The sequence below is a fragment of the Argopecten irradians genome, chromosome 13 (genome assembly GCF_041381155.1).
Source record: "Argopecten irradians isolate NY chromosome 13, Ai_NY, whole genome shotgun sequence".
NCBI lineage: Eukaryota > Metazoa > Mollusca > Bivalvia > Pectinida > Pectinidae > Argopecten > Argopecten irradians.
The window spans coordinates 2,449,194-2,521,282 of NC_091146.1; the positions used below are offsets into that span (position 1 = coordinate 2,449,194).

The window sequence follows — 72,089 nt, forward strand, 5'->3', positions numbered from 1 at the left end:
AAATTTACGGTTCGCTCATATCATTGCTTATTAGTGTAACTTAAATTAATGTAAAAATCACCAATTTTTTCCTAACAAATTGTTGAAAAGGTTGTGAATAGAAGTTTCTACAATATTTGGTGGGCTTGATTATATGGCGTTCGACTGGTGCAAAAACTATGCTATGCGAACAGGTGCGAAAAAACACTTTTGATAGAGAACGTCATATTTTCGAGAACTCTAATTTTTTGTAAGATAATGAAGTTTGTAAGTCACAAGTTAAATATTTGTGTAGTTACAAGATACTAGTTTGTACGTACAATGATACAACGATGTACGTACAGACGTACAAGATAAGTGTCTTGTGCATACGTACGTACAAATGTACACGATACCGTAAACAATAGATACTAAAAAAGATACTAAGTTAAACGTAAAAGATAATAATCTGTATGGACATGATAATAAAACTCCTAACACGCTGCCGTAAATAAAAGCATTATTATATGTTGCTCTTATATTACTGTGGTTATGACTTTAATTACATTATGCTCCAATGTTTCCATTTTGAATGTGTGCAATTGTGTTACAACGAAAGTTGTTTTGTATCAATACTTAGTCAACTATTTTAAAAAGTTAAAACAATGAATTTACATGACTTTCTCTACAATTTTAATGCAAAATCATTGAAGGCAAATACTGAAATAGAATACAAATCCAAATAATACATGCAATAAACTTTAAGTTAATGGTTTCGAAGCAAAAAATATACTTTATATAAAATATACCTTATTAAGAAGGTTTACACAAAAACCTTTTAAATGACCAATTAAAAAGATTATTGATATGAAATTGCAGACTGTCACATTTGAAATAGCCAAAGGTAAAACCGTTGATATTTCGTTCCCACGCAATAATTATTTCGTTCCCACGAAATAATCATTTCGTTCGAACGCAATAATATTTCGTTCGCACGCAATAATATTTCGTTCTACGCCGTGGAACGCAATAATATTTCGTTCGCTGCCACGCAATAGTATTTCGTTCCCACGCAATAATATTTCGTTCCCACGCAATAGTTATTTCGTTCCCAACGCAATAATATTTCGTTCGAACGCAATAATATGTCGTTCGAACGAAATAATATTTCGTTCCCACGCAATAATATTCGTTCGATTTCCCAATACGCAATAGTATTTCGTTCACACGCAATAATATTTCGTTCGAACGCAATAATATTCCGTTCGAACGCAATAATATTTCGTTCCCACGCAATAATTTTTATCTATTCCATGTCCGCTCCCAGCCACCGAAAAGTGTGTCGTTCATGTTAGCAGGAACTTCTACGGAAGAACTTGTTACTTATCATGAACAAGTGAATGTTTTGTTATGTGATGAAGTTAAAGAGTCCCCAGAACAATATATATACATTATCGTCGTGTGAACAATACTTACATTCGGTCATTTTGAGTGTTTACAATACGGCATTCGGTTGACAATGCTTTCCCTAATTTCCGGGGCCATCGGAGGGATTTTTGTGGGAACGGTATTTAAACTTCGTGTTTGCGATACCATACATCGTACTAGACAAGATTAATAAATTGTACAAACATGTACCAGATATATACATAATGGAATTGATAAATGATGAAATAGACAAGACACATCGTACTATATAGAGACGAAAATGGTTATCTACATGTAAATCTCTGGTGATATTTTTTAAAAACAAATATCTCAGACGATATTTGACTTGCCTTGGATAACCATATAACTTGTTTTATAAAGGTCCAAATGAAAATAAAAATAATAAATCAAGTAAAATAAGCACGGAGAGGCAAACTTGACTATAATATGCATTTTTGTTCAGATTGTCAATAGGTGTATATACCAATGCTACCAAGCTATTATACATACATATCTATAGTTTAAAAATCACCCATTGTTACCGTCCTTAAACGAGTATACAAAACGATTAATACTTGCATGTTACTTGTATAGTTATATTCTCTGATCATTTCATGTTGGAAAAGCTTCTGTTTCGGTTTATAAAACATTGATGATCAATTTCTGGTGAAACTATAAGACAATCTTGGTTCATATGCATTTCAAGGGATGTACAGAATGATTAATTAAAAAAAAATAATAGAAAGAATGGGGTTGGATGGTTGCAATAAGGCGGAGATTAATGTGTGTTAAAAGTTCTGAATGTCTAACATGCAATTATGTATATATTTTTCTATGTAGATAATGAAGACAGCTCCCTTAGCTAAATTTGTGATGTACATGTATATGATGGCTTGCCAATGAACCATATAGCTACCATATAATATGATGTCCAGCCGTGAATTTGCCTCTGAATCAGAAACATGTATAATGAAAGACCTATGTGTTTCTTATACAATCATATTCATGCACAAATAGCACATTCTGAGATATACAATGTACATTGTATAGTGTACATGTACACATATTGTGCATTGAATTTTAAGTCAATAAAAAATGACTGGAGTTCAAAATAGTATCCAGTAGTAAATAAGCTGACTATAGCATGTGATTCTCATGTTTCATCAGAGTAATTGCAGTAAAATTCATTTTTTAGTATGTATATAGTCACTAACCTGGTGGAAAATCTAAACATATAATTAGTTGTGATTCAAGCAATACTAATTCCTTTAGTGTGGATGTGGAATATATTCACCTATTGGCGGACAAATCACACGTTAACCCCTTAACTCCCAGATACGCCAAACTACGCCAATAACGTGTCGGTGTTGAACAAATCGTTGTAACTCCCTTATTTTAGGAGCTATCGAGATACTGATTCTATCTGCTAAAACTAGAGATAACAAGTAAAATTTTGTGTTCTTAAAACATTTTCATTTAACAATATCTTCATGATGTTTTATTGAGTTTAAAAAAGATGCAGACTGAAAAACGGAACATTTTAAATTGATGACGTCGTCTTTCTGTCGGCGTAACATTCAGTGCACGGACCCGATATTGAATCCTTCGCCAATCAAAAAGTACTTAAAATAATGCTTGAACTTCATACTGTTGATAACTTAGTATCCCAATTTTATATTTATCTTGCAATATCTACAAACATTTTTTTCAAAAACAAAGATTTCATCTAAAAAGTACGTGTTGATGTGTGGTTTTACGCGATACATAGCAATATGTGGTCAGTTTAAACCATTTTTTTCTCGCCAATCTGGCATAAGTTATAGATACGATGAAAGTCAGGAAAATACTGAACAATATACACAAATATATCATTCATAACATACCATATTAACAATACAACGGCTCCATAAATCAACAGATGCATCCACGGAAAATTGCTCAGTCCCACGACTTGACGTTGATCGGTTTCACAAGCACCTGTGCGAAACCGATCGGCGACTTTACCAGAACACACGGATAATGGTCCTCAATTTTGGCGTTAAAAAACTCTAAACCCTTACGCAAAAAATGTCAAGAAACATGTTTACAGTGATTTCTTTGACTGTATTCAAAAAATAAATTAATTCAGCAAATCAGTCTTGCTGACGACAGATAAAACTATTTATAAGAACGGGGATTTCCTCGGACTTTCATTTCTAAAAGTTACATGTATTGAAGCACACGTGTCCGACGCCGATTTTCTATGGTGGCCCGCATGTTTATAGCTAAATTGTTAGTATTGATTGACTAGGACATCTTATGAGTGACACTGTCATAATCACTGAGGACCTAATTAACATGGTTGTGTTATCAGCCGATATACATGTAGATCTACTGTACCTACGTGACACATGTACAATGTGCATGCTTGTAAGTATGCCGGACACGATGCGAAGTTTCCTGAACACAAAAATACGAAACATACATGGTACCTAATATGCCGTAACCTCATCGTAAATATTAATTTGTATCAATACCAATAGAACTAAACACATATAGGGATTGGATTGCACTTTTATGTTAACCATGCTTGTATGGAGCAATTCCTCTAAGAATATATTCTATGGGGCGCGTTAGCGCCCCATATTGAATATATTCTTAGAGGAATTGCTCCATACAAGCATGGTTAACATAAAAGCGCAATCCAATCCCTATATTTACACTCAAACGACATTTTTATTTATATTTTATGCAATAAAATCGTCATTTGAATGTGACGTAATTATTCAATAAAAGTCGGTCAAAAGTGGGAGGAGCTTACTCAATTGAACAGCGAATGATGACTCTTCACGTAAGGTAGAATTATTCATCCGCGACGACAAAAAAGTTCAATAATTTATTGTAAAATAAACATGACAAACACAGTAAATTTCAGAGAAAATTTTATTTCATCAGATCAGAACTTTAAATGCATATTCAATTTTGCTAAAAGTTAATAAATAGCGTAATAACATAAAGAATTTGTACACGGCCACATGTGTGAACTCGGTGACCGTTATTGTGCAGCGAGGCGAAGCTGACGCACGCTTACACACTTGAGTTTGCCGAAGTTGTCAAAACACCGATTTTCAAGCAGCTCAATGTGTTTGAGATGTCGTCTGACTTGACGATATCATCCTTGGGAGCCATGTGATTATATAATCTACGGTTAGATCCATCGCCATCGATAGATGAAACAAATTCACTTGTGTTCGACGGATACAATGTATTTGTGGTGACGCGTAACTGTCAACACGTGGATTATTAGCGGTGCATGTTTTATAATACACATGATTAAATTCTCAAAGAACAAAGACAAGAGGATATGTTTTTAATTGACCTCTATCAGAGGGTCTCACGCCCGTCCATTCCAAAGACTCGATCGTAGGACGAACATAGGCACAGAGGTAAACATTGATACGATATATATACCCATACATATTTTGTGGATTGGAATACTAGATTAACTTCAAATACTGACTATGATATCTTATCTTTATTTTAAATATATACATTTTGTTTGATATTAAGAAAATTACTGATTACAAGTAATGGAAATAAACAATTCAAGTGTCAATGACAAGATATATTAGATTATCTATAATGATATTTAATATCCAGATTTTTTTTTTTTTAAACATGATTCTTCAAATTTTACTGTAATGAATTTGTTCTTCAAATTCAAACTAGAAATGTCCTCCAGGAGGAAGTCAACTAATTAATCCAGTACAGTTTACCAAAAATAGTCTATTGACATGTAAACAAAACATATGAAATGAAAACAAAGGAATCTATGTTTTGAAATTTTAGGGGGATCATGACACAAACACAAAGTTCTACATTTTTTTACAATTCTTCAAAAAGTGTTCCAATTTGGATAGATCATGTTAACTTATGTAGTGAAAGTTGCAGAGATACAATCATTTAGAATAATGATACCTTTCATATACATACCTATACATGTACATCATGTATAGTACAGATAGATTCAGTATCAATACAAATTCTGCTCTTAATCTCAAATCAAAGATTGACACATGCAATGTACTATTTGCACTAAAAACATTAAAAATGCAGGTTGTCACATAATACAAATAAGTCAACTGAATCTTATACATCATCTTCTTTATACCGCATATGCATTTACATGTAATCCAAATTATGGTTTTCTGATGGGAAGTGACAGGGCAACTTGAGCAGAGATACAAAATGTATAAACATATTTTGCCTGTAAAGTTCTTCATGCTTCAATTGACATAAATGTGAAATATTATGCTCTGTGATAGAGATACTATTGATATTTGCCCAGAAAAAAGATTAGGCTAAAAAATGTACATGTATGTTACACAAATGTAGGGAAGTTAATTTTAAAATTATAATTTGGAAAGGGGTCAGATGTATTTAACATAACCATGTAATGAGACTCAGCATTTTCATCATGTCTTTCTGCTTTCTGTATTGAAATAATCATATATGATTTTTGAATTGTTTCTTGTTGAAATAATACATTTTTTTTGTCTTTAGCAAATCATTTGTAAAAAGAGCATATGTCAGAAAACAATGTTCAGATACATGTTTATGGATTTATTCATAGCTATATCAAAAGTGAACATGTAGTAAAAGTGAAGTCAATTTTTTGGAATTGTTATCACACAAGTATGACTAAACAAAGACCACGTACGTGTATGACAATACATAACATATATACAGGTAGACACTGCAGTGTGTCTACAATCTGAATAAGACACAGCACATGCAATGCACATGCTTATGTAGATACTGTAATATGGTCAAGGCATAACATTCATATATGGCAAAGATATGAATCATATATGTAGACACTGCAGCGTATCTCTACAATATAGTCAATGCATAAAACATATACATGTATAGACACACAGTGTATCTACAATATGGTCAGTAAATAACACACATATATGTGTAGACACTGCAGAGTACCTACAATATGGTCAGTACATAACACACATATATATGTTGACACTGCAATGTATCTACAATATGGTCAAGACATAACACACATATATCTGTAGACACTGCAGTGCATCTACAATAGAATATGGTAAATACATAAAACATACATGTATAAACACGACAGTGTACGCATGTATCTACACTATGGTCAATACATAAGTTAACACATATACATATGCATGTTTGTAGACATCGCACTTGTATAACCAATATGGTCAAGAGATAACACATATATATATGTAGACACCACAGTGTATCTACAATATGGTCAAGACATATCACATATACATGTATGTACACACTGTATGCAGTGTATCTGCAGTATGGCCTAGACATGTCAAATATACATGTATGTACATGTATGTACACAGTGTATGCAGTGTTTATACAATATGGTCAAGAGTCAATAACACACAAGTATGTGCATTACATGTAGTCCGCTAAACCTGCCTATATTATTAGGCTTCTTTTTTTTATTTTGCCAAATATATAGACAAAATAATTATTAAAAAAGCCTAACAATATAGACAGTTTTAGCGACTACATTACATGGTATCTACAATATGGACAAGGTATACATCACATATATGTACGATGTATTTTTTTGCAAATGTATTTAGATGTATAGCTGGGAAAAAAGTTAGGGCTTCTACCATAATATATATATATAAGGTTGTCTTTTTGGTAACCCAGCAATATAGGACTTGACATAGGACACACAGATGATAAATGATTAATAGAGATGGTTTGTATTTCTATCAAATATAGAATATGTATATGCGTTTTTTTGTCTTTAAAAGAAAATAACATGCAACTTATTATGAGTACATGTACATGTAGAATACACACATTTTGTCAAGAAAAAACAAAAGCTGACTGCTAGTCTTTTACTCTGTATTCATTTATTATCTTGATGGATATTGATACTTTTGTGTGGATAAACTAAAGAAACTGGCATTATACAATGTTGGTAAGTTACAAATTACTGCAGTATACTATGAGAGTAGTGCATTGCATTTTTTATTGTGTACAGATATATATTTAGATATATTATCTAAACATCTTGATAAATATTTGTAAGCCAGCTTGCTACAATGACATACAGGTTATGATGTTGGTTTTTGGCGTTTCAAAAAATTGAAATGATCTGAGTATGAAGATAAATATTTAATATTATAATCAGTAACATGCCAAACAAACGATTTTGCAACACATTACATTTTTTTCGATATTTTAGTCAACTGGAAGCCCGTGAAAATGGTTCTATCAGTGTAAAATCGCATTTTTCCGTAGTTTATATTTTGGTTGCCATAGTAACATTTTTTATGCAAAAGTTTAATGATTTAATACCAATTATAACCACGTTCTCTTTTTAAATTAATACGAAAGAAAAAAAAAACACCAAGCCTGTTAAATATAGAACAAACTTTCTCTAGATGAAGCAAGAAAGGTGAAACACTAATTTAAGCATTTTCAAAAATCATCGGTTTTTAATTTTGTTGGTAACCATGGTAATATTCAAAATTAAATTGAAATTATGGCATTCGATAAAAATTTTAACCCTTCTGCAATAATATACTTGATTGTTAGGTTGATAAATTGACATCTAAATAACTTTCATTGTCTTAAGAGTTATAAATGTAAGAAACTTTAACTTTTTTGTAAAAGTCCAAAATTTCGGTTGCTATGGTAACATAATTAATGTGAAAACACCATTTTTTCATACAAAATTTGAAAAGGTTGTGATCTGAAGTTTCTAAATATATATGGGTTGATTACCAAAAATATTGCTGCAAAAGGGTGAAAAATCACTTTGAAAGATAACGTCAGATTTTCGAGAACTCTAATTTGTAAGATATGAAGTTGTACGTACAAGATAATAATTTGTAGGTACAAGATACTAGTTTGTACGTACATGATACAACGATGTACGTACAGACGTACAAGATAAGTGTTTGTGCATACGTACGTACAAATGTACACGATACCGTAACAATAGATACTAAAAAGATACTAAGTTAAACGTAAAAGATAATAATCTGTATGGACATGATAATAAAACTATATATATTGGTCCTAACACGCTGCCGTAAATAAAAGCATTATATGTGCTTTTATATTACTGTGTATGACTTTAATACATTATGCTCCAATGTTTCCATTTGAATGTGTGCAATTGTGTTACAACGAACGTTGTTTTGTATCAATACTTAGTCACCTATTTTAAAAAGTAAAACAATGAATTTACATGACTTTCTCTACAATTTTAATGCAAATCATTGAAGGCAAATACTGAAATAGAATACAAATCCAAATAATACATGCAATAAACTTTAAGTTAATGGTTTCGAAGCAAAATATACTTTATAAAATATACCTTATTAAGAAGGTTTACACAAAACCTCTTTAAATGACCAATTAAAAAGATTATTGATATGAAATTGCAGACTGTCACATTTGAAATAGCCGTAAACCGTTGATATTTCGTTCCCACGCAATAATTATTTCGTTCCCACGAAATAATTATTTCGTTCGCACGCAATAATATTTCGTTCGCACGCAATAATATTTCGTTCGAACGCAATAATATTTCGTTCGCACGCAATAGTATTTCGTTCCCACGCAATAATATTTCGTTCCCACGCAATAGTATTTCGTTCCCACGCAATAATATTTCGTTCCCACGCAATAATATTTCGTTCGAACGAAATAATATTTCGTTCCCACGCAATAATATTTCGTTCGAACGCAATAGTATTTCGTTCCCACGAAATAATATTTCGTTCCCACGCAATAATATTTCGTTCGAACGCAATAATATTTCGTTCCCACGCAATAATTTTATCTATTCCATGTCCGCTCCCAGCCACCGAAAAGTGTGTCGTTCATGTTAGCAGGAACTTCTACGGAAGAACTTGTTACTTATCATGAACAAGTGAATGTTTTGTTATGTGATGAAGTTAAAGAGTCCCCCAGAACAATATATATACATTATCGTCGTGTGAACAATACTTACATTCGGTCATTTTGAGTGTTTACAATACGGCGATCGGTTGACAATGCTTTCCCTAATTTCCGGGGGCCATCGGAGGGATTTTTGTGGGAACGGTATTTAAACTTCGTATAAAATACGTGTTGCGATACCATACATCGTACTAGACAAGATAATAAATTGTACAAACATGTACCAGATATATAAATAATGGTATTGATAAATAATGAAATAGACAAGACACATCGTACTATATAGAGACGAAAATGGTTATCTACATGTAAATCTCTGGTGATATTTTTTAAAACAAATATCTCAGACGATATTTGACTTGCCTTGGATAACCATATAACTTGTTTTATAAAGGTCCAAATGAAATAAAATAATAAATCAAGTAAAATAAGCACGGAGAGCAAACTTGACATAATATGCATTTTTGTTCAATGTCATATGTGTATACAATGTACAAGTATACATATATATCTATTAGTTAAAAAATCACCATGTACCGCCATAAACGAGTATAAAACTTATTACATGCATGTTATTGTATGTATATTTCTGATATTTATGTTGGAAAAGCTCCATGTTCGTTAAAAACATGATGATAAATTTCTGGTGAAACTATAAACATTTGGTTATATGATTTCAAGGATTACAGAAAATCAAAAAAAAAAAATAATAGAAAGAATGGGGTTGAGGTTGCAATAAGGCGGTTTAATGTGTGTTAAAAGTTCTGAATGTCTAACATGCAATTATGTATATATTTTCTGTGTAGATAATGAAGACAGCTCCCTTAGCTAAAATTTGTGATGTACATGTATATGATGGCTTGCCAATGAACCATATAGCTACCAATCTAGCTCCAGTCTTGTTTGCTATTTATTTTCTGTATTTGAACATTTCTAAAATGAACACTACATAATTAAACAACTCAGACAAATGACATTTATTATTTTAATTGGTTTACTGTTCATAAATTGGAATTACATCCTTGTCCCATATAAATTATTCAAAAGTTATACATACTAGGTATGTAAACATGCAATAATCATTATTATTCCTTTTTTCATTTGTGTGAAGAAGAAATTAATTTGAAAATATCCTGGTGATAATAGTAAAGAACTATGCTAGGTTTGTCCTTACATGTAGTTGTTTTTCCCTTTTATTTTTGGGCGAGCTGCCATCACATCTTGCACTTCTGTCATCCGGTTGAAGGTCCCATACATTCTATAAAGAAAACATGGAGTAAATGTCAGTTATGTACATAGATAAATACTGTATACATGCATGTACATAATCTTTCAGTGTAAGCCTACATGTAAAACAAACTAGTTCCAATTGTTTTCTGTCAAACACAAATTTATAACAATTACACATCTTTTGAACACGTTTATCAAAATCAAACCTCACTAGATACTAACAAGTTAGTCATTTCTTGAATTACAGGGGTCTAGGCATTTTCATGTGAAGAATAATGGTACTAATTGGTGCCAGAATTTATGAAGCCTAAATGTATTGGACATAATATATAATACATATATTAAAAGTCAATTACTATTCTTTACTTACACCACTTATGATGTATTGGTGTGAATTTTATATAATTAAGACCAGCAGATAGGATAACGAATACGTGACTAAGTGACTGTAAGTCTAAAAAATACAATCTTACACACGCGAGCACTGATGAAGTACATTTGTAAGTTTGAAAGTGGCTTCTTTAATACAGTAATATCCATAGCATGCAGTAAAAGGATATATATCACTGATATAAATAAATACACAAATAGATATCGGAAAAGATATCACACTCCTGACGCTGTAAGCCTGTATGTATAACACTGAAGAATGCGATCATCTTTTAAGGAAACGCGTATAATACGACTCTATTAATGCTTCTGTTGTAATCCAAGATTAAATCTGTAATATGTTCCCCAATGTATCAACACTTTTCCAGATTTCTAATCTCTATTTTACTATGGTACCAATTCCAAAAAGCGACCAAACACTTATAGAATATAACTGTTACCCCTTCGGGGCCCCACTCACCTTATAGAGACGAAGAGAAGTCAGTTTATGTGGTTTTGGTAGATCATTCATAAATCATAGTTGTTGTCATAGCTCGAATTCGTTTCCATATAATATTCTCAGTAATTAATAGTTTAAATCACAACATTTCTTAGTTTAAATAATTTCCTTATTCACTTCGAATCAGCAGTTGATTCTAAGCCGGCGAGCTTTCACTGCAAAGCTCGCTCCATTGCGGTAAACAACTTTTATTTCCGGACATGCGCAAAGTAGCATTTCTAAGCTTTGGGGGCGTTCACTTTTGACTTTCTGTCGGACCGCGCATAAGTCTAAAATAAAATTTTGTATATTTATATCTTTGGACCTCTTAACTTTCTAGACTTGTAATTTGGGGAAAGTTCATAACTTTTTAGGGCTATTACACCATATCTTGTCATTGTTTGTTTTACGGACCCTGAAAGATACGGATCATGCGGCTTTAAGGGGTTCATAATGCTTTTAAAATACGTTGTGCATCAGTATATATTAAGAATAAAAATATAAATACGGCATTCCTTTTCGCTAACTTCTTCAGGCCTTTCAGGCCATCTTCAGGCGATTGTTTATTTACTTTGGCTTAGATACAAAATGACGTCATAGTAAATGATGACATCATAATTAAGGAATAGATGTTTATTTTGTTGAGGTTATGAGGGTATAATGATAATGGATCACGTGTAAATTACAGTTTTTTTAAGTTAATGAATATTATTTATTCCCGCGGCAGTTGCATATTTGTATTTTTAAGATACTCATATTTTTTCTCGTTCGTCATCGTCAACGAATTCGATTGAACAGCTGAGTCATTCATATGTTCCAGCCAAAAGTGGGGTCATGACCCCACGTTGCTACGCCATCGACTATTCTCGTAACAATAGAATCGCCGCACGTGTTGTGCTCTCATTATACACTGATAATGATAATAATAAAAAGCATAATTATTGAGTCCATGTCAGTGCAAACTGTAAATATTTGACAATACCCGCAGGCTAGGGGAGGGAACCGTTATTGTCAGTAAATATAGGTACAGGTATCACTATATTATCAAATTATTATAACTAATTATTAATGAACATATTAATGACCATTCAATAATGGTTTAAATAATTTTACAAACATATTTTCTTTGCAGAGTCTGTTTGTAATCCCTGCATTTCCAATCATGTAGATTGGGAATATAGTAAAATAGCCTTTACCACATGTGTCGATGTGTGCACTGAGTGGGATTTTCCGAGTTTCTGGTGAGCGTATTTGCTGCTTATGAACTCGGACTCTCTCACTCAGGGCATTTCCTGTTTGTCCTATGTAGAATTCTTTACAAGTGGGACATACAATCACATAGATAAGGTTTTTGCTTTTGCAACTTAGATAATTATTAGGCGTTACTTTTTTCCCAGTCTTGAAAAGGAGATTGGTCCCTTCATGGATGTGATTGCAGGTCCCACATCGTATGTCTCCACATTTCGTCACCGAGTAGGTGCATCCCTCTGAATCATTTAAACTTGCACTTGTAAGTATCCTTTTAAAATTTGGCACTGTCGCTTACTTTGAAGGATATCAGATTTTTGACAAGTTGTTGCATCTTTTGGCTTTGATGTAAGATAAGATTGGAATTATGTCCTTTGCCGTTTTTAAGATATTTAAATGACAGGGGTTATGTGTGACCACGAACGGTATATTTTGGTTCTCGGGGGTAGACTTTACTTTCCGTAATTCATGAATGGGTATGACTTTAGCCCGGTCTCTACTGCTGTTTTTTAATTCCATGGGATAATGTTGTTTTCTCAAGAAATATCGGAGTTCATTTAATCTCTTTTCTCGTTTGCCATTATCGATCACAATTGCACATATATGTGTGGCGAGGCAAAAAAGTATGTTACGCTTTGTGTGAGCTGGATGACATGACCGAAAATCTAAATATTGGTGCGTATCCGTTGGCTTTAAATACACATCCGTTAAAATGAACTTTCCCGATTTTTGCACTAAGAACATCTAAAATAAACTAATTCTGTTTCACTTTGTTCTATGGTGAATTGAACGGACGTGTTTAGGTTATTCAACATGTTGTGAAATGTTACTAAATCTGTTTTTGACCTTGTCCAAATTATAAAGCAATCATCAAGATATCTTTTCCGACATATTTTTACGTAGTTGACAAATGTCTCGTAATAGCTTGCCCTCAATTTGTCATAAAGCTGTTGTTTAAGATATACCATCACCAAATTTGCGTATGTCGGAGCGACTTTGGTGCCCATAGCTGCCCCATTGGTTTGTAGATAATGTTGTCCATTGAAGCGAAAAGAATTGTTTTGGAGAATCAGTTTCAAGGCTTCAATTATGAATTCTATTTTGAATCTTTGATGCAATGCATTTGAATGTTTGTTCGTCCAGAAGCGTATGGCTTCAATACCGAGTTCGTGTGGTATGTTTGTGTATAAACTTGTCACATCGAAACTCACTAGAATTGCCTCTTCATTAACTTCGGTTGGGAGTTGTGCGATGTAATCCATGTCGTCTCCGAGGTAACTCGGGATATGTTGTCATAAGTGTTTTAAAATGATATCCAAGAAATTACTTAGACGGTGCGTGGGGCATGCCGGTCCTGCAGTAATAGGCCTCAATTTTAAATTTGCCGGTCTTAGGATTTTCGCGACTTCAGAGTTTTGTAAATCAATGGCATCTTATATCACCTTACTTTTATGAATTTTCCATAGAAGTTGCTACATTTAACGATAAACACTGTTGGATAGTTCTTTTCTTTTTCAGTGAGTGTTTTACATTGTGATGTTAGCTTATTAATTTTCCTCATATTTATTTTGGTCATGTTTTCAGGAATATCTGTAATGTTTCTCGGAACTTTTTCTTTGTACTGTTCAGAATCCATTATTACTATGGCCCCACCTTTGTCGGCCTGTTTGATCACTATAGACTTCTCATTTTTTCTTTCTCGACAGGTTATGTTTTGCTTTATATTGTTGTTTTTGTTTGTACCAGATCCGAAAGAGTGTCTATATAGTTATCCAGATGAAAGTCTTGGAAATGCATACTGGTTTCGTGGCTGATATAATATGCATGAGCGAGGATTCGTCTGCAATCTCATTGGCCGGCTTTAAAAAAGTGTCTCTTCTCAGGACGTTGTACATCTATATATGGAGTTCGCCGTTACTATTCAAACATATAATATTCATACATCGGTGAGATTGCAGCCGAACACTCGCTGATGCATATTATATCAGCCACGAAACCAGTATGCATTTTTAATTAGATGGCTTCGAGATGTTTGTCATAATGGGGCTTATATCGTCTTAATGACGGCACTTTGTATAGATATGTAGGATGATTTTGAAAGGACAATCATCGCTCTTTATAACGGTATTATGGTATGTATATCTAGAGTATGATGTTACTGTTTTTAATGTAGACCCCTAAAACGCATAAAAGGTCTGGTGGGTCCATAATGATATAATCTGTAACTAATTCTCAGATCACTGTGATTGTATGTGGATTCGTGAATCAATCCAGGTAATAAAGGCTATAGATTAATTAACAATCCAAACGCTTATGAAAACTCTTATAAACTATTTGATTATCATCTAGTTGATATTTATAGAGAGCAACACCCAGAAATCATTAGATACACATGAAAATCAAACCCATTGAAACAGTCAACATAAGATTTTTGTTTAGTTTTCAAAAATTTGACATCACAATAATTTACAATAGAAATATGATACCGTTCAGATCACTACTTCAACAATAACCGTTAAACCAAACAACGGAGTGTCAATTTGGGCCCTCTGGCGGCCATGACCCTCTTGCGGCCATGACCCTCTGGCGGCCATGACCGATAAGCAGTATTTTTAGGACATCACGATATGACTAATGATTAAGGATGTATTCTTCTGAGGTTTCAGTCCCGTTGAAGTCTCGTTTCAACATAGACCAAAGAAGTTATGAGATTTTCAAATATAATTTATCAGTATATGTAGCAAGTTGCCAGATGCAAATTTTGTCAAAAAATTACATTTCTATTTTTAGTAGATTATTTTATACGGGGATTTTAAGAAATGGCCCATTTGGCGGCCATTTTGAAATTGTGTCTTTTTTCGCTTCAAGTAGAGCCACAGTTTTACCATTTTTTCCTGAAATTGTTTTTACTTAAATCATCACTGCGCCATCATTTTTAGCTGTATTTAACTAATTTTTGCTGCAAATCGTTACTAGCTTAGTAGTAATTAAAATATTTAGCATTAATATGTGAAATGATACACTTTTGTGACTTTCTTTTTACATTTAATGATAATTTTGGCACTTTTATTTTTTTCTCTAAAATACTGAAAAATAACAAAAATTCAAATAGGGCAAAAAAGTAAGCACACGGACCCCCAATTTTCTTCCTGATTTAGAAAAAACAACCGTTTCCCTATTGATATGCAAAATAATAACAAAAGTTTAATACCAGAACTTTTTCTGTAAAGGGTTAAATTTGGCAAAAATGGCTGCAAATGGTGCATTTTGTAGTTCAAAATTAAGGGGTAGGGGTAGCATATGTTGTTATTCTGAGAAAAAATATTTGTCTATTTGATCAAAACTGATATATTTTTAAAGAAGACTACTAGAAAATGAATTCTACAAACATTCATACATATCAAACACCCCATTAGGAAATTATGGCTTTAATCTCTATCTTATATGGTCAAAACGGCAAAATTCCCATAAAATCCAATATTTTGTCAACTAGTTATCTTTGAGTGACAATAGCTCAATAACGAGCACACGAACATATGTTTTTTCTTCCATTTTCTTTTATGGTATGAACTCCTTTTTCCAAAAATCTATATGAGAAAAAAGTTTAATACAAGAAAATTTTGACTTCTCAGAGGTGTACATCCTTAAGGTCAGGTCGGAGTCCCTTGTCAGTTATGTGGGGTTAAACAGTGATGTCAATTTTCTGTTTTGTCCAGTTTTGTTGGAACCAAATGATATGTTTTTTAATGATTTCTCACGAATGATATTGCATCAATTGATATGTTGAAAGAAAAACAAATTGTAAAATATAATTTAGAGTGAAAAATAGGTCATTGACGCATGAATTCAATTGTTGTAGAAATGTTTTGTCAAACATGCAAAAATCGCCATTTTTATAGCAAGTTTGTGTTTAACTCGTCCTAGAGAACAAACGGTCAAAGTTGACAAACCGAGATTCTACACATTAAAAGTTGAAGGTATTCTGAAGAAAACGGTATTTTGAAATATTGTAAAGAACTACCACAACACGATCTTGGGTATTGGTGGTATTTCGCAGGTTGAAAGTAAATTTCCACGGCAGGCGAGATATTTCGTTTAGTTTCTTTCAAAGCTATTCTGACCGAATGGATCAACGTGTAGACCATTCACAAATGGGTTGTATGTATGCAAAATTCTGTTTATTTCATTATATAATTACTTGAATTTATCAAACGTTTTATAAGCCTTGTTATGATATCCAAATATTTGTTGGAGATTTGGTTCACTGGGGAAATGCTTGCTGTTTGGGACGTTCAACCGTTCAACGACAAATACCACTTGGTAGGAGGAATGTGGAAAATGTTTCGTATTACTTTTCCGATAAGTTAATTTGAGCGCAACTTACGCGGGAACCCATCTTTAATTGTCCCAATAAACTTGAATACAAATAAAAATATTTCACAGTAAACAACAAAACCTTCTATATAATTACGAATGTTATCTAAGGAGCTATTGTGTTATTCCTTTCCCAATTTGAGTCCTAGTTCCCATGTTGGATCGGGTAAATGCCCCATCTCTGTATTAATAACAATTCCATTCCCGCCCATCCAGCTTGATAAGACTTGTTTCCGATGGACTGTAGCAGACAATGCTCCTTACCAATTGGCCATCATGTATCAAACAACGGCCGAATATCAAACCCCATAGAATGTCCTTTAGGAGAACACTAGCTGAGTAAACACAGGTATATAACGAACTTGACCGTGGTACGCTGAGACGCCCCGCTACCCACTGAAGGCTAGAAAAACCACATAACTTCAATGGATTTATTTAATCAGAAAATTGTTCAGCGACAGACTTTAATCGACCAGGTTTTATCATTTGCTGTGCTTTTGTTGTATAATGTCGCTTACACTGTATAACGTAACGGCCTAAAGGGATTTTTTTATATATATTTAACTTAACTGTTTCCGTTCACTGTAAATGACAATATATTATTCTTTATCCTGGTAACCGACCATCGGTATGGTGGCCTCTGTCAAGTTAGATAATTAACGCCGGTGACATTTGTGGAATCTGATCATTTAAGTGGCTCTATACCGTTATTACAGTCAATGGAAACCTTAGGATCAGAAAAAATGAACTAACGTACGAGAACCATCGAGTGACATTGATTAATACGAAGCATAAAGGAAAGTTTTAAATTGCCATCTAAAGCCTACATAGTAATATGAAAATCGAATTTGACGTGAGATGTGGAGGAAACGTATAAATAAGGGCTACACAAACGTTGTCTTCACCAGTCTTCCATTCGGCGTCGTCAGCACCTGTATCCGACTTTCTAATACTGTAACTCACTTCGTCAGCTCCTGTAACCTGTAACTCACGTCGTGTCCAGCACAGACAGCAGCAGGTACGGTAACGCTTTATCCATACGTTTTATTTGATTTTACCAGAAATACTAGAATTTCATATTTTGTATTCAATTACTATTTACAATTTTTATTTTCGTTTAGTTTTGTCTTCTGTAAACAGGCATATTTACATGATTTTAGTGGCATTATTCCAAGATATTTTGCGCAGATATGACTGCGTTCAAGTCGTATGGTATATGAATTGCTGTCATAGAAAACGGATTTAAAGTCTTCTAGATATTTTTCTCCGCCTCTTTCCATATTTACTGACTTTTGTATGTAAAGTTTGTATTCGTAAAGTTATTAAATGATAAGATTCAAATATTGAGTTTTCACGTGACTGTACACATATAAAATAACTCGGAAGTCTCCAATCTGTTCCGATCTATTCCAATCTTAAATTCACTAAATAATAACATTTCAGTGCCCAAAATTATAAAACCTATCATGTCAATAGAGATATGATACGTTACACCCATTGATTTGTCATTATATGAGTATTATAAGGATATATGATTTATAAAAACTACCCCACTGTAATTAACCATTCAGTTGACAACTTTACTGGTCATGCATTTTTTTCTTTGAGATTTTGAACATAGGTTTCTTGCGTAATATTCTAAAGAGTTACTTAATATTTTTGGTGCACAAGAACCGGAAGTAGATAAACTACTTACGTTTAAAACTCTGTTTAACTACATATCTTCTACAGAAAACCCCTATCTTAAGGGGTTTAAGATTATATATATTTTTCTTGATGGGCTAAATAATTACATTTCGGTGCCTTACATAATCAAAAAATCATTCTATTTTAAAGATGCTCCACCGCCGACAAAGCATAAATGATATTCATCATTTGAAACAATAATTGGAGTTTAATCGTGTATATATATGTCTAATTAACACAAAAATAATATAAAATAATTTATTTTGCCTTTGGTGCATGAGCAATCGGTTCTTCATTCCATATATGACATAGTGCTACGGATTTTTTTCGGGATGCAATTAGTTACTTTTCATATTTTCAACTTAAAAAGTAAAAGTAGAAGCTCAAATTTTTCAATGGCGGTAATGGTGTAAATTAAGTAACTTTTGTATCTAAAGAAAAATACTAAATCGTCTGCTCCTGTTTTTAATGGTGAAACAATACCATTTGTCAACGGTGGAGCATCTTTGATAGAAAATATAATAGTTTGTACCCTTTAATTTATCATAATATTAGCCATATAAGAATATATGATTTTTCTTGAAAAAAAACAACTTCACAGTAATTTGTCATTAAGATGACAACTTTATCGGTCAATGGATTTTTTGAAATTTTGTATATAGTTTTATATTATGTGCTAAACTGTTACTAAATATTTTTGGTGTACAAGAAACTGGAAGTGGGTGTACCATTTTGGTGAAAATTTGATATTGCTAAAAATAGACCTCCAAGTCTGGCTATTTTTTGGATTCAAGAACCTGTAAAAATATTTCAAATTATTAAGTTACCATTGTCAGTTAAAATTTGTGGAAAAGTATACCAATAAACGGTTAATTATATGAATATACATTTTAAAAAAAACTTCTTTGATATTTCACAGTGAATCCTCGAATTAAAAAAAAAAATGAGGAAACTTGGTACATTGTGATAATAACCTTAATACGCTATTCCGTCTTTGCATGTATATAATTACGAATGTTATCTAAGGAGCTATTGTGTTATTCCTTTCCCAATTTGAGTCCTAGTTCCCATGTTGGATCGGGTAAATGCCCCATCTCTGTATTAATAACAATTCCATTCCCGCCCATCCAGCTTGATAAGACTTGTTTCCGATGGACTGTAGCAGACAATGCTCCTTACCAATTGGCCATCATGTATCAAACAACGGCCGAATATCAAACCCCATAGAATGTCCTTTAGGAGAACACTAGCTGAGTAAACACAGGTATATAACGAACTTGACCGTGGTACGCTGAGACGCCCCGCTACCCACTGAAGGCTAGAAAAACCACATAACTTCAATGGATTTATTTAATCAGAAAATTGTTCAGCGACAGACTTTAATCGACCAGGTTTTATCATTTGCTGTGCTTTTGTTGTATAATGTCGCTTACACTGTATAACGTAACGGCCTAAAGGGATTTTTTTATATATATTTAACTTAACTGTTTCCGTTCACTGTAAATGACAATATATTATTCTTTATCCTGGTAACCGACCATCGGTATGGTGGCCTCTGTCAAGTTAGATAATTAACGCCGGTGACATTTGTGGAATCTGATCATTTAAGTGGCTCTATACCGTTATTACAGTCAATGGAAACCTTAGGATCAGAAAAAATGAACTAACGTACGAGAACCATCGAGTGACATTGATTAATACGAAGCATAAAGGAAAGTTTTAAATTGCCATCTAAAGCCTACATAGTAATATGAAAATCGAATTTGACGTGAGATGTGGAGGAAACGTATAAATAAGGGCTACACAAACGTTGTCTTCACCAGTCTTCCATTCGGCGTCGTCAGCACCTGTATCCGACTTTCTAATACTGTAACTCACTTCGTCAGCTCCTGTAACCTGTAACTCACGTCGTGTCCAGCACAGACAGCAGCAGGTACGGTAACGCTTTATCCATACGTTTTATTTGATTTTACCAGAAATACTAGAATTTCATATTTTGTATTCAATTACTATTTACAATTTTTATTTTCGTTTAGTTTTGTCTTCTGTAAACAGGCATATTTACATGATTTTAGTGGCATTATTCCAAGATATTTTGCGCAGATATGACTGCGTTCAAGTCGTATGGTATATGAATTGCTGTCATAGAAAACGGATTTAAAGTCTTCTAGATATTTTTCTCCGCCTCTTTCCATATTTACTGACTTTTGTATGTAAAGTTTGTATTCGTAAAGTTATTAAATGATAAGATTCAAATATTGAGTTTTCACGTGACTGTACATATATAAAATAACTCGGAAGTCTCCAATCTGTTCCGATCTATTCCAATCTTAAATTCACTAAATAATAACATTTCAGTGCCCAAAATTATAAAACCTATCATGTCAATAGAGATATGATACGTTACACCCATTGATTTGTCATTATATGAGTATTATAAGGATATATGATTTTATAAAAACTACCCCACTGTAATTAACCATTCAGTTGACAACTTTACTGGTCATGCATTTTTTTCTTTGAGATTTTGAACATAGGTTTCTTGCGTAATATTCTAAAGAGTTACTTAATATTTTTGGTGCACAAGAACCGGAAGTAGATAAACTACTTACGTTAAAACTCTGTTTAACTACATATCTTCTACAGAAAACCCCTATCTTAAGGGGTTTAAGATTATATATTTTTCTTGATGGGCTAAATAATTACATTTCGGTGCCTTACATAATCAAAAAATCATTCTATTTTAAAGATGCTCCACCGCCGACAAAGCATAAATGATATTCATCATTTGAACAATAATTGGAGTTTAATCGTGTATATATATGTCTAATTAACACAAAAATAATATAAAATAATTTATTTTGCCTTTGGTGCATGAGCAATCGGTTCTTCATTCCATATATGACATAGTGCTACGGATTTTTTTCGGGATGCAATTAGTTACTTTTCATATTTTCAACTTAAAAAGTAAAAGTAGAAGCTCAAATTTTTCAATGGCGGTAATGGTGTAAATTAAGTAACTTTTGTATCTAAAGAAAAATACTAAATCGTCTGCTCCTGTTTTTAATGGTGAAACAATACCATTTGTCAACGGTGGAGCATCTTTGATAGAAATATAATAGTTTGTACCCTTTAATTTATCATAATATTAGCCATATAAGAATATAAGATTTTTCTTGAAAAAAAAACAACTTCACAGTAATTTGTCATTAAGATGACAACTTTATCGGTCATGGATTTTTTTGAAATTTTGTATATAGTTTTATATTATGTGCTAAACTGTTACTAAATATTTTTGGTGTACAAGAACTGGAAGTGGGTGTACCATTTTGGTGAAAATTTGATATTGCTAAAAATAGACCTCCAAGTCTGGCTATTTTTTGGATTCAAGAACCTGTAAAAATATTTCAAATTATTAAGTTACCATTGTTCAGTTAAAATTTGTGGAAAAGTATACGTTTGAGAACATGATGTCGGTTAATTATATTAATACTAATACATTTTATTTGAAATCTTCAAAACTTCTTTGATCCAGGTTAAAACGAGATTTCAACGAGACTGAATCCTCGAATTAAAAAAAAATGAGGAGGTGGAGGTACGCCTTGGTACATTGTGATACGTTAGGATAAGTTATAATACGCTATTCCGTCTTTGCATATTGCAGAGTTAGCTCCCTTGCTGGTAGGTATCGATTGTTACGTCACTATTTTGTGAGCACAATTCACGTCGAATTCTCTGAAACGTATGGCGTTACGCTCGCAAACACATGACGTCACAATCAATACCTACCCGCAAGGGAAGATAACTCTGTAATATGCAAATACGGAATAATGATGGGAATATTACTGGATAGAAATACGCTAATGTATGTTCTGATACACTACCCAGATACGCTTATTTAAAGAGTTAGGTTAGTGGTAGAACTAGACTGAGGTACCCTTTAACACGCAGGGACAAGCTACATTGTACTTTGATCTAGGTTGTCCCTGTAAGAGGCTAATGGCTGGGTATCTAATGGCCAGGACCCGGAAGTTCAAAGAGTGATTAGTTTAATCACATGATTAGTGAAATTTTCATTTCTTATTTGCTGTAAAATTTGTGATTTTATCTTCATCAAAATCAGCAAGCAGGTCAAGAAACAAGTTCTTAAGGATCTTATAAAATTTTGTACAATTTGTATTACCTGATCTTATTTTATCCTGATTTGAAAATTGGCGTTAACCTGTGATTAGCCTAATCACATTTTGAACAACTGGGCCCTGGTCATAACGAACGCAGCAGATTGAACCTACTATATAGTAGCTTAACACAGATTTTTGTACCGTAACGTGCACGAGCGTGCAGACTAGCGTACACGCATCTATCCGCATATAGATTGGCATGATGGTTTGAAGTCATACAACACAATGTATGCGCGATAATTTAGCATGACGACCTAAAGAGCCTGACGACCTTAGGTCCTCGTACGTTAATGAACAATGTACCAATACATTAGAACCTCAAACCAACAATCTAACATGTAATCTGTTCGTTAAGATGCCTTCGACAGATTCTCGACGTCAGGCAAGGACGTAGATGCCACTTTCTTGACGTTAGGTTTCTCATACAAACATAATCGTTTCGTTGTACAAAATGAAGAAAATGATGATAAAATCATGACTTTGTAATCTAAAATTCGACATGCTTTTGTACATGTATCACATATCAACACCAACGTAGTACATTTCGACATTTTAACCTTCTGATCAACAACCCATAGTGTCTGATACATCGCGTTTTAACGATTACCCAATATCTCAGAAACACAAGTGATGATGTGTGTATTTATTTCTGTTTGTTGTACTGGTTTCAGAATGCGTGTGATTCTCTTCGTCGGCTTGTTTCTCCTGGTGTCGGCTTATGCACGACCAAGTTCCGATACTCAAGCATCATCCCAGGATGACGCCGACAGCGATGTACAAACATCTGACAGGAAAAAACGTCAGATAGAGGATGCTCCGATGATTTGGACAGAAATGAAAGAGACAATCGATAATGCTATGACGGCAATGAAAGCGGCTTTAAAGGAGGCTGACAAAGAGGTGAAGAAAGAAGCGTTTATGGAAGCTAAAGCTGAAGTTAGGCAAGCAAAAGAATCTCTGAAAACATTCATAGAAGAGAGTGGGATGTCAGAGGATCAAATAGAGGCTATGGAGGCAGCGATAGAAGAGGCAAAAGCAGCATTAGAAGCGGCAGTGGAAGAAGCAGAGGCAGCAGAGGAGGCTGCAGAGGAGGCAGCGGAGAGAGCGTCAGAGGAGGCTGCAGAGGCTGCGACAGAGGAAGAGGAGGCTGCGGCGGCTCAGGGAACTGCTTTCATTGATGCGAATCAGGAGGAACAGACTACGGCGGCAGAGGAGGAATCAGCTGTGGGACCAACAGAAGGACCGTCGGATAGTTCCGCCTGATTTGTGTATTTAGTCTCAATAACAGTCTCAATAACACTTTCACGGACCTGCTAGTATTATCTATATGGCTATCTTGACTTGAAGAGTTTTTGGTTTATACATTACTGAGATTACTGATTCAGTTTGGCACTATTTCCATAAGCAAAAGACAAAAAAACAAAACAAACAAAGCAACAAATATAAAATATCCTTTAAGGAAATATACACAATTTAAATGAAATACGAAATTACTGGTAGAAATTAATATATTTACAAAAAAAAAGTAATGTTGTTATAATTCATTAATGTGAATGTATGTACAATATTAAGTAACAGAGTCTGTGTTGATTAGTGATTTTCCTGTTGGATCACCTGTCTAGTATTTGCCCTGTTTAATTATCTGTATTGGTGATCTTACCCTCTGATATCGCTCACCCCTGTCTCACCCCTCTCACCCCTGTCTCACCCCTCTCACCCCTGTCTCACCCCTGGCTTACCCCTGTCTCACCCCTGTCTCACCCCTATTGTTATGCAGTTTAATAGAAACTTGTACTTTTTTCTGCTTCAGTTTTTGACCAAAAAGACATTATCTTGTACATTTCAATGTTTTTTTAAGTTATTTTTTATGAAATGCTGACCACAAAGACATTATCTTGTACATTTTAATGTCTTTTAAGTTATTTTTTTTATGAAATGCTTACATTTATTATGCTTGTGTAAACATTACCTTGTACATTTCAATATTTTAGTTTTTTAAATAAAATAGCAATGCTTCTACTGTAATTATTGTACAATTGTGAATATATATAATCCAGATCATTTGTTTTTATATGGACATACAATGATTGGTACTATAAAAACTAGCTAAATAACAACTGATGTCTTTCTATTTAATCTACACTGAAATAAAGTTTGCCTTAGACGTGCGATCTTTTGTTTTATCATCGTCACTCTGTCTGTCATAAGGAATGCTGAGATGGGCGATTGGTTGAATTAGTTTATTCATTCTGTTCAAACACACGAAACATGGGCGATTGGTTGAATTAGTTTATTCATTCTGTTCAAACACACGAAACATTGCATTTGTTGAATTTATTTGCTCGAGAGCTAGAATTATCAAGCTAAAGCGTTACAAATTAGTATATCAAAACTGAATATACAAAGGACATTCACAAATTACCAACAGATTAGTGATTATAGTCACAATGGTCTGATCCCTCAAAAGAACATCAATAATACTCCAAGGGTTACTATCGCTGTCGTTATATCCACCCTTGACGAGAGATAATTCATCAGAAAACACAGTCCGTCCACAAGCTTACGGAGACTTCCTTTATATATTACAGACAGCGACGCAAACGTCAGAGTTATGAAGCTTACTGATATTCGATTGTTTTGGTGTACATCAAAGGACTAAACGGTCTCTTTCATCTGTTGCCATCTGCAGGCCTGTGATTGGTCAGTTTTGTTCCTCTGAACTGCCTTCAGATTTACTATGGGTGGATATTAGTAACCCTTGGATAATCGAAATTAATAGTAATTTAAAGAATGAGAATTTAATCTTTTTTATCTTCATATCTTTTCAAGTCAGTCGGTACACGTACATAAGACATGTAAAACGATAACTGAACTGGATATTTATTATTATTATACTACACGTATATAACACATGTAAAACGATAAGTGAACTGGATATTTATTATTATTCTACTACACGTATATAAGACATGTAAAACGATAAGTGAACTGGATATTTATTATTATTATACTACACGTATATAACACATGTAAAACGATAAGTGAACTGGATATTTATTATTATTATACTACACGTACATAAGACATGTAAAACGATAAGTGAACTGGATATTTATTATTATTATACTACACGTATATAAGACATGTAAAACGATAAGTGAACTGGATATCTATTATTATTATACTACACGTACATAACACATGTAAAACGATAACTGAACTGGATATTTATTATTATTATACTACACGTATATAAGACATGTAAAACGATAACTGAACTGGATATTTATTATTATTATACTACACGTACATAACACATGTAAAACGATAAGTGAACTGAATATTTATTATTATTATACTACACGTATATAAGACATGTAAAACGATAACTGAACTGGATATTTATATTATTATTATTATACTACACGTACATAAGACATGTAAAACGATAACTGAACTGGATATTTATTATTATTATACTACATTAAAACGTGAACGATATTTATTAACACATGTAAAACGATAACTGAACTGGATATTTATTATTATTATACTACACGTACATAACACATGTAAAACGATAACTGAACTGGATATTTATTATTATTATACTACACGTACATAAGACATGTAAAACGATAACTGAACTGGATATTTATTATTATTATACTACACGTACATAACACATGTAAAACGATAACTGAACTGGATATTTTTTATTATTATTATATACACGTATATAAGACATGTAAAACGATAACTGAACTGGATATTTATTATTATTTATACTACACGTACATAAGACATGTAAAACGATAACTGAACTGGATATTTATTTTATTATACTACACGTACATAAGACATGTAAAACGATAACTGAACTGGATATTTATTATTATTATACTACACGTATATAAGACATGTAAAACGATAACTGAACTGGATATTTATTTTTATTATACTACACGTATATAAGACATGTAAAACGATAACTGAACTGGATATTTATTTTTATTATACTACACGTATATAAGACATGTAAAACGATAACTGAACTGGATATTTATTATTATTATACTACACGTACATAAGACATGTAAAACGATAACTGAACTGGATATTTTTATTATTATTATACTACACGTACATAAACACATGTAAAACGATAACTGAACTGGATATTTATTTTTATTATACTACACGTACATAAGACATGTAAAACGATAACTGAACTGGATATTTATTATTATTATACTACACGTATATAAGACATGTAAAACGATAACTGAACTGGATATTTATTATTATTATACTACACGTATATAAGACATGTAAAACGATAACTGAACTGGATATTTATTATTATTATACTACACGTACATAACACATGTAAAACGATAACTGAACTGGATATTTATTATTATTATACTACACGTATATAAGACATGTAAAACGATAACTGAACTGGATATTTATTATTATTATACTACACGTACATAAGACATGTAAAACGATAACTGAACTGGATATTTATTATTATTATACTACACGTATATAAGACATGTAAAACGATAACTGAACTGGATATTTATTATTATTATACTACACGTACATAACACATGTAAAACGATAACTGAACTGGATATTTATTATTATTATACTACACGTATATAAGACATGTAAAACGATAACTGAACTGGATATTTATTATTATTATACTACACGTATATAAGACATGTAAAACGATAACTGAACTGGATATTTATTATTATTATACTACACGTATATAAGACATGTAAAACGATAACTGAACTGGATATTTATTATTATTATACTACACGTACATAACACATGTAAAACGATAACTGAACTGGATATTTATTATTATTATACTACACGTATATAAGACATGTAAAACGATAACTGAACTGGATATTTATTATTATTATACTACACGTATATAAGACATGTAAAACGATAACTGAACTGGATATTTATTATTATTTACTATACTACACGTATGTAAACGTAATGAACTGGATATTTATTATATTATACTACACTATATAAGACATGTAAAACGATAACTGAACTGGATATTTATTATTATTATACTACACGTATATAAGACATGTAAAACGATAACTGAACTGGATATTTATTTTTATTATACTACACGTACATAAGACATGTAAAACGATAACTGAACTGGATATTTATTATTATTATACTACACGTACATAACACATGTAAAACGATAACTGAACTGGATATTTATTATTATTATACTACACGTATATAAGACATGTAAAACGATAACTGAACTGGATATTTATTATTATTATACTACACGTATATAAGACATGTAAAACGATAACTGAACTGGATATTTATTATTATTATACTACACGTATATAACACATGTAAAACGATAACTGAACTGGATATTTATTATTATTATACTACACGTACATAACACATGTAAAACGATAACTGAACTGGATATTATTATTATTATTATACTACACGTACATAAGACATGTAAAACGATAACTGAACTGGATATTTATTATTATTATACTACACGTATATAAGACATGTAAAACGATAACTGAACTGGATATTTATTATTATTATACTACACGTACATAAGACATGTAAAACGATAACTGAACTGGATATTTATTATTATTATACTACACGTACATAAGACATGTAAAACGATAACTGAACTGGATATTTATTATTATTATACTACACGTATATAAGACATGTAAAACGATAACTGAACTGGATATTTATTATTATTATACTACACGTACATAAGACATGTAAAACGATAACTGAACTGGATATTTATTATTATTATACTACACGTACATAAGACATGTAAAACGATAACTGAACTGGATATTTATTATTATTATACTACACGTAATAAGACATGTAAAACGATAACTGAACTGGATATTTATTATTATTATACTACACGTACATAACACATGTAAAACGATAACTGAACTGGATATTTATTTTTATTATACTACACGTACATAACACATGTAAAACGATAACTGAACTGGATATTTATTTTTATTATACTACACGTACATAAGACATGTAAAACGATAACTGAACTGGATATTTATTATTATTATACTACACGTACATAAGACATGTAAAACGATAAGTGAACTGGATATTTATTTTTATTATACTACACGTACATAAGACATGTAAAACGATAACTGAACTAGATATTTATTTTTATTATACTACACGTACATAAGACATGTAAAACGATAACTGAACTGGATATTTATTATTATTATACTACACGTACATAAGACATGTAAAACGATAACTGAACTGGATATTTATTATTATTTATACTACACGTACATAAGACATGTAAAACGATAACTGAACTGGATATTTTATTATTATTATACTACACGTACATAACACATGTAAAACGATAACTGAACTGGATATTTATTATTATTATACTACACGTACATAAGACATGTAAAACGATAACTGAACTGGATATTTATTATTATTATACTACACGTACATATAAGACATGTAAAACGATAACTGAACTGGATATTTATTATTATTATACTACACGTACATAAGACATGTAAAACGATAACTGAACTGGATATTTATTATTATTATACTACACGTACATAACACATGTAAAACGATAACTGAACTGGATATTTATTATTATTATACTACACGTATATAAGACATGTAAAACGATAACTGAACTGGATATTTATTATTATTATACTACACGTACATAAGACATGTAAAACGATAACTGAACTGGATATTTATTATTATTATACTACACGTATATAAGACATGTAAAACGATAACTGAACTGGATATTTATTATTATTATACTACACGTATATAAGACATGTAAAACGATAACTGAACTGGATATTTATTATTATTATACTACACGTATATAACACATGTAAAACGATAACTGAACTGGATATTTATTATTATTATACTACACGTACATAAGACATGTAAAACGATAACTGAACTGGATATTTATTATTATTATACTACACGTATATAAGACATGTAAAACGATAACTGAACTGGATATTTATTATTATTATACTACACGTACATAAGACATGTAAAACGATAACTGAACTGGATATTTATTATTATTATACTACACGTACATAAGACATGTAAAACGATAACTGAACTGGATATTTATTATTATTATACTACACGTATATAAGACATGTAAAACGATAACTGAACTGGATATTTATTATTATATATACTACACGTACATAAGACATGTAAAACGATAACTGAACTGGATATTTATTATTATTATACTACACGTATATAAGACATGTAAAACGATAACTGAACGAATTTATTATATACTACACGTAATAAGACATGTAAAACGATAACTGAACTGGATATTTATTATTATTATACTACACGTACATAAGACATGTAAAACGATAACTGAACTGGATATTTATTATTATTATACTACACGTATATAAGACATGTAAAACGATAACTGAACTGGATATTTATTATTATTATACTACACGTACATAAGACATGTAAAACGATAACTGAACGATAATGAACTGGATTTATTATTATTATACTACACGTACATAAGACATGTAAAACGATAACTGAACTGGATATTTATTATTATTATACTACACGTATAGATAAAACGATAACTGACTGGATATTTATTATTATATATACACGATAACATGTAAACGATAATGAACTGGATATTTATTATTATTATTATACTACACGTATATAAGACATGTAAAACGATAACTGAACTGGATATTTATTATTATTATACTACACGTACATAAGACATGTAAAACGATAACTGAACTGGATATTTATTATTATTATACTACACGTATATAAGACATGTAAAACGATAACTGAACTGGATATTTATTATTATTATACTACACGTATATAAGACATGTAAAACGATAACTGAACTGGATATTTTATTATTATTATACTACACGTATATAAGACATGTAAAACGATAAACTGAACTGGATATTTATTATTATTATACTACACGTACATAAGACATGTAAAACGATAACTGAACTGGATATTTATTATTATTATACTACACGTACATAAGACATGTAAAACGATAACTGAACTGGATATTTATTATTATTATACTACACGTACATAAGACATGTAAAACGATAACTGAACTGGATATTTATTTATTATTATACTACACGTACATAAGACATGTAAAACGATAACTGAACTGGATATTTATTATTATTATACTACACGTATATAAGACATGTAAAACGATAACTGAACTGGATATTTATTATTATTATACTACACGTACATAAGACATGTAAAACGATAACTGAACTGGATATTTATTATTTATTATTATACTACACGTATATAAGACATGTAAAACGATAACTGAACTGGATATTTATTATTATTATACTACACGTACATAAGACATGTAAAACGATAACTGAACTGGATATTTATTATTATTATACTACACGTATATAAGACATGTAAAACGATAACTGAACTGGATATTTATTATTATTATACTACACGTACATAACACATGTAAAACGATAACTGAACTGGATATTTATTATTATTATTATACTACACGTATATAAGACATGTAAAACGATAACTGAACTGGATATTTATTATTATTATACTACACGTATATAAGACATGTAAAACGATAACTGAACTGGATATTTATTATTATTATACTACACGTATATAAGACATGTAAAACGATAACTGAACTGGATATTTATTATTATTATACTACACGTACATAAGACATGTAAAACGATAACTGAACTGGATATTTATTATTATTATACTACACGTATATAAGACATGTAAAACGATAACTGAACTGGATATTTATTATTATTATACTACACGTACATAAGACATGTAAAACGATAACTGAACTGGATATTTATTATTATTATACTACACGTACATAAGACATGTAAAACGATAACTGAACTGGATATTTATTATTATTATACTACACGTATATAAGACATGTAAAACGATAACTGAACTGGATATTTATTATTATTATACTACACGTATATAAGACATGTAAAACGATAACTGAACTGGATATTTATTATTATTATACTACACGTATATAAGACATGTAAAACGATAACTGAACTGGATATTTATTATTATTATACTACACGTACATAAGACATGTAAAACGATAACTGAACTGGATATTTATATTATTATTATACTACACGTATATAAGACATGTAAAACGATAACTGAACTGGATATTTATTATTATTATACTACACGTAATAAGACATGTAAAACGATAACTGAACTGGATATTTATTATTATTATACTACACGTACATAAGACATGTAAAACGATAACTGAACTGGATATTTATTTTTATTATACTACACGTACATAAGACATGTAAAACGATAACTGAACTGGATATTTATTATTATTATACTACACGTACATAAGACATGTAAAACGATAACTGAACTGGATATTTATTATTATTATACTACACGTACATAAGACATGTAAAACGATAACTGAACTGGATATTTATTATTATTATACTACACGTATATAAGACATGTAAAACGATAACTGAACTGGATATTTATTATTATTATATACTACACGTATATAAGACATGTAAAACGATAACTGAACTGGATATTTATTATTATTATACTACACGTATATAAGACATGTAAAACGATAACTGAACTGGATATTTATTATTATTATACTACACGTATATAAGACATGTAAAACGATAACTGAACTGGATATTTATTATTATTATACTACACGTATATAAGACATGTAAAACGATAACTGAACTGGATATTTATTATTATTATACTACACGTATATAAGACATGTAAAACGATAACTGAACTGGATATTTATTATTATTATACTACACGTACATAAGACATGTAAAACGATAACTGAACTGGATATTTATTATTATTATACTACACGTACATAACACATGTAAAACGATAACTGAACTGGATATTTATTATTATTATACTACACGTATATAAGACATGTAAAACGATAACTGAACTGGATATTTATTATTATTATACTACACGTATATAAGACATGTAAAACGATAACTGAACTGGATATTTATTATTATTATACTACACGTATATAAGACATGTAAAACGATAACTGAACTGGATATTTATTATTATTATACTACACGTACATAAACACATGTAAAACGATAACTGAACTGGATATTTATTATTATTATACTACACGTACATAAGACATGTAAAACGATAACTGAACTGGATATTTATTATTATTATACTACACGTACATAACACATGTAAAACGATAACTGAACTAGATATTTATTATTATTATACTACACGTACATAACACATGTAAAACGATAACTGAACTGGATATTTATTATTATTATACTACACGTACATAACACATGTAAAACGATAACTGAACTGGATATTTATTATTATTATACTACACGTACATAAGACATGTAAAACGATAACTGAACTGGATATTTATTATTATTATACTACACGTACATAAGACATGTAAAACGATAACTGAACTGGATATTTATTATTATTATACTACACGTACATAACACATGTAAAACGATAAGTGAACTGGATATTTATTATTATTATACTACACGTACACAACACATGTAAAACGATAACTGAACTGGATATTTATTATTATTATACTACACGTACATAAGACATGTAAAACGATAACTGAACTGGATATTTATTATTATTATACTACACGTATATAAGACATGTAAAACGATAACTGAACTGGATATTTATTATTATTATACTGGATATTTATTATTATTATATACACGTTATAAGACATGTAAAACGATAACTGAACTGGATATTTATTATTATTATACTACACGTATAAGACAGTAAACGATAACTGAATGTACTACACGTACATAAGACATGTAAAACGATAACTGAACTGGATATTTATTATTATTATACTACACGTATATAAGACATGTAAAACGATACTGAACTGGATATTTATTATTATTATACTACACGTAATAACACATGTAAAACGATAACTGAACTGGATATTTATTATTATTATACTACACGTACATAAGACATGTAAAACGATAACTGAACTGGATATATTTATTATTATTATACTACACGTACATAAGACATGTAAAACGATAACTGAACTGGATATTTATTATTATTATACAACACGTATATAAGACATGTAAAACGATAACTGAACTGGATATTTATTATTATTATACTACACGTACATAAGACATGTAAAACGATAACTGAACTGGATATTTATTATTATTATACTACACGTATATAAGACATGTAAAACGATAACTGAACTGGATATTTATTATTATTATACTACACGTACATAAGACATGTAAAACGATAACTGAACTGGATATTTATTATTATTATACTATACGTATATAAGACATGTAAAACGATAACTGAACTTGATATTTATTATTATTATACTACACGTACATAAGACATGTAAAACGGTAACTGAATTAGATATTTATTATTATTATACTACACGTATATAAGACATGTAAAACGATAACTGAACTGGATATTTATTATCATTATTCTAAACGTATCTGCTATCTCATATTAATATCTTCCAAATTTCGTAGATTGTGTATGGCTATCATAATAATTTGAATCTATACTGTATTACAGCCGAATTATTCTAGATTCGATTGTTTCGATGTTCGTCAGAGGAACAAACTACCTGTCTGATCTATTGTGGCACACGAAGCCTTCAGTTTTACTGTGTTATATATAGTGTAAATTGAACGACACAAACCCATCATTAGTGACTGTTTATGTCGATCAGAGACCAGTTACGTCAACAGTCCTTAATTTTAAGGAATTCCTTAACTTAACAGTCTCCATAGGGAAGCATTACACATTTATAGGAGGGCTCCTTAATTTCAGATTTCCCCTAGCTTTAGTAATGCTTTTCTATGAGGAATTACTTAAGTTAGGGAATGTTGATGAAACTTGGCATAGATGCTTCATTTTACACATTTACGATAATACACTTGTATATAACGTCTAGATAAACATTGATAGTGTGACGTGTAAACAGATTTTACAGTCAACTTTACAAAATTATTCTGTTGGATATTGAAACTGTATAACATATGTGGGAGTAATTCATATATTTACGATAAATGTAATTTGTCCGCACAATTACATAACTTATACGGACATTAAGAGACACCTTTTACTAATATGAGGGTCCGTGTCCATGTGTTGTTCATTACATCGTCGTTACCATGGAAAAGGCACATGGCACTGGCTGGGAGGGAACATGTTAAATAGGAACATGAATGATGAACTCATGGTGGCACTGGCAGGGAGGTGACATGTTAAACATGAATATGAATGGTGAACTCATGGTGGCACTGGCAGGGGGGTAACATGTTAAACATGAATATGAATGGTGAACTCATGGTGGCACTGGCTGGGAGGAAACATGTTAAACATGAATATGAATGATGAACTCATGGTAGCACTGACAGGGAGGTAACATGTTAAACATGAATATGAATGGTTAACTCATGGTGGCACTGGCTGGGAGGAAACATGTTAAACATGAATATGAATGATGAACTCATGGTAGCACTGACAGGGAGGTAACATGTTAAACATGAATATGAATGGTTAACTCATGGTGGCACTGGCTGGGAGGAAACATGTTAAACATGAATATGAATGGTGAATTCATGGTGGCACTGGTTGGGAGGAAACATGTTAAACATGAATATGAATGGTGAACTCATGGTGGCACTGGCTGGGAGGTAACATGTTAAATAGGAATATGAATGGTGAACTCATGGTGGCACTGACAGCGGGGTAACATGTTAAACATGAATATGAATGGTGAACTCATGGTGGCACTGGCAAGAAGGTAACATGTTAAACATGAATATGAATGGTGAACTCATGGTGGCACTGGCTGGGAGGAAACATGTTAAACATGAATATGAATGGTGAACTCATGGTGGCACTGGCAAGAAGGTAACATGTTAAACATGAATATGAATGGTGAACTCATGGTGGCACTGGCAAGAAGGTAACATGTTAAACATGAATATGAATGGTGAACTCATGGTGGCACTGGCTGGGAGGAAACATGTTAAACATGAATATGAATGGTGAACTCAAGATATCGTTAAGAAAATATGTCATGGCTTTTTTTATCACTTTAATTTTTTAATAATAAATATATATATTATCAACATGTTTTATCTACTGTTTACTTCTTATAATATTATCCTGTTGTAATGACATAGAGAGTAATCCTGGACCATTACAGAATCTAAATCTTATTCGGACATTAAGAGACACTTTTTACTAATATGAGGGTCCGTGTCCATGTGTTGTTCATTACATCGTCGTTACCATGGAAAAGGCACATGGCACTAGCTGGGAGGGAACATGTTAAATAGGAACATGAATGATGAACCCAAGGTGGCACTGGCAGGGAGGTGACATGTTAAACATGAATATGAATGGTGAACTCATGGTGGCACTGGCTGGGAGGAAACATGTTAAACATGAATATGAATGGTGAACTCATGGTGGCACTGGCAGGGAGGAAACATGTTAAACATGAATATGAATGGTGAACTCATGGTGGCACTGGCTGGGAGAAAACATGTTAAACATGAATATGAATGGTGAACTCATGGTGGCACTGGCTGGGAGGAAACATGTTAAACATGAATATGAATGGTGAACTCATGGTGGCACTGGCTGGGAGGTAACATGTTAAACATGAATATGAATGGTGAACTCATGGTGGCACTGACAGGGAGGAAACATGTTAAACAGGGACATGAATGGTGAACTCATGGTGGCACTGACAGCGGGGTAACATGTTAAACATGAATATGAATGGTGAACTCATGGTGGCACTGACAGGGAGGTAACATGTTAAACATGAATATGAATGGTGAACTCATGGTGGCACTGGCAAGAAGGTAACATGTTAAACATGAATATGAATGGTGAACTCATGGTGGCACTGGCAAGAAGGTAACATGTTAAACATGAATATGAATGGTGAACTCATGGTGGCACTGGCTGGGAGGAAACATGTTAAACATGAGTATGAATGGTGAACTCAAGATATCGTTAAGGAAATATGTCATGGCTTTTTTCATCACTTTAATTTTTTAATAATAGATATTTATACTATCAACATTTTTTATCTACTGATTTCACTTCTTATAATATTATCCTGTTGTAATGACATAGAGAGTAATCCTGGACCATTACAGAATCTAAATCTTGTTCACTTAAATGCTCGGTCACTTAGAAATAAAACCTCTCTGATCGAAGTAGAGCTAGAAGATAATGACATTGTATGTATAACTGAATCTCACTTAAATCCTATGATATCTGATAATGACATTCAAATGCAACCATTTAATGTCGCTCCTTACAGAAAGGATAGAACAACTGGGCCGGGGGGTGGGGTTATTGTTTATTATAAAAATACTGTCGTGTTGAAGAGAAGAAGGGATTTGGAAAGAGATGATGTTGAGTTACTCTGGTTAGAGGTTCTAATAAATAATCATAAATTTCTCCTTGGCTGTATATATAGACCTGATAGTAATATTGATTACTGGGGTAAACTTGACGATACATTAACTAGAGCTACTGATACTTCACTAGATGTTATACTTACAGGTGATTATTAATGTTGATATGCTAAATTTACCACTAAATGATCATTTATCAAGACTCCTTATTAAACATAACCTAGCTAGCCTTATCAATGAACCTACAAGAATAACACCTGATAGTGCCACTTCCATCGATATTATCTTTACTAACAACCCCAACCTAATAACTAATACTTTTGTATCACCACCATTCTGTAGTGACCATTCAGTTCATGCTCAAATTTCTCTTACTGTTTTTAAACAGGTGACTTATAAAAAAAAAACCATATTAAAATATGATGAAGCTGATTTTGAAAGTATGAATAATGCTCTCCTTAATATTGACTGGTTGAACTTATCAACACTTCAAGACCCAGACACATTTAACTCATTTATTATAGACTCAATCACCGAACAAGTCAACAGTTTCATTCCGACCAAAATTATTACGGTGCGCCCGAATGATAAGCCCTGGATGAATAATACCATCAGATTAAAAATGAGACAACGCAATAGAATACATAGAAAAGCTAAAATAATTAATACTCCCCACTACTGCGAACGATTTCGTTATCTTAGGAATGAAACAATTGACTTGATTCGTGTGGCTAAAAAAAACTACATCAAAAAGCTTGAAAATTGTCTAAATGAAAACTCGGTCCCTCCAGACAAATGGTGGAAGATAGCAAAATCTATTACTAACTTCACTAATAAATCCTCTTCTATTCCACCTCTTGAATCTGATAATCAAACCATCAATCATCCTATTGATAAAGCAGAAATCCTGAATAATCATTTTAGTAATATTTCTACATCTTCACCAAACCTTGAATTACCTCAGTTAGCACAGCCCTATATACCTTACTCACTTACTAATATGACCAAATTAGTAATCTTAATGTAAATAAACCCCCTGGTCCAGACGGTATAGTTCCTAAAATAGTAAAACAATTGTGTAACTCACTTACTCTCCCTCTCAGTCTTCTATTTAATAGAACTCTGGATTCAGGAATAATTCCAATTAGTTGGAAACAATCAAATGTAAATGCTATATATAAAGAGAATGGGTCATCCAATGATGTTCAAAATTATAGACCTATCTCGATAACCTCTTGTTTCAGTAAATTAATGGAAAAAATAGTATTTAAATATCTCTACAACTATCTTATGGACAACTCTATATTATCTAAGCATCCGTCTGGCTTCATACCAGGTGATTCCACTGTTAATCAACTATTGTTTATTTATAATGAAATTGTTAGCAATATGGACCAGGGAAGGAACTTCGATTTATTTTTTGTGATATAAGTAACGCTTTTGACAGAGTATGGCATAAAGGTCTTTTACATAAACTCCAGATGTATGGAATAAATGGAAATTTACTTCTATGGTTCGACAATTACCTATCTGATAGATTACAAAGAGTGACCACAGAAGGCTACTATTCACAGTTCAAGGTTGTAAATGCTGGGGTACCCCAGGGATCAGTACTCGGGCCTCTTCTTTTCCTCCTCTACATCAATGATATCACTGATAATCTTTCAACTAATATCAAACTTTTTGCAGATGACACCTCCTTGTACGTAATTATAGATGAAAACCCAGCACAAGCAGCTCAAGCACTAACAGCTGACCTCTCTAACATTAGTGAATGGGCAAAAACATGGGACATCAAATTTAACCCTAACAAAACCAAATCAGTACTATTTTCCAGAAAACATAACAAAAACAGCCCCCCAATAAACTTCGAAACGATCACATCACTGACACATCTGAACACAAACACCTAGGGCTTACACTTAAAGACGATGCATCATGGAAACAACACATCCTTAACATATATGAAAAAGCATACAGTAGATTAAACATTCTTCGTTACATTAAAAATAAAGTAAATCGTCAGTCATTAATTAAAATTTACACAGCATTTATTAGGCCAATCTTAGAATACGCAGATATAATATGGGATAATTGCACTCAACAATCAAAAGACCTTTTAGAATCTGTCCAATTAGAAGCAGCCAGAATTATTACAGGACTTAGGTCTGGAACATCTCACAATAAACTTTATACAGAACTTGGATGGGAAACACTATCAGTAAGAAGACACAAACACAAACTAATAATGATGTACAAAATAATGCATGGCCTATCACCACAATACTGACAAGATATCCTAAATCCTTTCAATAACATTAACAATCAAAACAATAATGGCTATGCTCTCAGACAAACAAGAATATTTAATCCACCAATATGCAGAACTAATAATTATTTTGATAGTTTCATCCCACTAATGTGTCGCACTATAAACACTTCTAATAACAATCTCTTTAACTCTCCTTCTCTCTCAGCCTTTAAACACCAACTTAATAAAGATGTCCCAGTTGTAATTGAATCAACCCAATTTTTTAAAACAGAAGGTGATAGAAGAGCTAATATAATTCTTTGTCAACTTAGAAATTTGTGTAGTAATCTTAATTCCCACCTTTATACTGACCATTTATCTGATGATACATCTTGTGCTTGTTCTTTTGAAAATGAAACTATATCCCACTATTTTCTCGAATGCCCTTTATATGACCAACATAGACTTTCCCTGTTTACCTCCATTAGTAGTTATGCAAATCATAACCATATTGATATCAATATTCTTCTTCAAGGCTGTCCTGACTGTGATAAAACTATAAACAGACAATTACTTCATGATGTTCACCTATATATAGGTAAATCTAGACGTTTTAATCTCTATATGATTTAAATTAGCCATGACATAAGTTTTTGAAATAAGCTTATGAAAGTTAAAGATTCTCCTTAAAAAAAAAAAAAAAAAATATTTAAAAAAATTATTTACTATATAACATTTGAATAACATTGTATATATTCTACTCTAATTATCCTCTGATAAAGATATACTTGGAGTATTTTGTTGAGCATGGTTGTTTTAATACTGTTACTTTGTTTTATTCTATATACAGCATACACATATCTTATTAAAAGTATATACATGTGTATATTTTCAATTATTTTCAGGAAATTTAACAGTATTGAGAGCAATGACAAGTGTATATATATACACATGGACTGTTGGTCATTGTCTGTCAATATCTGAGTAACATTTGGTCTAATTAGTAATATAACATGTTCTTGTATTAAAATAATAGCTGTATTTATATTATGTGTGTTGTGTGAATGGAGTATGCAAAAGAGTTATCTCCCTTTATCTGTTGTAAAATTTCATTTCAAAACTTAATTATAATATCTATAATTTATGTAAGTTTAAACTATTTCTTTTGCCACCATTGGAGAGAATTTATATAGGCTTTGCCTGTTATTTAATCCATTTGACTTATAACATCTTTGTCAATAAAATTTGTTAAAATGAAATGAAACTCATGGTGGCACTGGCTGGGAGGTAACATAACAAACAGGGACATGAATGGTGAACTCATGGTGGCACTGACGGGGAGGAAACATGTTAAACATGAATATGAATGGTGAACTCATGGTGGCACTGGCTGGGAGGAAACATGTTAAACATGAATATGAATGGTGAACTCATGGTGGCACTGACAGGGAGGAAACATGTTAAACATGAATATGAATGGTGAACTCATGGTGGCACTGGCAAGAAGGTAACATGTTAAATAGCAATATGAATGGTGAACTCATGGTGGCACTGGCTGGGAGGAAACATGTTAAACATGAATATGAATGGTGAACTCATGGTGGCACTGACAGGGAGGAAACATGTTAAACATGAATATGAATGGTGAACTCATGGTGGCACTGACGGGAGGAAACATGTTAAACATGAATATGAATGGTGAACTCATGGTGGCACTGACAGGGAGGAAACATGTTAAACATGAATATGAATGGTGAACTCATGGTGGCACTGACAGGGAGGAAACATGTTAAACATGAATATGAATGGTGAACTCATGGTGGCACTGGCAGGGAGGAAACATGTTAAACATGAATATGAATGGTGAACTCATGGTGGCACTGGCTGGGAGGAAACATGTTAAACATGAATATGAATGGTGAACTCATGGTGGCACTGACAGGGAGGAAACATGTTAAACAGGAATATGAATGGTGAACTCATGGTGGCACTGACAGGGAGGAAACATGTTAAACATGAATATGAATGGTGAACTCATGGTGGCACTGGCTGGGAGGAAACATGTTAAACATGAATATGAATGGTGAACTCATGGTGGCACTGGCTGGGAGGAAACATGTTAAACATGAATATGAATGGTGAACTCATGGTGGCACTGGCTGGGAGGAAACATGTTAAACAGGAATATGAATGGTGAACTCATGGTGGCACTGACAGGGAGGAAACATGTTAAACATGAATATGAATGGTGAACTCATGGTGGCACTGGCTGGGAGGAAACATGTTAAACATGAATATGAATGGTGAACTCATGGTGGCACTGGCTGGGAGGAAACATGTTAAACAGGGACATGAATGGTGAACTCATGGTGGCACTGGCAGGGAGGAAACATGTTAAACATGAATATGAATGGTGAACTCATGGTGGCACTGACAGGGAGGAAACATGTTAAACATGAATATGAATGGTGAACTCATGGTGGCACTGGCTGGGAGGAAACATGTTAAACATGAATATGAATGGTGAACTCATGGTGGCACTGGCTGGGAGGAAACATGTTAAACATGAATATGAATGGTGAACTCATGGTGGCACTGGCAGGGAGGAAACATGTTAAACATGAATATGAATGGTGAACTCATGGTGGCACTGACAGGGAGGAAACATGTTAAATAGGAATATGAATGGTGAACTCATGGTGGCACTGGCTGGGAGGAAACATGTTAAACATGAATATGAATGGTGAACTCATGGTGGCACTGTGGGGAGGAAACATGTTAAACATGAATATGAATGGTGAACTCATGGTGGCACTGGCTGGGAGGAAACATGTTAAACATGAATATGAATGGTGAACTCATGGTGGCACTGGCTGGGAGGAAACATGTTAAACAGGAATATGAATGGTGAACTCATGGTGGCACTGACAGGGAGGAAACATGTTAAACATGAATATGAATGGTGAACTCATGGTGGCACTGGCTGGGAGGTAACATGTTAAACATGAATATGAATGGTGAACTCATGGTGGCACTGGCTGGGAGGAAACATGTTAAACATGAATATGAATGGTGAACTCATGGTGGCACTGACTGGTAGGAAACATGTTTAACATGAATATGAATGGTGAACTCATGGTGGCACTGGCTGGGAGGAAACATGTTAAACATGAATATGAATGGTGAACTCATGGTGGCACTGACTGGGAGGAAACATGTTAAACATGAATATGAATGGTGAACTCATGGTGGCACTGGCTGGGAGGAAACATGTTAAACATGAATATGAATGGTGAACTCATGGTGGCACTGACAGGGAGGAAACATGTTAAATAGGAATATGAATGGTGAACTCATGGTGGCACTGGCTGGGAGGAAACATGTTAAACATGAATATGAATGGTGAACTCATGGTGGCACTGACAGGGAGGAAACATGTTAAACATGAATATGAATGGTGAACTCATGGTGGCACTGGCTGGGAGGAAACATGTTAAACATGAATATGAATGGTGAACTCATGGTGGCACTGGCTGGGAGGAAACATGTTAAACATGAATATGAATGGTGAACTCATGGTGGCACTGACAGGGAGGAAACATGTTAAACATGAATATGAATGGTGAACTCATGGTGGCACTGGCAGGGAGGTAACATGTTAAACATGAATATGAATGGTGAACTCATGGTGGCACTGACAGGGAGGAAACATGTTAAACATGAATATGAATGGTGAACTCATGGTGGCACTGACAGGGAGGAAACATGTTAAATATGAATATGAATGGTGAACTCATGGTGGCACTGGCAGGGAGGAAACATGTTAAACAGGAATATGAATGGTGAACTCATGGTGGCACTGGCTGGGAGGAAACATGTTAAACATGAATATGAATGGTGAACTCATGGTGGCACTGGCTGGGAGGAAACATGTTAAACAGGAATATGAATGGTGAACTCATGGTGGCACTGGCTGGGAGGAAACATGTTAAACATGAATATGAATGGTGAACTCATGGTGGCACTGCAGGGAGGAAACATGTTAAACATGAATATGAATGGTGAACTCATGGTGGCACTGGCTGGGAGGAAACATGTTAAACATGAATATGAATGGTGAACTCATGGTGGCACTGGCTGGGAGGAAACATGTTAAACAGGGAATATGAATGGTGAACTCATGGTGGCACTGACAGGGAGGAAACATGTTAAACATGAATATGAATGGTGAACTCATGGTGGCACTGACAGGGAGGAAACATGTTAAATAGGAATATGAATGGTGAACTCATGGTGGCACTGGCTGGGAGGAAACATGTTAAACATGAATATGAATGGTGAACTCATGGTGGCACTGACAGGGAGGAAACATGTTAAAAATGAATATGAATGGTGAACTCATGGTGGCACTGACAGGGAGGAAACATGTTAAACATGAATATGAATGGTGAACTCATGGTGGCACTGACAGGAAGGAAACATGTTAAATAGGAATATGAATGGTGAACTCATGGTGGCACTGACGGGAGGAAACATGTTAAACATGAATATGAATGGTGAACTCATGGTGGCACTGACTGGGAGGAAACATGTTAAACATGAATATGAATGGTGAACTCATGGTGGCACTGACAGGGAGGAAACATGTTAAACATGAATATGAATGGTGAACTCATGGTGGCACTGACGGGAGGAAACATGTTAAACATGAATATGAATGGTGAACTCATGGTGGCACTGACAGGGAGGAAACATGTTAAACATGAATATGAATGGTAAACTCATGGTGGCACTGACTGGGAGGAAACATGTTAAACATAGGAATATGAATGGTGAACTCATGGTGGCACTGGCTGGGAGGAAACATGTTAAACATGAATATGAATGGTGAACTCATGGTGGCACTGACAGGGAGGAAACATGTTAAACATGAATATGAATGGTGAACTCATGGTGGCACTGGCTGGGAGGAAACATGTTAAACATGAATATGAATGGTGAACTCATGGTGGCACTGACAGGGAGGAAACATGTTAAATAGGAATATGAATGGTGAACTCATGGTGGCACTGGCTGGGAGGAAACATGTTAAACATGAATATGAATGGTGAACTCATGGTGGCACTGACAGGAAGGAAACATGTTAAATAGGAATATGAATGGTGAACTCATGGTGGCACTGACAGGGAGGAAACATGTTAAACATGAATATGAATGGTGAACTCATGGTGGCACTGACTGGGAGGAAACATGAGAATATGAATGGTGAACTCATGGTGGCAACGGGAGGTAACATGTTAAACAGGAATATGAATGGTGAACTCATGGTGGCACTGCGGAGGAAACATGTTAAACATGAATATGAATGGTGAACTCATGGTGGCACTGACAGGAGAAACATGTTAAAATGAATATGAATGGTGAACTCATGGTGGCACTGGCGGAGGAAACATGTTAAATAGGAATATGAATGGTGAACTCATGGTGGCACTGAGCGGAGGAAACATGTTAAATAGGAATATGAATGGTGAACTCATGGTGGCACTGACTGGGAGGAAACATGTTAAACATGAATATGAATGGTGAACTCATGGTGGCACTGGCTGGGAGGAAACATGTTAAACATGAATATGAATGGTGAACTCATGGTGGCACTGACTGGGAGGAAACATGTTAAACATGAATATGAATGGTGAACTCATGGTGGCACTGGCGGGAGGAAACATGTTAAACATGAATATGAATGGTGAACTCATGGTGGCACTGACTGGGAGGAAACATGTTAAACATGAATATGAATGGTGAACTCATGGTGGCACTGACTGGGAGGAAACATGTTAAAATGAATATGAATGGTGAACTCATGGTGGCACTGACAGGGAGGAAACATGTTAAACATGAATATGAATGGTGAACTCATGGTGGCACTGACAGGGAGGAAACATGTTAAACATGAATATGAATGGTGAACTCATGGTGGCACTGACAGGGAGGTAACAGTTTAAACATGAATATGAATGGTGAACTCATGGTGGCACTGACAGGGAGGTAACATGTTAAACATGAATATGAATGGTGAACTCATGGTGGCACTGACAGGGAGGTAACATGTTAAACATGAATATGAATGGTGAACTCATGGTGGCACTGACAGGGAGGTAACATGTTAAACATGAATATGAATGGTGAACTCATGGTGGCACTGACTGGGAGGTAACATGTTAAACATGAATATGAATGGTGAACTCATGGTGGCACTGGCTGGTAGGAAACATGTTAAACATGAATATGAATGGTGAACTCATGGTGGCACTGGCTGGGAGGAAACATGTTAAACATGAATATGAATGGTGAACTCATGGTGGCACTGGCTGGGAGGAAACATGTTAAACATGAATATGAATGGTGAACTCATGGTGGCACTGGCTGGGAGGAACATGTTAAACATGAATATGAATGGTGATCATTGAAACTATGGTGTCGGGCGGAGTAATGTTAAACATGATATGAATGGTGGAGGTGACTCATGGTGGCACTGACAGGGAGGTAACATGTTCAACATGAATATGAATGTTGAACTCATGGTGGCACTGGCAAGAAGGTAACATGTTTAACAGGGACATGAATGGTGGACTTTAACATTTCTATAATGTGAAATATAACATTTAGTGTTTTTTCTCGACATTCTGTCGGAAAGATAATTTTCAAACAAGTAGATATCCATTGATACAGCATTAATTAAGTTTAGATAAGAGTCATTTATGCCAAATCGCAAAATATAAATCTAATAAAATCTAATCCTTCTTTTTCTTTATCAATATTATTAACAATTTAAAAATATGAGTGGAATAACTGTAGATTTACCAGGTGTAAAGTCACACTGATTCTTTGTAATAATTTCATTTGGGGTCAAAATGTTGTATCAATATTTGAATATAATTAATTGATTATTTTGATAGAGACATGAGGTCTGTAATTGTAACCTTGTCAGTAGAACCGTTCTCTTTATATATATCATATGCATTTGTTATTTTCCAATTAGGAGATATTATAACAGATTGTAGTGTCTTAATCAAAACAATGTGGAAGGTAGTTTTAGGGACGTTGGTGATTTCGTCACAACTTTGGGAATAATACCATAAGGCGAGTGGTGTTTATTAAGATTTAAAGGTGGACAGAAACGCCTTGTTTAGTGATGTGGATATAAGACAGTGGGGATCAGGTTGTTGTGTTCGCGGAAGTTCAATGACAGATGTTGGCGTAGCAATGTCTGAAGTGTTTATTAAGTAGTTCTGCTTTGTCAATAGGGTGATGAAGTAGATACTAAGGACTCAAATGTAGCCTCTTATCTATCTAAACGTGACTTCAAATTACATGTTAAGAGTTTTGTCCTTGATTATCGGGAACATATTATATATTACTGACTAAATAGTATGAGGTTTCACGATAAAATCTACAATCAAACAACATCATAAAAAATGTTTCCAACATTCCTGTCCCTGTGTACGATGTGGAACTAATTGAAGATACCAAATTTTATACACAAAGGAGTATATTGAACACCATATCTGAGTCTAAACTACACACAGCAGTGTGTTAAAACCATATCTGAGTCTAAACTACACGGGAGTGTATTAAACACCATATTTGAGTCTAAACTACATAGGAATGTATTAAACACCATATTTGAGTCTAAACAGAGTTTAAACATCATAATGAGTGTATTAAACAGAAGTGTATTACACCATACCTGAGTCTAAACTACGCACAGGAGTGTATTAAACACCATATCTGAGTCTAAACTACACGGGAGTGTATTAAACACCATATTTGAGTCTAAACTACACACATGAGTGTATTAAACACCATATTTGAGTCTAAACTACAAACAAGAGTGTATTAAACATCATAATGAGTGTAACTACACACAGAAGTGTATTACACATCATACCTGTATACTACACACATCAGTGTATTAAAGACATATTGAGTCTAAATTACACACATGAGTGTATTAAACTTATATATTAGTGTCTAAACTACACACAGCAGTGTATTAAATACCAAATATGAGTCTAAACTACACACAGGAGTGTATTAAAACCATATCTGAGTCTAAACTACACACAGCAATGTATTAAACACCACATCTGAGAGTAAACTACACACATGAGTGTATTAAACACCATATCTGAGTCTAAATTACACACAGCAATGTATTAAACTACACAGGAGTATGTTAAAACCATATCTGAGTCTAAATTACACACAGCAATGTATTAAACTCCACAGGAGTATGTTAAAACCATATCTGAGTCTAAATTACACACAGGAGTGTATGTAACTCAATATCTGAGTCTAAACTACGCAAAAGCAGTGTATTAAACAAGATATATGAGTCTAAACTACACAGAGCAGTGTATAACGCAATATACATAAGTCTATACTACACACAAGAGTCTATTAAACACCATATTTGAATCTAAACTACACAGGAGTGTATTAAGCACCATATTTGAGTCTAAACTACACACAAGAGTGTATTAAACATCATAAATGAGTGTACACTACACACAGAAGTGTATTACACAAAATACCTGTGTCTAAACTACGCACAGAAGTGTATTATATATATAAGCACCATATGTGAGTTTCAACTACACACGGGAATGTATTAAACACCATATCTGAGTCTAAACTATACATAGAAGTGTATTACACAACATACCTGAGTCTAAACTACACACAGGAGTGTATTAAACACCACATTTTAGTGTAAACTACACAGGAGTGTATTAAACACCATATCTGAGTCTAAATTACACATGGGAGTGTATTAAACACCATATCTGAGTCTAAACTACACAGCAGTGTATTAAACACCATATTTGAGTCTAAACTATACACAGGGGTGTATTGAACACCATATCTGAGTCTAAACTACACACAGGAGTGTATTAAACACCATATTTGAGTCTAAACTACACAGAAATGTATTAAACACCATATCTGTGTCTAAACTACACAGGAGTGTATTAAACACTACACAGCAGTGTATTAAATACCAAATCTGAGTCTAAAGTACACACAGGAGTGTATTGAACACCATATCCGAGTCTAAACTACACACAGGAGTGTATAAAACACCTTATCTGAGTCAAAATTAAGACAGAAGTTTTACTTGGTTGCGTATTAATCACAATTGCTGAGTTTTGTAATGTACAAAAAAGACTATGTTGTTTTTAAGTTATGGGTTTTTAAACCGTGGTGAGAATGATATTACAACAATATATCGTTATCAGCTAATATTTAACGATTCTTACTCTACATGAAAGAGCACATGTACTGTAAATTAATTAGTTTTTTTTTAATCTTATTATGTTTTCTTTATTTATTTATTTAAAGAAGTGAAGTAACTCAGTGCCAGTGCATGCTGAATAGTTATATGGATTAATGGAATTATTTAGCAATGCTTTCAGTGCACAATGAAGCATTTCAACGTTATCTATTACATATTTTACATTATTGTACAATAAAAGCAGCATAATACGATATGTGGTTTTTTTTACAATGCAACGATTAAAAATTTGATATAGTAGTATTACAGTATGCTAGCTGGTACAAAGGACATGACAGAGGCTAATCACACCCAGGGTCAGTACCACCCATTGTACGGTATTGGCAGTAAACGAATATTAAAAACTGCAATCGTGAGCGTTTATGAAGACGAAAGATATGACGTCACGAACTTTTGAGTATATAAACATGAGTATCTTTAAGTTACGGCATTAATTTCGATACTTTCCCCAACGACCAAGCTGTTTTCGCATTAGAAAATGTACGTAGCAGGTTCGCAAAAGTACGTTTAATGTTTTTTTCAGAATTATAAATATATAGTATATAAGATATCTTATTTAATTTTCTATATAAGATATCTCATATCGTATATAAGATATCTTAATTATTACATAAGATATCTTGTATAATTGAAATATCGTTGCTATATAAGATATCTTATATAAAATGAAATTTCGTAGCATTTCAAACCAGAAACTAATTTCTCCCTCGAGCATTATTTGGAGCACTTTGGAGCACATCTTAGAATCGTTCGCAATGACAGAGACGGCACTGAAAGGGAGAATCAACCGCTGTTTGGTTGTATTCAACGATGTATTTAAAACACAGAAGCAGTTAATTCCCATCACTCTAGTTGTCAAGTCGTACATGTCGACAATGAATATATTGGTTATTTTCCTGACCTGTTTATGAAACTTTTGTCTCGTTCAACCAATACTGGCGTAGCATGCATATAGTAGCCAACAAGAGTCTGGCTGAACGAGTAGTAGTATACTGTACAACTCTCTATGACTTTCGGGTACGGAGACTTCATTTTTGGGAACCTGTTGAAATCCTATATAGCAACGAGATTTCAATTATATAAGATAGTTTATATATCATATTAGATATCTTATATAGATAACTCAAATGAGATATATTATATACGATATAAGATATCTTATATAGAATTAATTAAAATATATATATATAAGATATCTTATATATTATATGAGATATTTTATATATTAAATAAGATATCTTATATATTATATGAGATAGTTTATATATTATATGAAATACATTGTATCTCATATACTATATGAAAGATATCTCATATATCGCAATCAAGATATCTTATATATATGCATTGAAATTAAGGATCGGCAATGCTCTTTGAATAAATGTCATGTTGGCTCGCCATATTGATTGCCATGATAATAAGACGGTGGTAGCTGATTGGTTGATATTGATACATATTGCCAGATTTTAATGGAAATTGGTATACATATATATGCTGAATAACATATGAACACCTCCAAAATGTTTGGTTTCCATGGTAACAGAATGGGCGACTCTGAATGGTTGAAATTTAGATATTTTAAGCATAAGTGAAACTTAGTACATAGGGCAATGGATATATAAAGTATTGTAGTAACTTCTACAAATTTATCCTTTTATAATATGTATCGTATATGTTAAATCATGATCATAATCGTATTAAGCATTACTCTCTTTTTCCAGTTTTATTGGGTGCGAATCTAGTATTCGCTTGTGTTAGGGGCTTTTGCCAATAACTGGCTATGGACTTTTGTAGTCCCAGACACAGGAAGAATCACTGGATTATGTATTAAAACTGAGAAAAATTCAAAAAGTATTAGTGGCTTACTAGTCTGTTATACTACATAACTAATTACTATCTTACTGCTATAATTTGATTCAGTCTATTAATGAATTAACTCCCTTGTACAATTATTAGAAAAAAAATATATCAAAATGAAATTTATTCCTAAACTTGTATATCCATAGGAGTATATAATACATGGCATAGTATTAATATTTTTTGTTACTTACCATATTTGATTAAATAACATGATGTTTAATCAACTTATTACATGTATATAATTTAATTTGTATAGTTTCTGGCTAGGAAGGGAGGAGCCTATATAGGCCTAGCCTGTTGCCCAATCCTTTTGATTTTTTTCAATATATTTTCTCGAAATGAAATGTGCCTTCAAATCCAATAACGTCGGTTTTTCATTGTTGGGATAAATGGATTTTGACCTTTCGTTCTGATCAAGTTATGCCCCAAAATGGACAGACCATAGGGAAAGGCCAAACTCATCAAAATCTATCCAACATATTTTGATACAAAATCGCCAAAATTTCCCGACGCAAAAATTTACAATTTACGGTAACAAGTAGATTCTTGTCGTGACGCTAACCTTGTGTTTAATCTTCATAACTTAAAAATAAACAATCATCGCGAAAGATACACCTCATCAACATATACAATAGTATAACATTCTAGGTGGCGTTTGATAACTATTTCGTTCATACCTACGAGTGTAATACTGGCTGGTCCAGGGCAATACACCCATGTCTCCTGAGTCTGTACTGCATGCGCTATGGCTACCCATACAATAAAGCTTTATGACGTCACGGCGTCAACAATATCTCTATATCCCCGGTAAAATTTTAACATTTTTTTTCACAAATATGACTGGTTTTACCATAAAAGATCAAGCAACGGAATTTGTTCATGTATGGAAAATTGACTTCCAGTCGTCGATTTCATCGAATTTATTTCAAAATGGCTGGATATTATAGCTGTAAAATTGCAATAAAACATCGAGGTATGAAAGAAAAATACTCTTTCATAAGTGGATATGAAGGATATGGATATTCTACCCTCGGGATCACAAAATGTTGCAAAACCCTCGGTAAACCTCGAGTTTTACTACATTTTGTGACCCTCGGGTAGAATATCCCTATCCTTAATACCACATATGAAAGAGTCTTATATTATATAGCTGGAACTAAAACATTCTCTATTCTCCATCTAAAACATAACTATACGGTACATATTACAGTGAACGATTTATTTGTCCTACTTATGTTGTTGTTTTTTATTTTCGTTACGCAGCCCCAGTATGAATGTGACTCTCGGCGTCACCTTGTGTCTTATACTGTCGACATATGCACACCCAAGTCCAGACAACTGGGACGGTGGAGAAACAGCTGACAGGATCCGTCGTCAGGTTGGTACACAGGATACGTTGTCCGACACAGCGGAAATGGTAACAACGGAAGAAAGCGTCGAACCAACTGTCGAAGAAAGCGTCGAACCAACTGATGAAGAAAGCGTCGAACCAACTGATGAAGAAAGCGTCGAACCAACTGAATCACCAGCAGTCGATTTTCCAATGGCAACTGATGTCAACGAACCAGACGACAGTCTGACGTCTAACTTGGGTGATACGGCACAGACGGCAATAACAGAGGAGACAGGGCAAACAGCGACAGAACAGGACGACCAGCAACGAGTTGAGGATACGACTGGAGCGGCTCTGGAAGCAGGACTGGGCGTCATTGCCGAGGCACAACAGTCAGTGAGGGGAGCGGTCCAGACAGAGATAGGAAGTACTGGTGAGGAGAGTGAGAACGCTTTCTCGGCCATAAAGGCGATTTTACAGGCAATAAGAGCTGCAAGAAAGGAAGCACGAGAAGCAAGGAAGGAAGAAAGACAAGCAAAGAAGGAAGAAAGACAAACGAGAAAGGAAGAAAGAAAGGCAAACAAAGCAGCAAAACAGGCGGCGAGGAATCAGGAGGAATGATAAGTGTATCGTGATTCTTGATATTGACATAACGCACAATTTTTAGATTGACTGTTCTGTCACGGAAGTTCACGAGGTTGAAAAATGACTTTATATTAGGAATTATGTTTTCTATTCAGAATAGAAAAAATACGTTTTTGTTCAAATATACGTGTGCGAAATTGCTACTGAAAATTAAAAAAAGTATTCGAAAAATTGCGTTTTTTCTTTGTCTTGCAGGATTGCCGAATGTCGGAAATGACGTCAATTGCGCTCGTCATGTTCTAAAATAATGACGTCTTGTACATTCAATGACGTTACATAAAAGTGACCGAACATTGTGCGTGACGTCATTGCTTTCTCTGATCACTGTACTGTCTATAGCGTACGCACGTAACAGTGAGCATCGTTATGACTTAAGCATTGATTTAACTAGTTTGAACTTCATCGGGGTATGAAAGAAGTTTTGTTTGCAAACTATGTGAATCTGCGTAGCGGATACTCTCAAAAGAAATTCTGTATGCCAACTGTAACCCGATGAAGTTAAAAAATAGTTACTTCAATGTTTATAATTAATTTTTCAGACTACCTGATAACACAAAATACGATAAAACGTACAATTCCATTGATTCTCCAAAGGATTTTGTTTTTCAAAATCAAAACGGAACGTCGACGTCTCTGTTGACGTCATATTAACCTCGGGTATTCGCGCCATTCTCGGATTTTTTCTTCTCAGTATATGAAGAAAAATCATCTGCCAATAAGAAAGCCGGATTTAGTATGAAAACAAATAATTTTTTTCGGATTTAGTATGAAAACAAATGAATGTAATTATTTCTGTATGATTACGTTAAAAGTGTGTTAACTATTTTTCATACACCGATGGTGGTATGAAATAGTGACATAAATGTATATTGTTTTTCCATTGGCAATTATGTTTTAAAATCAGTACGCAAAGTCAATGCCGCTATTGTGACGTCACGATAACAACGGGTTTTTGCGCCATTCTCCTAAGTTAAAAGAGGTATGAAATAAAGGATCGGCCAATCAGAAAGTCAGATTTAGTATGGAATTAAAGAAAGCATAGTTATTATCGCGTTTTGATGATTACATAGATTAGAAAAATTCGATAGTACCGTACAAAATGTTTTTTTTATTAATTTTGTATCAAGAAAATATTTCGTTGTTTGTAACGTCGTATCTGATTGGCTGAAACAACGGCACATTGATTTCATGCAAAAATTAGTACCTTAAGATTGAATTTTAAGACTATATTTAGATGTTATGACGCTGTAACACTAACATATTCTCGTCTTTAACAGTTTCATGATTAATTTAGAGTACAAATATTTTTGTGCTGTATCTCCATAACATCACAAAATATATCGAAGTTACTCTATAAACAAAAAGCTGAATACTTTTAGTAGAGTACCCGATTCATGGGTTTATAGAAGTGTTTTCGAGTCCACCTACATATTAATTATTAGTAAGTAAATCCAGACGATTAGCACACCTGTACTAGGTGGTGCGATGTCAAATCTTAAAGATGCTCCACCACCGACAGATCATAAATGATACCATCATTGGAACAATAACGGAGGTATACTCGTGTATATACAAAAAAAATGTATGTGGTGTGTAATTAACACAAAAATATAATACGAAAGTATTCATTTTGTATTTGCGCAATCAATTCTTCATTCCATATAGGGCAAAGTGCCACAGAATGTTTTTTTTCGGAATTCAAATAATAATTTATAACATTTTTTATCTTTAATTAAAATTAGAAGCTCACACTTTTCAATGGTGGTAATATGGTTTATGTAACTTTTAGAACTGAAGAAAAATATTAATTCATCTGCTCCTGTTTTTGATAGAGAAAAATATACCATTAGTCAGCGGTGGAGCATCTTTAATTCTTATCTAAAACTCAATGCAGTTTTGGAATTGAAGAACAGATTCAAACATTTTTTTTCATATAAATTTATACATCTCTATTGACACGAATTTAGAAGAAAAAGCTTGACAATGGTCATCCTCTGTTAAATTGTGTTTCTTTGATATGTATATATATATATATACTTGTCATTGACCTCGGATAATTCGATATGAATGTATGTACTGAAGATTGGTAATCTGGTATAAATAAAGCTTCAATGTAGAAAAGTGTTGTTGGATTTTCCTTTGATATTTATGATATAATAACGTGATACACACAACAAAGGGATGTAATTATGTGCACCAGAAGGTCACTGCAAATAATGTTCATCCACCTTGAGCTTTCCAAAGATGACTATTACCCGTGGACTTGTCACATCAAAGTTGAAGACTATTCGTGCAACAACAGGTCTGACATGTAGCTTGGTCCCTTGGTATTCTTCAAAAGAATCGAATGACGTGATATTTGTTTAGTATGTATTGTCACTCTCTGTAACTCTCCAGAGGAAGGCTCTGTAGACCCGGGATTGGTTTATTTCTCATGGCTATCGTCATACTTGTCTACACTATAGTATTACATCGAATAGCTTACTAACTGAACTGATTAGATCCTCCTTATACTATCCTCGATACTCCAGGGGTTCCGATCACTTACGATCTCACACCCCTGGACTATCTCATAGCAAAATTGAAGGCAACTCAGCGGAAAACAGCTGAACCAATCACGGGTGTGCAAATATTTCCTTTAAAGACTACAGAGAGGGCGACGCCCAACATCAAATCCACACATTCAACCACAGTGTACATCTTATCAATACGGATTCATACCGATTACGAATACATATAGTTCCAAGTGTGTAGACGACCGCCATTGTTCTGACCCATCACTTTTCGCTTCGTCAACGTCGTGTCCATCGAACTAGGAATAGTAAGAGAGGGAAACAGGTGGCTATATATGTAGGCCTAATATCATGTCATATAATTCATAAGAATAGTTGATTATGAATTATAAATAGGCTTAGGAAAAGTTCTACCTTGGGCTAGACCTGTTTAATATTGTTTTAAAATATTCCCAAAAAATATCAATGTATATATTGTACAATGACGGTACATGATCAAGCGCACCTAGGCTAAGAGTTTTCATAGTCGATAGATGTAATTTATTAGATATTTATTTATTGTTATATCATGGTGACAGCAAGGAACAAACATTTGCTTTACGGTACCCTTCCCAAAAATAATTGGGTTTTTTTTCAATTTACCAAAATTAAAGGAAAGAGCAAGTAATAAAAGTGGCCGAAAAAAGAGGTGATATTACCAACCAAATGCAGGATTTCCTGCGTAAACCATTGGATTTCGTGGGTAAACCATTGGATTTCCTGCGTAAACCATTGAATTTCGTGCGTAAACCATTGAATTTCGTGGGTAAACCATTGGATTTCCTGCGTAAACCATTGGATTCCCTACGTAAACCATTGGATTCCCTACGTAAACTATTGGATTTCCTGCGTAAACCATTGGATTCCCTACGTAAACCATTGGATTCCCTACGTAAACCATTGGATTCCCTACGTAAACTATTGGATTTCCTGCGTAAACCATTGGATTCCCTACGTAAACCATTGGATTTCCTGCGTAAACCATTGGATTTCCTGCGTAAACCATTATGTTGTTAGGTGTTTAGCACGCTGGTAATTAAGGACCCACTATACACTAATATATAGAGAAAGTCTGTATATATAAACAAGTCTATAGTGAGTCTGTGACGTACCAGCGTGCTAAACAACTCGGCGTAAAATATGTTAACTGTGCGGAAAAGAGGTGATATTACCAACCAAATGCAGGATTTCCTGCGTAAACCATTAGATTTCGTGGGTAAACCATTGGATTCCCTGCGTAAACCATTGAATTTCGTGGGTAAACCATTGGATTTCCTGCGTAAACCATTGGATTTCCTGCGTAAACCATTGGATTCCCTACGTAAACCATTGGATTCCCTACGTAAACTATTGGATTTCCTGCGTATTCCATTGGATTCCCTACGTAAACCATTGGATTCCCTGCGTAAACCATTGAATTTCGTGGGTAAACCATTGGATTTCCTGTGTAAACCATTGGATTTCCTGCGTAAACCATTGGATTCCCTACGTAAACCATTGGATTCCCTACGTAAACTATTGGATTTCCTGCGTATACCATTGGATTCCCTACGTAAACCATTGGATTTCCTGCGTAAACCATTGGATTCCCTACGTAAACCATTGGATTCCCTACGTAAACCATTGGATTCCTTACGTAAACCATTGGATTCCCTACGTAAACCATTGGATTCCCTACGTAAACCATTGGATTCCCTACGTAAACCATTGAATTTCGTGGGTAAACCATTGGATTTCCTGCGTAAACTATTGGATTTCCTGCGTAAACCATTGGATTCCCTACGTAAACCATTGGATTTCCTACGTAAACCATTGGATTGATTCCTGCGTAAACCATTGAATTTCCTGCGTAAACCATTGGATTTCCTTCGTAAACCATTGGATTTCCTGCGTAAACCATTGGATTTCCTGCGTAAACCATTGGATTCCCTACGTAAACCATTGGATTTCCTGCGTAAACCATTGGATTCCCTACGTAAACCATTGGATTTCCTGCGTAAACCATTGGATTTCCTGCGTAAACCATTGGATTTCCTGCGTAAACCATTGGATTCCCTACGTAAACCATTGGACGTCCTGCGTAAACCATTGGATTTCCTTCGTAAACCATTGGATTTCCTGCGTAAACCATTATGTTGTTAGGTGTTTAGCACACTGGTAATAAAGGATCCACTATACGCTAATATATAGAGAAAGTCTGTATATATAAATAAGTCTATATTGAGTCTGTGACGTACCAGCGTGCTAAACAACTCGGCCTAAAATATGTTAACTGTGCGGATCATGTCGTCTGGCGTAGTGATAATCAACCGACACGCAGTAATTAGGATGACATTGTGAAACAAAACGACCCGCGTTATGAAAATTAGCATTAGATTAAGTTTGGGTTCGAACCCAGGACCTAGCCAGATGATGTTCCAATTATTACGTTACCTGGTCTTAACACTTATCATGCACAGATGATTCTCCAAGATGATGTTCCAATTATTAAGTTACCTAGTCTTAAAGTTATATGTGCCGTAACTGGGCGACAATTTTGACATGCTATTTTTTCATCATTAATTTATTACAAGAGGCCCATGGGCCTTAACGGTCATCTGACTATTAGTACAATACAACATAGTCATTTAAAGATTTTAGCCTATTTGACCTGTGACCTTGATTGAAGGTCAAGGTAATTCATTTGAGCAAACTTGGTAGCCCTTCATCCCAGCATGCTACATGCCCAATATCAGTACCCTGGGCCTTCTGGTTCTTGAGAAGAAGTCGTTTAAAGATTTTAGCCTATTTGACCCTCGGGACCTTGAATGAAGGTCAGGGTCATCTATTTGAACAAACTTGGTAGCCCTTCATCCCAGCATACCACAGGCCTAATATCAGGTCTCCAGAAGAATATCTAGGTCTCCAGTTATTCACAAGAATTTTTTTTTAAAGGATTTTAGCCTATTTGACCCCTGTGACCTTGAATGAAGGTCAAGGTCATTTATTTGAACAAACTTGGTAGCCCTTCATCCCAGCATGTCACAGGCCCAATATCAGTACCCTGGGCCTTCTGGTTCTTGAGAAGAAGTGGTTTAAAGATTTTAGCCTATTTGACCCTCGTGACCTTGAATGAAGATCAAGGTCATCTATTTGAACAAACTTGGTAGCCCTTCATCCCAGCATGTCACAGGCCTAATATCAGTACCCTGGGCCTTCTGGTTCTTGAGAAGAAGTCATTTAAAGATTTTAGCCTATTTTACCCCCGTGACCTTGAATGAAGGTCAAGGTCATTCATTTGAACAAACTTGGCAGCCCTTCATCCCAGCATGCCACAGGCCTAATATCAGGTCTCTAGGCCTCTTAGTTATTCACAAGAATTTTTTTTAAAAAATTTTAGCCTATTTGACCCCTGTGACCTTGAATGAAGGTCAAGGTCATTTATTTGAACAAACTTGGTAGCTCTTCATCCCAGCATGTCATAGGCCCAATATCAGTACCCTGGGCCTTCTGGTTCTTGAGAAGAAGTGGTTTAAAGATTTTAGCCTATTTGACCCTCGTGACCTTGAATGAAGGTCAAGGTCATCTATTTGAACAAACTTGGTAGCCCTTCATCCCAGCATGTCACAGGCCTAATATCAGTACCCTGGGCCTTCTGGTTCTTGAGAAGAAGTCGTTTAAAGATTTAAGCCTATTTGACCCCCGTGACAGTCATTCATTTGAACAAACTTGGCAGCCCTTCATCCCAGCATGCCACAGGCCTAATATCAGGTCTCTAGGCCTCTTAGTTATTCACAAGATTTTTTTTTAAAGAATTTTAGCCTATTTGACCCCTGTGACCTTGAATGAAGGTCAAGGTCATTTATTTGAACAAACTTGGTAGCCCTTCATCCCAGCATGTCATAGGCCCAATATCAGTACCCTGGGCCTTCTGGTTCTTGAGAAGAAGTCGTTTAAAGATTTTAGCCTACTTGACCTTCGTGACCTTGAATGAAGGTCAAGGTCATCTATTTGAACAAACTTTATAGCTCTTCATCCCAGTATGCCACAGGCCTAATATCAGGTTTCCATGCCTCTTAGTTATTCACAAGAAGTTTTTTAAAGGATTTTAGCCTATTTGACCCCTGTGACCTTGAATGAAGGTCAAGGTCATTTATTTGAACAAACTTGGTAGCCCTTCATCCCAGCATACTACAGGCCTAATAATATCAGTACCCTGGGCCTTCTGGTTCTTGAGAAGAAGTCGTTTAAAGATTTTAGCCTTTTTGACCCCTGTGACCTTGAATGAAGGTCAAGGTCATCTATTTGAACAAACTTGGTAGCCCTTCATCCCAGCATGTCACAGGCCTAATATCAGTTACCCTGGGCCTTCTGGTTCTTGAGAAGAAGTCGTTTAAAGATTTAAGCCTATTTGACCCCCCCGTGACAGTCATTCATTTGAACAAACTTGGCAGCCCTTCATCCCAGCATGCCACAGGCCTAATATCAGGTCTCTAGGCCTCTTAGTTATTCACAAGAAGTTTTTTAAAGAATTTTAGCCTATTTGACCCCTGTGACCTTGAATGAAGGTCAAGGTCATTTATTTGAACAAACTTGGTAGCCCTTCATCCCAGCATGTCACAGGCCTAATATCAGTACCCTGGGCCTTCTGGTTCTTGAGAAGAAGTTGTTTAAAGATTTTAGCCTATTTGACCCCTGTGACCTTGAATGAAGGTCAAGGTCATTCATTTGAACAAACTTGGTAGCCCTTCATCACAGCATGCCACAGGCCTAATATCAGGTCTCTAGGCCTCTTAGTTATTCACAAGAAGTTTTTTTAAAGGATTTTAGCCTATTTGACCCCTGTGACGTTGAATGAAGGTCAAGGTCATTTATTTGAACAAACTTGGTAGCCCTTCATCCCAGCATACTACAGGCCCAATATCAGTTCCCTGGGCCTTCTGGTTCTTGAGAAGAAGTCGTTTAAAGATTTTAGCCTTTTTGACCCCTGTGACCTTGAATGAAGGTCAAGGTCATTTGTTTGAACAAACTTGGTAGCCCTTCATCCCAGCAACCTACAGGCCAAATATGAGTACCCTGGGCCTTCCGGTTATTGAGAAGAAGTCGTTTGAATGAAAAGTTTATGGACGGCGGACGGCGGACGACTGACGGCGGACGGCGGACGGCGCACGACGACGGACGGTGCATGATGACAATAGGTCATCCTGACCCTTTGGGTCAGATGACCTAAAAAGCTATAAGTTTTGATGAACAAAGTAGTAAAAATCATTCAAATGGCTTCAGATGACTTATAAACGTTAGTTATAACACAGAACTTTTGTACTGAAAAAATGTTGTTTTTATGCCTTAAATATGTTTAAATGAAAACATACCTGCAGAAGTCACTTTATAATTACTAAAAACATTGTAAAAATGTGTAATGAAATTGAAGACCACAATTTGGCTTCATGGTCTCACCGTATGTACTCATTTCACTTCACTATTGATGTAAATAAATGATTTTTGGCAGTACTGCCAAAAATCATTTTCAGCTCTTATTTGTACATGTAAAATTAAAACCTATGCATTGAAAGCACTGTAATTTTCGAAAAGTTAGTAATTTTTGGTGATGAATAACATATTAAAAGCTCATCTTGATTGGTGAGTATGAAAAATACGGCACATATAACTTCAACACTTATCATGCACAGATGATTCTCCAAGATTCTTCATGCTATATAGCTACTTTTCGTGCTTGTGTAACAGGAGAGGAGAGAATATAGTGGCCAAACAGCGAACACTAGTAATGTCTACAACTGAGCTACTTGGTCACCGGTGATCGACCCAGTCCAATCCCACTACACTCCTCCCTTCCTTTTCAAAGCCTTCGGCCTCGATTCTCGAAGACATACAAAACCCTTATACAACCACATTGGGTAATTTAGTTGGGCGCTAAGTTTGTGACAGGAGAGATGGAGCAGCCAAACAGGTGTTTGTACCCGGTACCTCTGAACACTAGACAAATGTTCTAACGCTGAGCTACCTGGTCACCGAGGATTGATGCAGTTCAATCCTGCTATACTTTAGCTACTGTTATAGCGGAAAGGATATCACAGGTGATATCTACAGAGGGTGATATCTACAGAGGGTGATATCTACAGAGGGTGATATCTACAGAGGTGATATCTACACAGGTGATATCTACAGAGGTGATATCTACACAGGTGATATCTACACAGGTGATATCTACAGAGGTGATATCTACACAGGTGATATCTACACAGGTGATATCTACAGAGATGATATCTACAGAGGTGATATCTACAGAGATGATATCTACAGAGGTGATATCTACACAGGTGATATCTACAGAGGTGATATCTACAGAGGTGATATCTACACAGGTGATATCTACACAGGTGATATCTACACAGGTGATATCTACACAGGTGATATCTACAGAAGGTGATATATACACAGGTGATATCTACACAGGGTGATATCTACACAGGTGATATCAGTACACAGGTGATATCTACACAGGTGATATCTACAAGGTGATATACACTACACAGGTGATATCTACACAGGTGATATCTACACAGGTGATATCTACACAGGTGATATCTACACAGGTGATATCTACAGAGGTGATATATCAGTGATATCTACAGAGGTGATATCTACAGAGGTGATATCTACAGAGGTGATATCTACACAGGTGATATCTACAGAGGTGATATCTACAGAGGTGATATCTACACAGGTGATATCTACACAGGTGATATCTACACAGGTGATATCTACACAGGTGATATCTACACAGGTGATATCTACAGAAGGTGATATCTACACAGGTGATATCTACACAGGTGATATCTACAGAAGGTGATATCTACACAGGTGATATCTACAGAAGGTGATATCTACACAGGTGATATCTACACAGGTGATATCTACACAGGTGATATCTACACAGGTGATATCTACACAGGTGATATCTACACAGGTGATATCTACACAGGTGATATCTACACAGGTGATATCTACACAGGTGATATCTACAGAGGTGATATCTACACAGGGTGATATCTACAGAGGTGATATCTACAGAGGTGATATCTACACAGGTGATATCTACACAGGTGATATCTACACAGGTGATATCTACAGAAGGTGATATCTACACAGGTGATATCTACACAGGTGATATCTACAGAGGTGATATCTACACAGGTGATATCTACACAGGTGATATCTACACAGGTGATATCTACACAGGTGATATCTACAGAAGGTGATATCTACACAGGTGATATCTACAGAAGGTGATATCTACAGAAGGTGATATCTACACAGGTGATATCTACACAGGTGATATCTACACAGGTGATATCTACACAGGTGATATCTACACAGGTGATATCTACACAGGTGATATCTACACAGGTGATATCTACACAGGTGATATCTACACAGGTGATATCTACACAGGTGATATCTACACAGGTGATATCTACACAGGTGATATCTACACAGGTGATATCTACACAGGTGATATCTACACAGGTGATATCTACACAGGTGATATCTACACAGGTGATATCTACACAGGTGATATCTACACAGGTGATATCTACAGAAGGTGATATCTACACAGGTGATATCTACACAGGTGATATCTACAGAAGGTGATATCTACACAGGTGATATCTACAGAAGGTGATATCTACACAGGTGATATCTACACAGGTGATATCTACAGAGGTGATATCTACAGAGGTGATATCTACAGAGGGTGATATCTACACAGGTGATATCTACAGAGGTGATATCTACAGAAGGTGATATCTACAGAGGTGATATCTACAGAGGGTGATATCTACACAGGTGATATCTACACAGGTGATATCTACAGAAGGTGATATCTACACAGGTGATATCTACAGAAGGTGATATCTACACAGGTGATATCTACAGAAGGTGATATCTACACAGGTGATATCTACAGAAGGTGATATCTACACAGGTGATATCTACACAGGTGATATCTACACAGGTGATATCTACACAGGTGATATCTACACAGGTGATATCTACACAGGTGATATCTACAGAAGGTGATATCTACACAGGTGATATCTACAGACAGGTGATATCTACACAGGTGATATCTACAGAAGGTGATATCTACAGAGGTGATATCTACAGAGGGTGATATCTACACAGGTGATATCTACACAGGTGATATCTACACAGGTGATATCTACACAGGTGATATCTTTTCCGCTACATTAGTAGCTAGCTATACTTGAAACCGGTTTTCGGTCACAACATCAAATTTAAGAGGAGTGGGAAAATGCACAATCAGACCGGAGTTTGAACCCGGAACCTCCAAATATTAGCCAGATGTTAAACAGTACCAGTACAAGGGTTTCAAGATATCAAAACAACTTATAAAACATTAAATATTTTACCAGTTATATTACTCTTTATTAACTTTTGCCACAGGCCAACACGATAAACCGAGTCAAAGGCCTTTTTGAAATAAATAAAGGCACAGTATTTTTTTTACCTGAAGACAAGTACAACGATATAAAGTACATGTAAAATAAATATATTGTCTACGGTTGAATGACCTTTTCGGAAGCCCGCCTGTGCGTGACTGATGAGATCAATTTCATCCGATAGTTTATACAACCTAGCATTGATAACAGACGTAAAAACCTTTCCAAGACACGAAACGAGTGTAATTGCCCTGTAATTATCTAGATCTTTGGGATCACCTTTATTTTTAAAGATAGGCTTAATAATCCCCGTACTCCAGCTTTCCGGAATAATACCGGTGTCGAGAACAATATTAAAAAGTTGCTGAGGTACAGGTGTTGTCAATGGTTCCTCTATGGTAGATGGTACCGACACGGTTGAACGGTATTGCCTCACCCTCTTTGACCGATGGTTAATACTTTTCGCCCTGGGCATGCTGATTATCTGTAGATCTTATAAAAACACAAATGATTCAATACATTATCCGTGTTTTAATTACATTTAAAGCTTAAAATAGTGATGTAAACATGTACTTGATTTCATGACCATGCCCTGCATTAATGTAAACCAATAGTTTTATCCAGTCTGACAGCTGCCTGGCCGCAGGCGAATGTCAACAAATTTGCAAACTTTTGATAAGCATTATGATGTTCTTGTTGTACTTTTGCTGTATGTTTTATAGAAATAGAATAGTTATTAATCACTTCATTAAAGTGTTTGTGCGTTTTTAAGACTTATTATTTATTGTTTTGATCCTGAGGTCTATACGGCAGCCCTGTTGAGACAACACGTGTTATGTGTATATAATGATACAGAATATAATGGCAATTCCTATTTGTTCTAATCCTAAATTGTACATGAACTCTTGGTACTAGGTAAGTCATATTCACAAAAATATTGAAATTTAAACAATATTCATGTATTTATAATACGGTTTTAAGTTCTTTTAGTTTTACCCATTTTGTGCCTCTTTTACATGTATTTTTTTTTGTCTGGTTCCATCACTCTTTACAGACAATCATCTAACCAATTTTACAATTTCTAATTTATGTACAGAATGATCCCAAGACACATTGGAAACAGTCACTGACGGAAGAATTCCTTGTGTAATTTTTGTTATCCTCACCTTGATTGGAGCATAGACAATTCTACGACGTAAGACGTTCCGAGGAAACATTGACATTGATTCATTTTATCTACGGGAGGTATCCTGTATCTGTACCTCATGGTATCAGTTATAAATTAAATCCTATATTGATCAGCTATACACATGTATCTTAAAAAAATACCGGTATATGGTATGGAATTTTTGTCCATCAGCAAGTATAATGCAGATTTCCAAATATTAGAATCAAATGGATGTTTAAAACATATTTGCCATTAAAATGTTTTATAAATTACATTAAATTGACACCTTTTTGAAACCACTCCAGAATAAATATTCTAAAATTGACATAATGTGTCTGATCATGAAAGGCCTCCATACTTTTTAGAAAGTAGTTCCAAAATGGGTCCTTTCAGTTTTTTAGACTTGATTAATTTGTTGTTTTTTTTGTTAGGTCACCTAATATTAAAGGGACAATTCAGTCTAAGAGAACATTAAAATTTGTACATATATCGAAAAAACCCAGTTCTAATGGAAATAAGATCAGTCGGTTTTACTGTGATATGGCAGAAAAGCCCATGGTGGTGAAATGCGTGTGAAATGTTTATACTCGCTCGCTGTCCGCAATTACACATTGTGGTCGAACATCTTGTATGCCGAACCCTGTCCTTTGCTCGTAGAGTAATGCAACTTTTGTCTAGAACTGCTTAAATCGCTCTGGTAGTAGTGTGTTTACCTTTTTAGGTGAATTGTCGTGTCTAAAAAATCATTTATCACCTCCTCAGTGGCTATGTAGTTCATCTGTTAAACGTGGGTGACTTTGGCTCGGGTATTGGTACAGCGTACATGTACATATTGTACCTGTTTAATCGTATAATCGTATTGATCAACAATTTGTAATTACAACGGTATCAATTAAAATACTTAACAATGACGTGGAATTTGTCAATATTTTGAGTTATATGTTTCATAAGAAATGTAGAACAATACATTTATGCGATATTTTGATTCTTGGTTATGTAAAAGAATTAGCCTGAGTGAATTGTCCCTTTAAATATCTACATTAAACTATTACTCAAAAATTGCACGACCAATTTATACAAACATGGTTTAAACCAATTAGAAAACACGCCGAGAGGACAGACATACTCTATATTTAAATACCATTTTGGCTTCGAAGATTATCTGGTGCGAGTAAATGTAAAAGACAGGAAAACAATATGTAAATTTAGAACATCTAATATATTTCCGGTTGAAACTTGAAGATGGGCTGGGATACAACGTCAAGATAGAGTATGTCCACTTTGTAGCACTGGTACGGGAGACGAGTTCCATTTTTTATTTGTGTGTAACAACCATAATGTAGCCCAGTTGCGTAGAAAATGTATCCCAAATTACTACCATAAAAATCCTAATAACTACAAAATGAAAGGAATGTTCTCAATATTTTATTTAAAAAAAAAACTATATATAAATGTCAGTTTATTCATCCAAAAAATAGTCAAGTTATTATTACACACTTTTATCATCCATCTTTGTGATTATGTAGTAGGTAAGTTTATTATATTTATAACTACAATTATGAAATGTTAATACGTATGTTTTTTTTCCGTATTTTTTTTTTTTTGCATATTATGTTACATTTTCCCTGTCATGCACTAACTCTGTTTAAAATTGTATGAACTCTTGTTACATACTATATTGTGTGTCTGAGAGAATAAATAAAATCTTAAAATCTTGTAGTAAGAATTACCTTTTAATGTTTTATAATAACGATAGAAACCATCAGTGAAAGTAGTTATCCTTTGTCTGTAGTAGGTTTATAGAACCATTCGATTTAAATGTGTTCGAAAGGCTACACAGCTAGAATTATAGAACCATTCGATATAAATATGTTAATTAGCTAGGATTATAGAACCATTCGATATAAATGTGTAAAGAATAGGAAACCAATCATGCTGTATGATTCGGAGTATAATCACTTTTAAATATTTGGGATACTAGTAATGTGTAGTCAAACTTGATAGATACGTACTGTGTAGAAAGTGAGCACTTATTACTTGAAATACGGTAAAGAGTATAAAAACACTTGGTCTGATATAAAGTCCGCAACAAGGAAACATTCAGTGAAATTCCCCCAAAACCAGCAATTGATGCTCAAGTGAAGGTACTTATAACAATAGTGAATCGAGGCTTTGTTAGGAAATCGACCTACGTGTATATGATAAATGTCGATAAGTATCAAACTGTTACAGGGAAATTCCCTGAAACCCAGAACTGTTTCTCAAGTGAAAGCAATTATAACAATTCTGAAGCATACTAGGAAATTGGCCCACATGTTCTATGACAGATGTTGATAAGTATCCAATAATGAAATTCACTGAAACCCGGAACTATTTCTCAAGTGAAGGTACTTATAACAATACTAAACAAACCTTGTAATTGACCTACGTGTATATGATAAATGTCGATAAGAGTCCAACAGTGAAATTTACTGAAACCCGGAAATATTTCTCAAGTGAAGGTACTTATAACAATAGTAAACAAAACTTGGAAATTGACCTACGTGTTCCGTGACAGATGTTGATAAGTATCTTGTTTATTCAACTAATATTTATACAAATGAACTATGCACATGAAGCATCGGACACGTCGGTATAACTTATTAAGCTTGTCGTTTAATACTTTTATTGTATAATTATTTCGTCCTATTGTCCTTATTGCATGGCTAACTAATCACTGTCAATGAACGACTTAGGTACACTAGTTTCTGTTAATAATGTTCAAAATGTATATGATTGTAATGTAAATGAAGGCAGATGTTGTAGTATTTTAACCCTCCCTCAACCAATATCATACATTGTTATCATATGTAATGCCAAAGTCATTTATGATTTTTAAGTATCATTTGATAAAAAAAGAAACTATTAGGGGGAGGATTATTACCATGGTCATGATATACAACAAGAGTCCCTGAGGGCCTGTATCGCTCACCTGGTTTGTAATGCCAAGTAATGTTCTGAATACATGTTCATTGTTTCTTTTCTGAAGGAATTTGAATATTTACCTCTAACTCCTCCATTGAGCCCCGCCCCTCCTGCCCCCAGGCGGTCAGAGCCAAAATTAATACAAGTTCTCTTCCTCTTCCCCCTAGGATATTTGTGGCCAAATTTGGTTACAATCCATGCAGAACTGTAGGACAATTAGCGATTTATAGGATTATAGGATTTACCTCTAATTCCCCTGTTGGGCCCCGCCCCTCCTGCCCCTGGGGGGGATCAGAGCCAAATTGTTTACAAGTTCTGTTCCTCTTCCCCTAAGGATATTATTGTGGCCAAATTTGATTACAAGATTACAATCCGTGCAGAACTCTATGACTCAGTAGCGATTTAAAGGAAATGTTGACTGACGGACGAAGGACGCCGCGCCATGACATAAGCTCACCGGCCCTTTGGGCCAGGTGAGCTAAAAATTTTGTTTTAATACAATAGGTTATTCAGTTAAGTACATATGGAAAGCCAAAATTATCCTTAGTATTTTTGGGAATAGGGTCTATATCATCATAGCCATAGTACTTTGATTCCCCTCTTCACTTCTGAAGAAATTTTCTCATATTCTCTACAAATAACCCTTAAAATAATTAAAAATCATCAGTTTTCTCATCTACGGCGGCGTATTACGGCCACTATATAATTCAGTTTATCTTGTACGTACGACTTAGTATCTTGTACGTACAAGTTATTATCTTGTCCGTACAACTTAGTATCTTGTACGTACAAGATAGTATCTTGTACGTACAAGTTAATATCTTGTACGTACAAGTTAGTATCTTGTACGTTCAAGATACGTAAAAGTTAGTATCTTGTACGTACAACTTAGTATCTTGTACGTACAAGTTATAATCTTGTACGTACAACTTAGTATCTTGCACGTACAAGATACTATCATGTACGTATAAGTTAGTATCTTGTACGTACAAGTTATTATCTTGTACGTACAACTTAGTATCTTGTACGTACAAGATAGTATCTTGTACGTACAAGTTACGTACAAGTTAGTATCTTGTACGTACAAATTAATATCTTGTACGTACAAGTTATTACCTTGTACGTTCAAGATACGTAAAAGTTAGTATCTTGTACGTACAACTTAGTATCTTGTTGTACGTACAACTTAGTATCTTGTACGTACAAGATACTATCATGTACGTATAAGTTAGTATCTTGTACGTACAAGTTACTATCTTGTACGTACAACTTATAGTATGCTGTACGTACAACTTAGTATCTTGTACATACAAGTTGAGTTGAACTGCTGTTCTTCATCGCAGAATTGAGTCACCCGCCTGATATTTTTCGCAATTAAAGATAGTCTGTCGACTTTGCATTGCTTCAAGCACGATCATAGGTTTATTAACTTATTTGACAATATTAAAAATATAAATATATATTAATGAGGACAATATCTTTTTCACAATCCTAATTTGAAATTGCCGGATTATGAGTTGAAACTGTATAGTCACTTGCATTATTTTGAAACTGACACTGTATAGTTCCTTTCGAGGAAACTGTATAGTCGCTTGTTTTATAGATAAGATATATTTAGTGATAAAATGGATATGATACATCTCCGATGAATGATAAATTTTATCTATTAAAAAGAGGAGAAAACAAATTCGTAATTTTCTTCAGCAATTAAAGCTAAATACTTCACACTGGTGCCATTATTGGAAATGTTGGAGCATTTATTTTACTTTAGAATAGTAGTATTGAAAATAATTAACTGCCTCCGAAAAAAATCCTAGGCATTATGCCGTAATTCGAACGAGTTATTGATTGCACTGACAACAAACGCAAAACAAATTATTTCATATGTGTTTTTGTGTTTATTAGACATATATACACACATCAATTATTGTCCAAATGATGATCATAGTTAATACTCCGTTTTAAACATTTACATGTATATGTTCGGAAACTTATCACAGCATCACAACTCAACAAAATGTCGCAAGGTATTCTTTTTTTTCCATTTGGCTTAAACAAAGGGTACGTAATATACGTATAGCTTCATGCGATGCCATTGTGACAGTAAACCAGTCACAGCCTTTAATAGCGAGAGTTTCAACATTATTCTACCTTGTACGTACAAAATACTATCTTGTACGTACAAGATACTAAGTTGTACGTACAAGATAGTAACTTGTACGTAAGATACTAAGTTGTACGTAAAAGATACTACCTTGTACGTACAATATACTACCTTGTACGTACAAAATACTACCTTGTACGTACAAAATACTACCTTGTACGTACAAGATACTAACTTGTACGTACAAGATAATAACATGTACGTACAAGATAAATAAAATTTTGTAGTGGCCCTAATATGCCGCCGTACTCATCCAATTCTCCATAAATGACATAAAATGGTATCTAAAATCACAAAGGACATAATCTAAGTCTAACTTTAATCAGTTAGAATGGTTAGTTTGAAAAAAAAAGAAAGTGGGGACAGTTGGAAAAGTGTTTTGATCATTTCACCATGGCCATGGTATTTATTTTACTGTCTCCTTCTAAGTAGGTCTCATAGTCATAGGTTTTTGCAAATAACATTTACTGTCAGTAACATTCACTGAAATCATAATATATATGATTTTATTGTACCTTAAGGAAGCTATATGTCAGTGATAAAATGAAAATAATTAATTAATTGAAGTGGGAAGGGGGTCATTTCACCATGACCATGGTATTTTGACCCCCACCCCCACCCCACCCCCAACCTAAGTTCTCATAGTCATGAGGTTTTGTAAATAATACTTAATATCAACTGAAATCATAATATATATGGTTTTATTGTAGCTTAAGGCAGTTATATGTCAGTTGAAAAGAATTAATTGGAATGGGGAAAGGGAGGGGGGTCATTTCACCATGGCCATGGTATTTTGACCCCCCCCCCCCAAAAAAAAAAAAAAAAAAAAAAAAAACAACAACAACAAAACATAACAATCCACTGCTAGCCATAGGTCTAACTTAATCCCAATTTGGAGTTTATCATTAATGAGAAGAAAAAAATATGTCTTCAAGTGTTATAGTAACTTTTAGAAGGGGGGTCATTTTACCATGGGGTGGCTCATTTCACCATAATGGTATTTTGACCCCGGGGTCATTTCACCATAATCAAAATACCATGCTACACCGGGCCTTTAAGTGGGAGTACTTCACGGATAACCATAATACAGGCATTGCTTTCCTGGAGAGGGACGTAACGTGTACCCACAGGATACTCACATCATCACAAAACTATTTATAATAAAACAATCGTCTTCTCATTAAAAGTACCTTATCGAAACAGTTTTTAATTTTTAAAATGGAAATGTAGAACATTGATTATAATGTTATCTAATACCCGATACATCGAATACCGTGATAGCTAGCCTAATACATGTATCTATTCTGTATGTATATATGGGGACATAAGATGATCTATCTAATACCTGATACATCGAATACATGATAGCTAGCCTAATACATGTATCTATTCTGTATAATATATGGGGACATATAGATCTATCTAATACCTGATACATCGAATACCATGATAGCTAGCCTAATACATGTATCTCTTCTGTATAATATATGGGGACATGTAGATCTATCTAATATCTGATACTCCGAATACAATATGTACTATGATAGCTAGCCTAATACATGTATCTATTCTGTATAATATATGGGGACATGTAGATCTATCTAATACCTGATACATCGAATACCA

General features: G+C 34.0%; 4 protein-coding genes across 5 annotated transcripts; 3 read left to right on the forward strand and 1 right to left on the reverse strand.

The window, feature by feature from the left end:
* Positions 1–12,778: 12,778 nt before the first annotated feature.
* LOC138306245 (uncharacterized) lies at positions 12,779–55,267 on the forward strand. 2 transcript variants are annotated; one of them, XM_069246644.1, is made up of 2 exons: positions 12,779–12,968; positions 52,436–55,267. In XM_069246644.1, exon 2 carries the CDS (start codon positions 52,443–52,445, stop codon positions 53,124–53,126), a length of 684 nt encoding a protein of 227 aa, XP_069102745.1. In that variant the 5' UTR covers positions 12,779–12,968; positions 52,436–52,442; the 3' UTR covers positions 53,127–55,267. The 2 variants fall into 2 exon arrangements, with proteins under 2 accessions (XP_069102745.1, XP_069102744.1); XM_069246643.1 differs by lacking the exon at positions 12,779–12,968 and adding an exon at positions 49,719–49,792.
* Positions 20,267–25,116, forward strand: LOC138306562 (tol-Pal system protein TolA-like). Its single transcript, XM_069247005.1, has 2 exons — positions 20,267–20,699; positions 23,619–25,116. The coding sequence occupies exon 2, from the start codon at positions 23,620–23,622 to the stop codon at positions 24,208–24,210; it is 591 nt and encodes a 196-aa protein (XP_069103106.1). The 5' UTR covers positions 20,267–20,699; position 23,619; the 3' UTR covers positions 24,211–25,116.
* Positions 55,268–56,842: 1,575 nt separating the features above from the next.
* On the forward strand, positions 56,843–57,523 carry LOC138306587 (E3 ubiquitin-protein ligase TRAIP-like). Its single transcript, XM_069247025.1, has one exon. It carries the CDS (start codon positions 56,843–56,845, stop codon positions 57,521–57,523), a length of 681 nt encoding a protein of 226 aa, XP_069103126.1.
* A 4,276-nt stretch (positions 57,524–61,799) lies between these two features.
* Positions 61,800–64,642, reverse strand: LOC138306588 (keratin-associated protein 9-2-like). Its single transcript, XM_069247026.1, has 3 exons — positions 64,483–64,642; positions 63,000–63,296; positions 61,800–62,116 (listed from the first exon to the last, which is right to left on the reverse strand). Exons 1-3 carry the CDS (start codon positions 64,640–64,642, stop codon positions 61,800–61,802), a joined length of 774 nt encoding a protein of 257 aa, XP_069103127.1.
* Between the last annotated feature and the right edge of the window lie 7,447 nt (positions 64,643–72,089).

What these genes read in the sequence shown, in the direction of transcription:
- LOC138306588 (XM_069247026.1), bottom strand. Translation starts at nt 64,642, where the DNA reads ATGCCCAGGGCGAAAAGTATTAACCATCGGTCAAAGAGGGTGAGGCAA. An exon ending in TATTATTCCGGAAAGCTGGA is followed by an intron (nt 63,297 to 64,482) that starts GTACGGGGATTA and finishes CACCTTCTGTAG; the next exon opens with ATATCACCTGTGTAGATATC. An exon ending in CTGTGTAGATATCACCTTCT is followed by an intron (nt 62,117 to 62,999) that starts GTAGATATCACC and finishes CACCTTCTGTAG; the next exon opens with ATATCACCTGTGTAGATATC.
- LOC138306245 (XM_069246644.1), top strand. Translation starts at nt 52,443, where the DNA reads ATGAATGTGACTCTCGGCGTCACCTTGTGTCTTATACTGTCGACATAT.
- LOC138306562 (XM_069247005.1), top strand. Translation starts at nt 23,620, where the DNA reads ATGCGTGTGATTCTCTTCGTCGGCTTGTTTCTCCTGGTGTCGGCTTAT.
- LOC138306587 (XM_069247025.1), top strand. Translation starts at nt 56,843, where the DNA reads ATGTTAACTGTGCGGAAAAGAGGTGATATTACCAACCAAATGCAGGAT.